Source organism: Pyrgilauda ruficollis, unplaced genomic scaffold (genome assembly GCF_017590135.1).
Source record: "Pyrgilauda ruficollis isolate IOZ18807 unplaced genomic scaffold, ASM1759013v1 scaffold48, whole genome shotgun sequence".
NCBI classification, from domain to species: Eukaryota; Metazoa; Chordata; class Aves; order Passeriformes; family Passeridae; genus Pyrgilauda; species Pyrgilauda ruficollis.
Genome location: NW_024526377.1, coordinates 801,467 through 865,657, shown reverse-complemented (window position 1 = coordinate 865,657; position 64,191 = coordinate 801,467). Strand labels below are relative to the sequence as shown.

Sequence of the window (64,191 nt, the reverse complement as noted above, 5' to 3'; positions counted from 1 at the left end):
AATCCTCCCCAAATCTCCCCCAAATCCCCCCACAGATTTTATATTTATTTACTTTTTTTGCATAGATATTTATTTGTATTTTTATATTTATGTCTATTTAGATAACATAGTAAATATATGTATCAAAATGCATTATTATATTGTCTCAGGGTGACTTTATGATGCTTGTATCCCCAGTCTGTTCTGTTTATGCTGGATATTAAGTTTAACCTTTAAGCCTGGTTCTGAGAGCAAAGGGGGAAGAGCCAGTTAGAGGAGAGCCAGCTTGAATTTATTTTCTAAAGAAACCCACTTCAAAAGTTTCTTCCCAAATTTTCCCTAAACCAAGACATATATTTATATTCATTTTTATTTATTTTATTTGACATACTTATATTTATCTATATTTATAATATTAATATTTATAGATTTATATTATTTTAAAAGATAAAATACTAAAATATTTCAATAATATTATAGCATATGTATTATATATATTATATCATTATATTATATTTATATATATTTATATTAATATAGAAAATATTATAGCATACATATTCTATATATTATATAATGATATTATATTTATTTTTATTTATTATTGGCCTGTTTATATTTATATATTTTATTTATTCATTTATTGTTGAATTTATTCCCAATGGCTGCCCCACCCTTCATCCCAGCTTTCCTTGAGGAGCAGCTCACACAGGGCTGGAATTCTTCCCTGCTCTGGGGACAAGGGACAGGGCCTGGTCCCAGCCTCTCCTGATGGGAGATGCTCTGATGACCCCTCCAAGGAGGAATTCCAGCTGGAATTGCTGCCAGGAAGGAGTCACAGAAAAAGCACCACAAAATACCTCAAATCCGTGTCCAGCATTCTATGTCCAGCCAAGGCTGTGTCCCTTTGAGCAGAGCAGCCTTCTAAAATGTGGAGTCCCCAGAGGGGACATGGGGACACTGCCAGGCCTCAGTGGCCTCCAGGCTCCAGCAGCACCCCAGGCCCAGCTTTTCCCAGTTTTTGTCATTCATAAGAAGACTTCTGATTCCTGGAGATGGCTGCACGGCCTGAGGAACATCAACGAGATCACAGAGCACATGGGGCCTGTGCAGCCTAGAGTTCCCTCTCTTTCAAAGATTCCAAGCTGTGCATGTGATAGGCTGGTCAGAGAGAGAGAAAGTTAAATAAATTTTCCCAGAATCAGCCTGGGAAGCTTTAGGGAGCTGGAGATAAACAATGATAGCCAATATTAAAAACAACCTGCAGGTGGTGTTTTTCCAATACCTGTTTTCCTGTTACTCTCATAAGATTGTTTACAAATGGGGTGTCTTGTTAATTAGCCAATCAGGTGAATTGTATTGATTAAATAACCAACCAGGTCCACCTGTATCGGACCAGTTTATAAAAGAAGTGGTTTCAGTAAAGACAGTGTGTTTATGCCACTTAGCCTTCTGACCGACTGTGTGTCATTTCTGACTTAACAATGACACTGAGAGACTGGCCTCTTGTTGTCATTGACTTAAAAGATTGTTTTCTCAACATTCCATTGCATCCAGAAGATGCTCCTGGATTTGCCTTTTCAGTCCCAGCCACCCACAGAGGAAAACTGCTGCAAAGGTTTTACCACGAGGTTTTACCACTGGACAGTTTTGCTGCAAGGTATGAAAAATTCACCTACTATTTGTCAATATTTCATGGCAAAAGCTTTGTCTCCAGCCCGACAAAAACACCCACAGTCAAGAATTTTACACTGCATGGATGACTTGCTCATTGCAGCACCAACTCAAAAAGAAATGGAACAGACTTGTATCTGTTTGTGTTTGTTTTTCCGCAGCCAGAGCTCCGTTTGGGTTTGGAATGCTTGGGCACACAAGGAGAGCTCTGTGTGCCCTGAGGGGACAAGGGGCAGAGCAGAGGGAAGGGGCAGGGTCAGATCATAAACCAGCTTTTAAGATCTGCAGGAAATCCTTCATCCTCCTGCACCTCCTTCCACAAACTGACTTGGAGTGGAGGCAGCCCCTAAAGAAAACACATTTCATATGGGGAAGGCAAAGCCAAGCCTGTTGTAAAGGAAAGATGCTCAAAATTATCTATTTTTAAAAATAAACCTTATTTTTAACCCTATTTATCATGAGTGGAGGCAGCCCCTAAAGAAAACACATTTCATGTGGGGAAGGCAAAGCCAAGCCCATGTTTGCATCTGGTTTGTAAAGGAGAGATGCCCAAAATGATCCATTTGTAAAAATAAACCTGATTTTTAAGCCTATTTCTCATGGGTGAATGTAGCTCCAGGGGTGCTGGTGGATGTGGTGCCCACAGTCCTCACCTGCAGCTTTGTGCTTTCCCTGCTGGTGAAGAGATTTCACCTTCCTGCTCTACCAGGGATCCACCAATAATATTTGCAGCTGGATTGTATTTATGAAGCACCCAGGTGGAATCTCTGCATTTAATTCCATAAAAACAACCAAGAAGCCCCTCTGCTGCATCACTGTGGGGATGCTGTGCTGGGAAGGCTTCTGGAGGCATCACACAGCAAATCCAGGGAGCGTTTTTGGGATGTGACACTCACAAGAGCTCATTTGAATGTTTTCCCAATTCTCATTTTATTTACCTGCATTTCCCTCCTGGAGAGCTGTCCCTGCTGGGACACATCAAACCTTTGTCAGAAAGACCAAAACTCGGAACAATCTGCTCCATAGGGGTATAAACAGGGAATTTCTGTCCCATGGGATGGGGGAAGAGGAAAAGAGAATTAAAAATGGGTTTTTTTTATGAGAATGGTAAAAAAGTCTCTATGAAAGAGCACATGGTTAGTTCAGGCAGGGGGACACTCTGATGTCCTGCACAGTGACAAAGCCACCACACTCAGATCTCACTGGTTTTATTTCCAGGAGATGAGGACACAGATCACATCCCCAGGAGCTGGGACCAGACCTGCAGATCCCTCAGCCAGCACTGATGCCTTAGGATTTCAGCTTTTATATTTTCATGTGTTTGTAATCCTGCAATTCTTCAGTGCATAACTCCAAACTCCACACACAGTGTGACCTGCTGCTTTCCCATTTTGGCCAGACACAACAATTCTTCTCCAGGCCTGGCAATCAAGGACACCTCACTGCCTCAGGCACTGAGAGATGGAAACAAAAGCAGACTTGGGGGCAGCAAACTTGGGGTAAATGAATTCAATAGTTGAAGCTGTAATTGGAAGAGCAACCCCCAATATGCAAATGGAACAAACTTATAAAAGTGTGAAAACCCGTGACCCCTGGTCCAATTTTGGGTGTAGCCTCTGGGGGCTTTGTCTGCCCAAAAGGTACCTGAAGGCTCTTCAATAAATATAATTGCTTTTTATTCCCTTAATTCTGTCTGGCCTGTATTTTTAGGTAGCCCCAAAAAGGCATCAACACCCTCTGCCATCCTCCTCTTCTTCCTTGCAGAGCCCAGGGCTGCTCCAGCAGCAGCTCCAGGGAACAGTGCCTTTGCTGGCAGGGAACGCCAGCTCCAAAGGGAGGAACTTGGATGCTTTGCTGCAAAAACAGCAGGGTGAGTTTGAGGTGAAATTCCTGGCCCCTGTTTTGTTCCTGAGGATTTTTGTAGGACAAAGCCCGGTCCTGCTCCCGATGGTCCACTCCTGACACCCCGTGCTGGACAAAGCACTGGGGCTCTGATTTCCCAGCTGGATGTGCTCAAAAGCCCCCCAGTTTTGCTTTCTTTGTGATTGAGAAACCCGAAGGCCTCATGTGACTTTGTAGATGACTTCACACATTCAGAGAGCAGGAAGGAAGCTGAGCTGCTCTCGCTTCGCTTTCTGTGGGGCGGCTGCAAATCCGACCTCATTAACTCAGCAGAGCTCAGAGGGACCCAAAAATGACCCCCCAAACCCCCCCTGAGCCCCCCAAATGCTGCTGCTTCAACATCAAGACAGCGACAGTGGCCCTGGGGATCTTCCACATGGTGAGTTCTGGAAGGGGAACAGGGAGACAGGAAAACAGAGGTGGAACCTCTCCAGGAGGTGCATTGTTGTGGTTCACAGGGTTCCCTGACACTGGAATGTTCTCTGTTCCCAAGAGGAAAACCCAATGAGTTAAGAGGGATGAACAAAAGGTGGTGGGGGGACAGGGAGAAGCGGAATTTGCTGCACTGGGAGGGGTTTTGAACAATTTTTTCCTGGCTCTGCCAATTGGAGCTCAGGGAAACTCGCTCTGCTTTCTGTTTTTCTGCTCAGTGCAGGAGCTCCTACCTGAGTATATCCAGAGCCTGCTGGGTGGGAATGGGCAGCACTGGCAGTGGGAATGTGGGAATGGGGCACTGGAGGGATTTGGGAGTTGGATGAGCAGAGGGTGATGGGCAGAGCTGCCTCCTCTGGGTCTCTTTTGGTTTCCATTGGGATCATGGCCGTGTCTAGAAGCTGTTCAGGGCAGGGATGGCAGAGCAGGAGAGCCTGGAGGCCCCTCTCTCCCACACTCCTGGTGGCACTGAGGAGCTTTAGGTGCTTTCAACCGCCTGAGGATGTGGTTTCTTGCATGGCTGGGTTATTAAGATAACCCCTGTGCTGCCCTGGGTGTGCACAGTCAGGGTTTGGGAGCCCTTGGGGTGGTAACAGGGCTCTCACAGGTTCCTGGACAGCAGATGGGGAGCTGGGGACCTGCAGCCTGCAGAAATCCCATGGGATCAGCAGCTGTGGCACAGGAAGGATATTCCATGGTCCCCCCCAGCTCTGGGTGTGCACAGTCAGGGTTTTGGGCCCTTGGGGTGATAATGGGGCTCTTACCACTCCTTGGACTGCAGAGAGGGAGCTGGGGACCGGGACCTGCAGCCTGCAGAAATCCCATGGATCAGCAGCTCAGATCAGCAGATCAGATCAGTGGCACAGGAAGGACATTCCAAGGTCCCCCCTCTTCCCCAGAGCTGCAGGAGCTCTACCATGCCTCTTGCCCTTGGAAAACAGGGTAATATTTGGATAGATCTTTTCTTTAAGAGATATCACACAATACCCATCACTTCTCCCTCTGCCTCTTCTCTCCCTTTCTGATGGTGCAGCTGCAGCTGGGCAGGGGGAGGGAAAGGGAAAAGGGAATTTATGCCTTGGTTGATTTGCTCCATCAGTTCTGGGGCTTTGGATCAGGATAAATTCCTGCTGCAGGTGCTAGGGATGAATCCCAGACATGCTGGGTGACAGCTGTGCCACCAAAGAGCTCTCAGGCTCTGTGGCAAGGTGTTTTCCACCCATAAATCAGCTCTGCCTCACTGCTGATCTCTTCAGAGACAACTGAAATAAATCCTGGGCATTCTGGAATAGACAGGAAAGAAGGAGGGGAGTGAGGAGAGGATGGGGGTGAGTGATCAGCAAAGCTCTGCTGGCTGTGGCGAGGTGACCTGCAGGTGCCTTTCAAAGACAGCACTGGGGAGTTTGTTCTGCTCCTCAGGCCTCAAGGTGTTTGACAGAGAGATTTAAGGTCAGGGCTGGAAACCTGCTCCAGTGCAAGAACAGAATTCCTCTCCTGCTGCTCCTTGATTGGAGCCAGAGGAGCCTTGGGAAGCAGCGTCTGCACCTTGTCTGGCCTCAGCTGCACTCCAGCCCCTCTCTTTGGCATCTCTGTAACTGACAGAGCAGAAATTCTCTTCTGGAACCCTCCCAGGCCCTGTCCTCACCTCTGGACACAACTCAGGTGAGCTCAGAGGGGGATTCACTGAGCTCTCACCAGGGTGGGGCTGACCCAGGGGTCCCACAGAGCCTGAGCTGCTTCTCCTGGAGCAGCTCAACCAAGGAGGCAGCAGGAGAAGCTGAAATGTGAAGGGAAACCAAATGAGAACTCAAAGCACTCCTCATTTCATCTCCAGCTGCCACAAGAGCTGCTTGGAAATTCAAGAGAGAAAAGGAGAAGCTCTGACAGGGCAGCGTTTTTGGGTGGTGCTCTTTGTGCTAGTGTCCCCAGAACACTCCAGCACCCAGAGCACACTGTCCCTGTCCCCAGGGGCTCCTGTTCCCCATGGCTTCAAGCTCCCCTTGCAGAAACCCCTGCTGTGAAGCAGCAGAGGAGCAGCCTCGCACCAGGGCCACGTGCACGAGATAAATCACCTGGATATCAGTCAAGCTGCAAATATTAAAAAAAAAAATACAAAATGACCTCTAAGAGCAGTTTAACCCCACTGCAGCTGCAGCAGGATTGAGCCTGGGGAACAGGGGCTCTGTGTGTCAGATTCTATCTTCAAGACACCCTAATTTATCTCACTTGATTTAATGACTGGGTTTATCTCAGTCCTACATTATTTCAGCATATCATAGAATCACAGTGTGTCCTGAGCTGGAAGGGACTCACAAGGATCCTCAAGTCCAGCTCCTGCCCCTGTCCAGACCCCCCCAACAGCCCCACCCTTGGCATCCCTGCAGCGCTGGCCAAAGGTTCCTGGAGCTCTGGCAGCCTCGGGGCCGTGCCCATTCCCTGGGGAGCCTGGGCAGTGCCAGCACCCTCTGGGGGAAGAACCTTGCCCTGATCTCCAGCCTGAGCTGCCCTGGCCCAGCTCCAGCCGTTCATTTCCTGGGGATTCAAATTTCTTCCACCAAGAAATGTGAAGCTCCTTTTACAGACAAGCAGCAACAAAAGTTCCAGCTCTAGTAGATCAGGGAGGAAGGGCTGGAGAGGGGGTGGGAATGGAATACCTGGAAGTGAAATCCTCTATTTTAAACCTGCATTTCTTCGGCTGTGGCATTGCAAAGGGAAAAGGAACTGGGTATTTCTCTGTGTGAAATGAGAAGTTTTTGGTTTCTGCTGGAGCTGAGGGGTGGATCTGCAGTGGGAGTAGCTGAGCAAGGAGTGCAGGGCAGGCACCACATCCATCCTCCTCTGCCTTCCTCCCAAAAGGGTTCATCCTTTGGAAGTGCATTCCCTGCAGGAATAAGGAAGGCTCCACATCCCAGCGTGCCAAAGGCAGCTGCTGGAGAGGTGTCCTGTGCTGGCCTGGCTCTGCATGCCAAGGGAAAGGCCTGGAGGTCTCCACCTGCTCGCAGCTCAGTGCTTCTTTCTTTCTACACAAAATGGAAAATTTTAAACCAGCTTTTGCCTTAAAAGTCTCCTGAATCTCTCAGGCTGGGCTGGGGTTTCCTATTATGTCCTTATCTTGTGTGACTGCGCTTGGTCTGGGTTGTGTGGCTCATTTCCTCACCAGCAAGGAAACCAGGGCTTGTTTTTCTCTGGCAGACATCAGAGAGGGTTCCTCTTGCTCAGCTTCAGCCTCTGGATCTGCTGGATGGGATGGGGGAATTTGGGGTTTGCTGCCCTGCTCTCACCCACTCCTCTTTCAGAACAAAACTGATATTTAGGGCCCAGCTCATTCATTTTGCTCAACCTCCTTTTAAGTGGAACATGAAAAAGCAATTTCTGCCCGTATTTCTCAAGCTGGCAATTGAGGGGTTGGACCAACAGCAGAAATAAAGGAAGCAAAACGTGTTTGGGAGCCTGAACACAAAACCTCTCAGCCACCTTGCAGTCAGGTGTGATCTCCATGTGTCTTCATTAAGAGATCCCTCTCCTCCCAAGGGACACCAGCAGCTGTAAGACACTTTGGATCGATGCAATTTCATCCTTGACAGGGTTCAGAGCTGCCCTGGGAGCTGCAATGCTGTTCCATTAAGCTGAACTCGTGTTAACTTTGTCGTGTCCTCGTGTAATGAGATCTGGATATTCCTCCTTTTCCTGCCAGCTCATGAGCAAATTGCAAAGTTCATTTACTTAATTGAAAAAAAAGGGAAGACAGCAGAGTGACTCTTGAACAAGCTGGTATCAGACAGGCCCAGGGAAAACCTGACACATCCTTCCTTCTCACTCAGACTCTGGACAGAATTTTAAATTCAGAGTGACAGGGTAGACAGGGGCTCCCAGTCCCCTCACAGCCCAGCGTGGCTTGGTGGGTGCTTGCTCTGGGAGTGCCACAGTTCTGGGAGCTGCAGCTGGGGGCTCAGAAATTTGATGAATTTGGTTTGAAATTATTTCTAAATCTTTTGCAGCTGACATAGAGGCAGAGAGAGAGGCTGTGCTTAGCTCCTGTCATCTCCCAGCCTCACTTCCCCCTTTCTGGGGCAAGGCAGAGCCTTCCCTCCCATAGCTCCTTTGCAAGGGCAGCTCAGCTCCCCTGGCTGGGCATCCCCACTGCCCAAAGTGTGTCTGGATCCCTCTGAACACCCAGACCCATCCTGTGCCCAGCCCCATCCCATGCAGCAGCTGGCTCTGTGCTGTTCCAGCAGCCCCAGTTTGCAAACACAAGCCCAGACCGCAGCGGTGCCACTTCCTCCTCACCCACGGTGCTGCTCAGGCTGTGGTTGAAGTGAAAGGTTGGTGCAGCTCTGGTGGAAAAATTGTTGCAGCTCTGCCTGAGCTGGTACTGATGTGGGTGGCAGATAGGGCCTGGCTTCTGCATCACTGCAGGGCCAGAGGGCTCGGGGTCATGGAGAGGGGCAGCTGGAGGGACCCCAGGGTCACTGGTGCCATCCCAGAGCCCAGGGCGCAGCAGAGTGTCCATGTGGCTCTGGAATGTCCCAGGGAGGAGACTCCAGCCCCTCTGTGGGCTCTGCTCAGGGCAGTTCTGCCTCCTGGGCAGGGGCAGCTCCTGGGCTCAGGCGCCATTGCTGGGCCTGGAGCAGAGCCTGGGCCTGCTCTGACCTCTGCACACAGGGACACACAGGGACAGCCAGGGACACACAGGGACACTCAGGGACACACAGGGACACTCAGGGACACACAGAGGGATGGATAGAGCAGTTGTGGCTACCCCTGAATCCCTGGAAGTGTCCAGGACCATGTTGGACATTGGGGCTAGGAGCAGCCTTGGACAGTAGAAGGTGTCCCTGCCCATGGCAGGGGTGGGATGGGATGAGCCTTCCAACGCATGAGCAAATCCCTTCCAATGTGGGCAATGATTCCCACGTTTCCCATGGAGCAATATTCCCAAATATTCCCGTGGATGGGTTGGAGGCTGCTCTGCCCAGCTCAGCCCCCAGTGCAGAGTGCAGATCCCTTCCTTCAGAGCTTTCCCAGGAAATAATCCAGCAGGGAATAGCCCAGCAAGTTCCATCCTTTCTGGGATTCCCTGATTCCATGAAGATCTCCTAAGCTGGGCTCAGACATCCCTGGCTGAGTGCAGAAGTTCAGGGCCAGGACTGAGCCCACAGCTGTGGACCTCCCTCCATCTCCCACTCATTAAACTCTGGACAGAATGAGCCCTGGAGGCTGGGGTTTGATGGTCCGCTTGGAAAACTTGGGGAGAATCATTCAAGTTCAATGTGAAAAAAGAACATTTGGAGAATTTCCTCAAATAATAAAAGAAGGAAAGTGATGGTTTTGTCAGTGGAGTGGCACAGCTGCACTTACAGGGAGATCTTTAATCTTTTTTGTGTTTCTTTTTATGGTTTGGAATACTGGTATTGCTTTTTCCTAAACTCTGGAGCAAAAAGCAATTTCAAAACATAAAACCTGGATAAAAACCATTGAAACAAAACTCACTGCTTTTGTCATTTCTCCATCCTCCTTCTGCTGGCAGTTAAATCAAATATATTAATAAACTGATAACTGTTGTCTCAGAATTTCCTGGGATTTAAACCCTTTGTGTTTGGCTCACTTGGCAACTCATCCATCCAGGTTCCCTGGAAATAAATTCACAGCTGGGAATTTGGCCCTAGGCCCCTGAATTGTGTTTTTTGCTTTGTTTTCCAGGTCATGAGCGTCCTGCTGCTGATCGAGTATTCCCTGGAGGTGGCCAATGGGAAGGGCTTCTGCAAAGACCTGGACAAGGATTACTACAGAATTGGTAGGTCCTGGGAATGCTAGGAAGCAGCTGTGGGGCAGGGAGGGATCCCTCAGTCTTTCATTGCTCCCTCTGCCTTTTCCATCAAAGAATTTGGAGTTCTGGATCAAAAGCTCAGGAAGCAATTTAGGCTCTGTTTGGGTTTTGATTTAGGCAAAGGCTGTGTTGGAGATCAATGTGGAGTCCAGAGAAGTTTGTATTTCAAAGGATCAGCCCAAACTCTGCAGCACCTGCAGAGTCCTTCAGCTCCCTCTGGAATCTCCTGTCAATTCCCCTGGCAATACTGGTTTTCCTTCCTCTCCCTTTTCCCCAGCTGTGGATCATTCCAGCCTCACACACACTTTCTTCACATTCTGGACATTTCCAGGGAAATGCTGAAGTGTCCCAGAACTGCTCAATGGACAGAGGGGACAAATCCCACCCCACACTGATCCCATGGATGTGTGGGCTGTGGGACACTGCCACCAACACACTGACACCCCTCCATGCCGTGGAGCCATTCCCACAGAGCTGCTCCCACTGAGCCATTTCTATGGAGCCATTCCCATGGAGCCGTTCCTGTGGAACCATTCCCATGGAGACTTTCCCATGGAGCCTTTCCCATGGAGTCTTTCCCACTGAGCCATTCCCATGGAGCCATTGCCATGGGACCATTGCCATGGAGCCATTGCCATGGAACCATTGCCATGGGACCATTGCCATGGAGCCATTGCCATGAAGCCATTGCCATGGATCTCCTGCCTCTCAGCTGGACAGAGCCACACCACCCCTCCCTCCCACTGTGACCCCCATTCCCAGATTTTCCCAGCCGGTGGTGTATTATTCCAGAACACTGGTGGCTGGAAGAGGCAGCCAAGCTGTCCCATAGCTCACAATTCCAGAAGGACGCAGCTCAGATCCTTGCAAAGACCCTGAGCTGTCTCATGAGGTGCCATCTAAAAAACCCAAAGCCCTCAAATATTGCCCAACCAGGATATTCTGCCAGAGCTGTTTGGAAACAAGTGCAGGGGGGTTTTCCTTTCTTGAGTCATTTTCCGTGAAAAACCACAAGTTGAGAGAACCCTGGGAGCAAAAGCAAGAAACCTAGGCCCCCTCCCTGCCCCGTCCATCCCCACGGAGAGAAAACACAACCCCTGGCAGCCAGGAATTGCTGTTCCCTGGTTTTCCAGAGAGGCTGTTCCTGGGCTGAAAACCTGTTCCCAGTATGTGGAGGAAAAGGAAGCTGAGTACAGGTTCCTGCACATTTCAAACTCTCCTGTCCACAGGACAGGAGTCAGAAATAGGGAAAAGCACCAAACCAGGAATAAGCAGTGCCTGGTGAAGCTATAAAAGCTGGCTTCAGGTTTTTCCAAGGAAAGAGGCAGCACTGGGATCCCCCAGAGCTGTTTGACATCAGCACTCAAAGGTTTGGTTGATCCTACAGAATCATGGAATGTCCAGATTGGAAGGGATTTTAATCACACGGTTCCAAGGGGAAGGGCATCAGCAGTAAGCAAAAAATGGGAATTTGGGTGAGTCCTGCTGATAGGAACCCGAACAAGGGGCAGTGCAATGGTTCCTACGTTTCCTATGGACCAGTATTCCCAAATATTCCTGTGCATGGGTTGGAGGCTGCTCTGCTCAGCTCAGCCCCCAGTGCAGGGTGGAAACCCCTTCCTGCAGAGCTTTCCCAGGGAATGACCCAGCAGGGAATGACCCAGCAGGGTCCAGAGCCAGGGCTGGGATCAGCACAAGGAAACCAGGAACATCCACCCATCATCCATCCATCCATCCGTCCATCCATCCATCCACCATCCATCCATCCATCCGTCCATCCATCCATCCACCATCCATCCATCATCCATCCATCCATCCATCCATCCATCCATCCATCATCCATCCATCCATCCATCCATCCATCCACCATCCATCCATCCATCATCCATCCATCCATCATCCATCCACCATCCATCCATCCATCCATTCCTGTAAAACATGTTCCCACTTCCAGTTTTTGATGGGAATTGAAGAACTTGATGTAAGTGTGACCTCAAGGGTTTCCTTCCTCTTTCAGTGTTTGGTTGTTTTGCTGTTTTGTGGGGGTTGTTTGGGTTGGTTTATTGTTTGGGTTGGTGTTTTTTTTTTTTTTTTTTTTTTTTTTTTTTTTTTTTTTTTTTTTTTTTTTTTTTTTTTTTTTTTGAAGAATTATGGCTTAGCTGCATATATTACAAATAATTTTTCAAACACGTTTGTCAGTATTACCTCCTCTGAAGTCTTAAGGGTTTGTTTTTTTTTTTTTTTGGTTTTTTTTTTTTTGTGTTTTGGTTTTTTTGTGTTTTGTTGTTGTTGTTCTTGTTGTTGTTTTGTTTATGTTTGTGAGTTTGGGAGTTTGTTTGGTTGGTTTTTTTGGTTTTGGTTGATTGGTTTTTTTTTATTTGGGGATTTTGTTTGTTTGTGTATTTGGGTTTTTTGTTTGTTGGGGTTTTTGTTGCCTTGGAATTTTTGTTTTGTTGTTTGGGGCTTTTTTGTTTGTTGGTTTGGGCTTATGTTTGTTTGGGATTTTTGTCTGGATTTTTTGGTTTTGTGATTTGGTTTTTTTTTTTTTTTTTTTTGTTGGTTTGAGCTCTTACTTGTTTGGTGTTTTTTTTGTGGGTTTTTTGTTTGGCTTTTTGTTTGTTTGGGGGATTTTGTCTTGTTTGTTTGGAAGGGGTTGGAAATTTCTTGTTCTGGTTGCAATTTCTGGTGTTTCATCCATGGTATCAACCCATCCCTGCTGCCAGCAGGGAGAATGACTCTGTTTCCTGGGAATAAATAGGAGGCAGCCAGCTCGTGGAAAGTTGTTTCCCCTTGGTTTTCCTTTTGTTTCCATCCCGTTGTGTTTGTGGGGTTGTGGGCGTTTTGTCTGGGGGGGGTTGATCCAGGTTCTGCTTGGAAAATCCAGCTCAGCAATTAGCTGGCAATGGCCACTTCCCAATTAATTAGGGATCCTGCCAGAGAGCTGGAGCAGGAGCCCATGGAGAGAGAGAGTCAGGAAAATGTGGCTGTGCTGGACCCCAGAAAATCCTGGGATAAGGAGAGAAATTCTCTCAGGGCAAACTCCCGAGTGCTGGTGCTGAGCAAAACCCAGGGCAAAAGGCCTTGGGAGATTGGGCTTTGATGGGGTTGGGATTGGTTCCTTTAGGGAAAAGGCTTTGGGAGTCTGGCTTTTAATGGGATTGGGATTGGCTCCTTCAGGGCTGTCCCACAAAGGCTGAGTCTGGCTTTTTAAAGATCTGTTTTGGGTTTAGGCTGTTCCCTGTTAATCTTTGGCTCTTTGTGTCCCACATCCCAGCTGTGGTTCTACTCCCCTGCTCCTCAAAGCTGGGGTTGTTGTTCTGCCTTGGAATTCCAATTGGAATTCTCTTTCCCACACCCATGGGAGCAGAAGGAAAGAAGCATCGGCTGCCTTTGGAGGGAGATGCCCTTTGTGTTCCTGATTTTCTTCAGGAGGCAAAGCCCTTTCCCCCTTTCCCTCGGGGTTTGCTGGGTTTGGGGTTCTCTCTTTGTTGTTTAAGGAGATTTCTGCCTCCTATGGGTCTCAGTTCCCACGGCCTGGGGAGCAGCAGCCATAAAAAAGCAGTCATCAAAGCCATGATTTCCTTTCCTACCTGGGGATATTGTGATCTCAGAGGTCTCAGTGTTGTGTTTTAATGGATTTTATGTTTAATCATTTTATATTTTCTGGATTACTGATCCCAGTTCCATCCCAGCATTACTCTGAATTCATGGAATCCAGATTTTATAACCTGCTCTAGAAAATGACATCAAGGCCATGATTTCCTTCCCTAGTCAGGATATTGTGCTCTCAGAGCTCTCAGTGCTGTGTTTAATGGGGTTTGTGTTTAATCACGTCATATTTACTGAATTATTGATCCCAGTCCCACCTCAGTGCTGTTCTGAATTCACTGGGGTTTTATCAGGTTATGAGGAAAATCCTTTTCCTTGCTTTGCACCATTACAGCCCTCCTTTCCTGGTGCAGGGTGAGTGGATAATTTGGATCATTCCCTGTATCCCACCCCTCCAGATGGCTCCAGTCCCCCTCAAGATCAGCTTTTTTGGTTCCTGGGGGGTTACAGTCTCCCCAGAGGGTTTTTCCCCCAAGCCTGAGGAAGGAAGAGGCTCCTCGTGCTGGGGGGAGGAAGTGCTGGGCAGGGCTTCTTTGCACACTGAAAGTTTCCCATCAGCAAAGCCCATTTCTGAAGGAGATTTAAAGAGAAGATAGCAGGGGAATTGAAAATCCCTTTTGTATCAATTGAAGTGAATTTAAATTGCATTTAAATGAACTCTCTCAGCATAGGGAGGATGGGAGGGGTGGCACTGCTGCTGCCACCTGCCCAGATGTGGCTCAGGAAGGTTTTCAACAAACCTGGAATTGTTCCAGAGCTTCTCAGTGATATTTTTAGTCCTTTCTGGAGCTGGGGGTAGATTTCTGTCCCTTTACCCTGGGGAGAATCTTTGTGTTTCCCCCTAAACACAGCAAATGTCCAAATTCTGATAAAGTTGTCATTGCTGGGGTCACCCGCCTGAAAAACAGGGACAAGTTTCTCTGCCTTGATGTCTTTAGGAATGATTTCATCCTCTTGGCAACAAAAAAACCCCAAAACCAAACCAAAACAAAGGGAAAAAAAAACCCAAAAAACCACCCCCCCAAAAAAAAGCCCTCCAAAAAAGCCACAAAAAACAACCAAACAAAAAGAAATATATTTAATTAAGAAATATTTACTGGAATAAAGAATATCTACTTCTAGAAAGGGAATAAAGGATGAGTCGGGGTCTGCCCAAGCACTGAAATCTTCCCTCACGAAAGGGGCACCAAAACTCCAGGTGAACACTCAGAGCTGGGGGAGATGGAGGTGAATTTTCCTGGGGAAAAAAGGTGATATGGAGCAGTTAAGGATTTCAGAGCAGCCTGAATGTGACAGGGATTCTACAGGCACAATTCCCAGAGTTCTTTATGAAAACAGTGGGGGGGTATTGGATAAAACAGAGTTAGACACTGGATTTATTCATGGTTGTGTGGAATATCCTCAGCTGGAAGGGACCCCCAAGGGCCATCAGTCCTGTGCACCTACGGGAAGGATCATCTGCTTTAAAAAAAAAAAAAATACAGAAAAATTAAAAATTTGGCTCTTTTCTAGCAGAATTAAACTCTTTCTTGAAGCACTTAGGAATTGAAGAACCCAAACTGGCCAGTGCTGATTTAAACTCAGGTGAAACAGAAGGAAAGGAGTTGGAGGAAGCTCTGGGAAAGGTTGTACAGAGACAAATTAAAAAAAAAAACAAAAAAACAAAAAAAACCAGAGTTTTGCCTCTGGAGAGGTGAATCAGCACCAGGGCAGGCTGTGATTCCAGGAGGGAAAATTGCTTCCAGGCAAAGGTTGAGCAGGAACTCTGTGAATATAAAACATTACCCCCTGCACCCAAAGCAGCTGCCAAAAATCACCCTAAACCCCCTCACACAGCATTTTGAGGCGTCTCTTGCATCCCACAGATGCAGAGTTGGGGGGAGATATTCCCCACCCTCCCTGGGGTGAAAATTCCTACTCTTCTCTGGGAGATTCTGAAGATCCTTCATCACTTCACTGCTGGCTCCTTTATCTGCCTTTCAGCCTCTAAATAATTTCCAGCTCAGAGCTATGAGCCAAAAGCACTCTGGCTTTTTTAATTCTTCATCTTGTAGCCTGGGGTATTTAACATTTTCAGGCCTTGGATCCCCTGAGCTCACAACCCACAGTGCCTGGTGGATATGGGAACTTCAAAGAGAGATAAAAATGGGTGTAAAAAGGGAAAAGAAGGTTAATTCCAGCTGCATGGCAATAATTCCCGCACAGACACAAATCTTTGTGACAGGTTGAACCCTCCCTTATGGGTGGGGTGGAGTTGGGACATCTTTTGGTGATCTGGTAATTCCTTTTATCATTTTTATCCTTTTCAGCTGATATCACCACCAGTTTCCTGCTGATCCTTATGCTGTTTGTCATCAGCTTCCACCTCCTGCTCGGGGTGCTCAAGGTACGTTCCCCACAAATGACACTCAGGGTTTGGATGGTGATCACTGGAATTGTGGTCAAAAAAAGCAGGAAAACCTCCCAGAATCACACAGGGACAAAAGGCAGATAGAAATCCCAGAATCACAGAATCACACAGGCAAAAAGGCAGATAGAAATCCCAGAATCACAGAATCACACAGGAAAAAAGGGCAGATAAAAATCACAGAATCACAGAATCATACAGGAAAAAAGGCAGGTAAAAATGTCTCCTGGTTCCAGAGGGGGAGAGGGACTTGTTTGAAGCCTCAGGTTCCCGTGAAAAGCTTTAAACACCCAAATTTACCAAATCCGGGCAGCATTTCCATCGGGGCTGCATCTGGTGTTAAATGAAGGAGATTTTATGATTTAGAAAGGTTTTCTTGCCTCGTTTCCTTGCCCTGTTGCAAGTCAGAGAGAACTGTCACTGTGAGAGAACTGTCACTGCCCTGCTGCTGTGGGGACCCATTTCCCAGTGCAGGAGGAGGAATGACCAGGCCTGGGGCTGGAAACCCCAGGAATCTGAACACAGTTCTCCCTCTGCAGAGGTGAATTTCAGGGACAGCAGGATGACAGCTCTCATGGGAAGTGCCAGTGTCACAGAGTGAGAATTCACAGGAATTTTCCAAAGAGGTGAAAAAAATCAGCTTTGATGATTTTTTTTTGTATCAGTTGTCACTGAAATCAGAAATTCCAGGGAAGTGTTAATTCTTGGAGCACCATCTAAGTCCTTCCAGGTGTTGCCAGCTGGTCTCATTTCCCACTTGGAATGGAAATAACCATTGTATATCATGGTTATCTAATAAATAACCAGCACTGCTTTTCCTCCTCAGAAGAGGGAGCGGCTCCTGATCCCCTTCCTGGCTCTGCAAGTCATCGATTTCCTCCTCAGCCTCCTGACCATGTTCAGCTCCTACATCCAGGTGCCAGCGGTCATCTCCGTGTCCTCCCTGAGCCACACGGTGGGTGACAGCTCCTCCTCCCGGGGGCTTCTGGGTGGTGACAGCTCCTCCTCATTGGAGCCCTGGTCACTGAGAATTTGAGACTTTCTGTGCTGCCAGGCACTGACCCCCAGGAGAACACTGCACTGACCTGAGGCCGTGGAGAAGCTTCCAAAATGGAATGGTAGAACTGGGATTGTGGGTATGGGGTTGGAATAGAAGTGTGTGATGTCACAGGGTGGGAAACTCAGAGTTTGGGGTTTTAGAATATAGTAATATATATAAAGCAAGATGGAGGTTTTGGGGTGGAGGCTGCTCCTTCTCCTTCTCCTTCTCCACCTTCTTTTCCATGGGTTTGGGTGGTTTTGTGTAATTGGATAAAAACTCCGCATTGCAGGCACAGGTTATTGGGTTAAAAGTAAGAATAATTTAGGTGTCATTTCTTAATTGGACAGTTCATCCTTAAAAGGCCTTGTAGAGAGAGATGGGGCTCTGTTTTTAGTGTGTTAGAGTGAAGTGCTGCAGAACTCAGGGTTTGTGGGACTGTGACAGATATAAGAGCTGGTAAACATCTGAGAAATACCATCGCACAATTTAACCCTGACCTTGGCAGAAAAGAAGCAAAGATTCCTCACCTCCTGGGGGCTTCTGGCTTTCCCGAGGTGGGGAATACATGGAATGGAGGATCCTTCCCTTGGGGTGTGGTTCTTCATGGAATCATTTAGGTTTGAATGAAGGATCTTTACTCCAGGCTGTGGTTTGTCATGGAATCCTTTAGGTTGGAAAAGACCTTTAGGGTCCTGGAAGGTTGAAATAAAGGATTACTATCTTGGGCTCTGGTTCTTCATGGAATAATTTAGGGTGAAAAAGGGTCCTGGAAGGTTGAATAAAGGATCATTACCTTGGGCTATGGCTTGTCATGGAATCCTTTAGGATGGAAAATGCATTTAGGGCTCTGGACAGTTGAAATAAAGGATGGTTACCCTGAGCTATGGTTCTTCATAGAATCCTTTAGGTTGGAGTAAAGGATGGTTACCTGGGGCTGTGGTTCTTTATGGAATCCTTTAGGTTGGAATAAAGGATCATTATCTTGGGCTGCAATTCTTCATTAAATCATTTAGGATGGAAAAGATCTTTAGGATCCTGGAAGGTTGGAATAAAGGATCGTTATCTTGAGCTGTGTTTTGTCATGGAATCCTTTAGTTTGGAAAAGACTTTTAGGATCCTGAATCCAGATGTGAGGTGCTTTCTCCTGGCTAGACAGGATGCAATCCTTGGAGGCTGAAGGAAACCAGTGGCACCTGGGATATTTATCTTCCCCTGTCTTGAAATGTTGATTTTCTCCTGGCTTTGAAGGAGGTCGCTCTGGGTGTGCCCCCAACAGGAGGGGTTTTCTAGTGATGCCTCAGGTTTAGCTTTTCTATTTTTCAGATTCTGTGCTGCTTTAATGTGTGGGTCTGGGCTTCTCATTAGGGGATGGTGAGCTCTCTGCACAGGGCAGGGAGACAAAACGATCCATTTTTGTGGCCATTTTGGGTTGTGCTGCCCAAAGTGGATCTATTCAGACCTCTTAATAAATCCCTACTTTATTCTTTAGCGCTGTCTAGTTTCTGTTCTAGGTCAGCCTTCCCGAGGCATCACTGGAGATAAACTGAGATTGTCACTGCTTTGGCCAGAGGCTTCTGTGGCGCTCAGATGAAGCCCCTCAAACAGTTTGCTCACTCTTTGGGCCAGCAGAAGGGAAGGTTTGGGTTGAATGAAAGGGAATTTAGTGGCTTAGACTCCGTGTGAACCAGCCACAGGCTGTGTAAGTGTGAATAATCTGCAGAAGTGACCCAATCCTGTGATTGTAACCCAATTCCTGTCCCCTCAGCAGGGCCACTCCAGGACTCCCCTGCTGGCGCTGCAGCTGCTGGATTTCTGCCTGAGCATCCTCACCCTGTGCAGCTCCTACATGGAGGTGCCCACCTACCTCAGCCTCAAGCCTGTGGACAGTGGGGTAAGTCTGGAGCCAGCTCTGCTCATTTCCCACATGAGAACTACTATAAATTCCCATTCCATGGCTGTGCAGCTTCTCTGGAGCATCCAGAACTGCTCAGTTTGACAACAAAGAGGGTTTTCTGTGCTCTCCCCAGTGCTGCTCCTGACTGACAGCTCCCATGTTCCTTAAATATAGACCCTGTTTCTCCTTGTAGGAATCTGATGGATGCAAATTGCAGAGCAAAGTGATTCAGGGGGAGCTGCCTGCATGGAAAATGCCTCAAATTTCATCTTTATTAAACAGTCTTATTTAATAAGTCCCACCCCAATGTTGTTGTGAACAGATGGAAGGAAACAGCAGGAGGAAAACAATATCCCTGTGATCCTGCTGCCAGTGAAAATCCCTTATTCCTTGCTCTGCCTGAACCTTGAACCCCTCCCTGTCGGGTGCCCCTGGCAGAGGGAATGAGTGTTTTGGGCTGAGACCTGAGTGTTTTGGGCTGAAACCTTCTTCCTTTTCCCCAGGGCTCTTTGCCAGCCCTGGAGAAGCTGCCAGCAGAGGAATACGCCAAAGTGATGATCACCTTCACCATCGCCTTTGTGGCTGTGCTCGTCCTCAAGGTAAAAGGCTCTGAAGTGAGGCTTGCCCAGGAAATCTGCCAAATCCCAAATCTGCCTTGTTGGGCTCTCCTTGGGTGTGGGAAACTTTGAGATAAGAAATGCTGACTTAGAAATGCCATGGAATAGGACAGACATTGTTGAGAGAGAAATGGAGCTAGAAACAAGTTTTAAAGGATGGCCTTGCAAATAAGACTGGATACTTTGGAGAAATAGAGCTATGAAAGATGCATTGTAGTGGGAGACCCATGAGGGGTAATTTTATATTATTGGCTTTAAGACATTTACAATATGGTGTGGCTAAAGCTGATAAGCCAAGAAACGCTTATAATATATTTATTAATTAGGAAATAGTTGGCTTCTGATTGTGATGGTGTGAATTATAACATCTGTATTGTCTCACCCTTCACATGAGACTGAAAATGGAATAAAAGGTTTTAAAATTCCTCTCAGTTACCCCATCTCTGGGTCAGAAAAAAGCTTAATCTGACACTCGGGCACAGTGGGAGCTGTGCCTCTGTATGGTTTATCCAAATCCCTGCCTTTACTCCTCTGTGTGAGTTACCAAGAAAAATCCCTCTTAAACCCACAAATCATCACTGTCCATTCCTGTCTAGAAAGAGAAAAAGGTTGAAAAAACACAGCAAAGTGCTGTGCTGTAAAGTGCCAAATAAATGAGATTATTGAGCAGCAGGTGAGATCTTTCATTAGGTGAGTGGCTGTGTCCTCTCTGATGGGAGCAGGGTTCTGCACCCTGATACTCCCAAAGTTCATTAAAACCAGGAGCTAAACCCTGCTGGTGCCTCAGGAAGCTCCAATAGAGAGGGGTTTTATTCTTTTATTGCTTCAGTGGCTCAGAGAACTGATTTTCCACCTTCAGCCCCATGAAGAAAACCAGAATTTTGCAGGTGCTTGAACAGAAAGTGCTGCTTGTGAGCTGGAAACCATTTTATACTCTGAGCCCTCCAGGTGGGCCAGATAAGCCAGTGGGGAGTGGAGAGTTTTGTGTGGATGCATTTAAAGCATGGCTTTAAAATGTCTTTTAATATTTGCATGGAGTGTGCAGCTGGAGTGAAGATAACCTCGAGCCCCAGCTGGCAGGAATCTCCCTGACCTGGCACATGGATTAATTGGAATTTTCCACAGCTTTACCCACAAAGTGCTGGAATTTCAATGGGTTTTTGTGCTGGGGCTGTAAGAGAAGGGATGGGGTGGGATAATAAAACCCCAAAAAGCCATCAGGACCCCCATCCTTTAATCCCAGTGCCAATCCCTCTCCTCTTCCATGGGTGAAATCCCATGGAATTCTCTCCCTGCAGCCTCCCAGCTCACAGTATCATGGGACTGGCTCTGCATTACCTGTGGTGGCAGAGTAAGTTCCAAATTCCATGGAAAAAATCTTCCAAGGGCAGGGTGGGGCTGGGGCTGTGGGGCTCCAGTGGGAACAGGATCAGTTCTGCCAAATTCCTTGGAAAAAAATATTCCAAGGACAGGGTGATGCTGCCATTGCACCATTAGGGGAATTCTATTCTGCATCCATAAATGATCCTAAATCCATGGGGTGAGGTGGGCTGGAGACACCTTTAGGTTCATCTCACTTCCACTGTCCCAGGTGCTCCAGCCTGGCTTGGACACTTCCAGGGATGGCACGTGGGCAAATATTCCAATAACCTTTATTTCCCTTTGGAATGATAAAGGCCTCCAGCACCACAGGGATAAGAAAGCAGAAATTAAAGGGAATAAAACATTCCTTGTGATTTTGATTTATTTCAAAACCAAAAATCAAGGAATGGATTCCTTTGTTGAGTGATTTTTATTTATGTCGAAAACAAAATTGAGGAATGCATTCCTTTGTTGTATGATTCTATTTCAAAACCAAAATCAGGGAGTGCATTCCTTAGCTGTGTAGTTTTTATTTATTTTTTAGATTTATTTTTCAGCTATTTCAGATTTCTAGGGTTTTTTCCCCATGGATGAGTGGAGGTTTCTACCCAGTTCCTATGATAGCTCCAGGTTTGCTTTCTGGATGAAGAGGCTTTGAAAGCAGGAAGGGTTTTGCAACACTCCCAAAAGATGCTCAAAGTTTGGATTTACCTCCAATCTCTGAAATGTTGAGATTGTTTTTTTTCACCTCATATATTTCATTCATTTTTTTCTCTTTCTCTTGGCTTGGTGCCAGCACAAACAGCTCTCATTGTCCTGGGCATGCTCAGCTGCACAGCCTGAGTTTGGGATCTGTGGCTCCCTGTGTTCCCTGAAAATCCCAACTGCTCCCAGCACATTCCCAGGCCAACACAAACACAAGGCACACGACTCGAGCAGGGAAAATATTGATTTAACAGGGCCAGCCCCACAGACCCCGCTTATTTCCCTGGGCCACAGCCCCTCAATCAGCCCTTTTTCCTCAGAAAATGGATAAGTATCCATTTATTGCATGGATAAATATCCATTTATTGCATGGATAAATCTGTGGGGTACCAGGAGGTCCTGTCAGGGAAGTGCAAAAATGGGATTTTGCTGAATGAAGGGATTTTTGGGGCAGTCCTTGGATCTCTGTGGTGCCTCTGGTGCTTTCCTGAGGCATCCAAGCTTTGTAACCTGCTCCAAAAAATCACATCAAGGCCACTATTTCCTTTCCTACCTTGGGATATTGTGATCTCAGACGTCTCAATGTTATCTTTTAATGGACTTTATGTTTAATCACTTTTTATTTACTGGATTGTTGGTCCCAGTACCATCCCAGGTTAGAATGGGATTATTTTATGTTTAATCATTTTATATTTATTGGATTTCCAGTCCCACCTCAGTGTTTTGAATTCATGGAATCCAGACTTCATAACTTGCTCTGAAAAATCACATCAAGGCCATAATTTCCTTTCCTACCTTGGGACATTGTGATCTCAGAAGTCTCAATGTTGTGTTTTAATGGATTTTATGTTTAATCACTTTTTATTTACTGGATTATTGATCCCAGTCCCATCCCAACATTGTTCTGAATTCATGGAATTAATAACTTTAATCAATTTATATTTTTATAAATTTATATTTATATTAATTAATCCTTTATATTAATTTTATTGTTCTGAATTCATGGATTCCAGACCTGCTCTGGAAAATGACATCAAGGCCACGCTTTCCTTTCCTAGTCAGGATATTGTGCTCTCAGAGCTCTCAGTGCTGTGTTTAATGGGGTTTGTGTTTAATCACGTCATATTTACTGAATTATTGATCCCAGTCCCACCCCAGTGCTGTTCTGAATTCATGGAATCATCACATTCCCAGGGAAGGATGGAGACACTGATTTAAGGCCCTGGGGTTGTGGTCCCAAACTTCTCCCTCTCGAGAAAAGAGCAGGAAAATCCCAGGCTGGTGGTGAAAGGGGAAATGCCCTTTTTGCCCTGCAGTGCCATGGGAAAATGTCCTTTTCCTTCCCTTTCCCTCTTTTCCAGGCCTACATGTTCAAATGTGTCCTGAGCTGCTTTAAGTTCATCAAAGCCAGCAGGAGGGAGGAGGTGAAAGTGGAGCCACACGCAGTGGAAAAGGTGAGGAAAAATTAATTTGTTCCTGGAAGTGGAGCCATAGGCAGTGGAAAAGTGAATTTTCTCTGGGAAAACCCAGCCCTGCAGCTCCGCCAGCAGAATTCCTACAGCAAAGGGATCAGCCAAAAATCCCCCAGGAATTGCACCACCACTTCCACAAGAAGTGGAAAAGGGGTGTAAAAGTAAATTTATTCCTGAAAATGGACTCAAAAGCAGTGGGAGAGGTGAGGAAAAGTAAATTCATTCCATGAACAGGAATCCTTTAGACTGGTGATCCTTATATCTGCTTTTCTGGGATCTGAGTGAATTTACAACCCTTCAAATCCCCAGTAGCAAGTGTTAAAAATCAGTTTTTAATTACAAGATATCCATTCAATTTTACTTCTTTATTTTCTGCGTAAAATCTTTAAAGTCAATGTGCAAGGCAGGTGAAAATCAGGCATGGCAGATAAATGGGAATGGATTCCCTGTGATCCGTGATACAGGAATGTGGGACAATTCCAGCTGGACTTTGGTTTCCATAGCTAAAAGTGTTTAAAATCAGCTTTTTCTTCACTTTTCTGTCTGAGAGTTTGGGATTTTCAGTGTTGTAGGGATGGGTGGGAAGAAAAGAGGGAGGGACATGGAATTCTGAGGGGATGGAAGGATGGGGGAGAGGGAATGCTGAGGGATAGGGAACGCTGAGGGGATGGAATGGTGAGGGGATGTGGAATGCAGGGGGATGTGGAATGCTGAAGGATAGGGAATGCTGGGAGTATGGAATGCTGAGGGATGTGGAATGCTGAGGACAGGGAATGCTGGGGGGATAGAATGCTGCGGGATAGGGCATGATGGGGGACAGGGAATGCTGAGGGTAGGGAATGCTGGGGGACAGGGAATGCTGAGGGATGTGGAATGTTGAAGGATAGGGAATGCTGGGAGGATGGAATGCTGGGGAACGTGGAATGCTGAGGGTAGGGAATGCTGGGGGACAGGGAATGCTGAGGGATGTGGAATGTTGTGGTTTGGCTTTTATCTCGGCCAATCTGCTGGGCCCTCCCTTGCCAGCAGTGCTGCCCCAGCCGTGCTCCTCTGCAACATTCCTCAGCTTTCCTTGGGAATGAGGCTGGGATTCCACACGTTCAGGAGCCTTGGGTCGTTTATTATCCAGGGAATGGGGGCAGCGCTGGCACGAGGTGGATCCAAACCCTGCTGGACTTCTGCCCTTTGTGCCCTAAAACCCAAGCAGTTCTTTGTCCCTGCTTGGAAGCAGGCAGAGGAACCCTGATTTGTGGAAAAAAACAACTCCACAACTTGTAAAAGTTGTAAAGTTGGTCTGATTTATTTTAGTGTTGGACACACATGGGATAGCTCCCTCAAAGGACATGTGTACCTCTGAGAATTCCTGAGTCTATTTTATCCCTAACCTGTTGCATATGCATAAAGTTTCATGATAGGTTCATGCATATTTATTTCTTAGCCCCGTTTCATATTAAAACTGTCTCATCAGTTTTTATGAACCTGTGCAGCTCTCTAGTAATGTCCTTTTAAGAATGCTGGGGGGATAGAATGCTGGGGGATAGGGCATGATGGGGGACAGGGAATGCTGAGGGTAGGGAATGCTGGGGGACAGGGAATGCTGAGGGATGTGGAATGCTGAAGGATAGGGAATGCGGGGGGGATGGAATGCTGGGGAACGGGGAATGCTGAGGGTAGGGAATGCTGGGGGACAGGGAATGCTGAGGGATGTGGAATGCTGAAGGATAGGGAATGCTGGGGGGATGGAATGCTGGGGAACGTGGAATGCTGAGGGTAGGGAATGCTGGGGGACAGGGAATGCTGAGGGATGTGGAATGTTGTGGTTTGGCTTTTATCTCGGCCAATCTGCTGGGCCCTCCCTTGCCAGCAGTGCTGCCCCAGCCGTGCTCCTCTGCAACATTCCTCAGCTTTCCTTGGGAATGAGGCTGGGATTCCACACGTTCAGGAGCCTTGGGTCGTTTATTATCCAGGGAATGGGGGCAGCGCTGGCACGAGGTGGATCCAAACCCTGCTGGACTTCTGCCCTTTGTGCCCTAAAACCCAAGCAGTTCTTTGTCCCTGCTTGGAAGCAGGCAGAGGAACCCTGATTTGTGGAAAAAAACAACTCTACAACTTGTAAAAGTTGTAAAGTTGGTCTGATTTATTTCAGTGTTGGACACACGTGGGATAGCTCCCTCAAAGCACATGTGTACCTCTGAGAATTCCTGAGTCTATTTTATCTCCTAACCTGTTGCATATGCATAAAGTTTCATGATAGGTTCATGCATATTTATTTCTTAGCCCCGTTTCATATTAAAACTGTCTCATCAGTTTTTATGAACCTGTGCAGCTCTCTAGTAATGTCCTTTTAACGTCGCTGTGTCTGCAATTTAGTTTTAGTTTTCTTTTTATGGTTGGTGGAACCCCTCCTTATCTCTCTTTAGTTTAGAAACTTGTATCCTTTTAAGTAACTAAATTTTTTTAAGTTTTTTCTGAGCTCAGTAAGTTAGTAGATTAAATAAGTTTAGCAAGCTATAGACTAAACAAGTTAAAACAGCACTCTTCAGCTAAATCTAAAATTAGTTTCTACTTTTAAGTTAAATTTCTAACTCTTTGTCCCAGCCCTCCAGGATGAAATCCCTGTGATTCCATAACCTTTGATCTCTTCCAGGCCGTGCTGCCGTCCTACGAGGAAGCCCTGGAATTGCCTTCCAAGGATTGCCCCCCTCCCTACGTGACCATCTGAGCCCAGCCTGGGGGAGAGCTGACACTGGGTGCTGCTGTGCCTCCCCCTGGCACAGCCCCAGTCCTCACCCAGAGCAGTTCCCAGCCTTTTCCAGCCACATCCTGCCAGGGAACTGCTGGAGTCTTATCCTGCTCTGGCACCCCAATTTCCTGACTCTGCCACCCCAACTTCCTGACCCTGGCATCTCCATTCCCGACTCTGGCACCTCCATTTCCTGACTCTGGCACCCCAAATTCCTGAACCTGCCACCCCAATTTCCTGACTCTGCCACCCCAACTTCCTGACTCTGGCACCCCAATTTCCTGACTCTGGCAGTTCTGTTTCCCGACCCTGGCACCCCAATTTCCCAACTCTGGTACCGCAAGTTCCCGACTCTGGCTCTGGTTGCCATCCCTGGAATCTGGGATTTGGCTGCTGTGGTTCAGGGCTGGTCTGAGCCCTGCCAGCTTTGCTCTGTGCCACAAGAATGGTGGTTCTCATCTGGCTCAGCAGGGAGATCTTTAGGAAGTGGAATTAAAGGATTGTCCTAGTTTAGGGCAACTTTGGGAGAAAAACTTCTGAAGGGGTTTCTTCTAGAAAAACAAATTCAAGTGGTTCCTCCTCTAACTGGTTCAGGAAAAAGATTTCCTTGGAGAAAAGTGGAAAAAACTATTTATTTAATAGGCAAAGCATTCATCAGCACAAAAAAAATTAACAATATTAAACAGTAAAACAACTTGCCACTCCAAAAGAGACGACAAACTCACAAAGTCCCCTTTGTGGGCTGTAGCTCGGCTCGCTCAGTCTCTTATCAGTCCCTCTGGCCAAAATGGAAAATGGAAATGTTCCATGGAAATGGAAATGTTCCATGGAACATGGAAATCCCATGTCAAACTATGACAGGGATGAATAGGGAAGGAATTTTCTCTGGGATAACCCAGCCCTGCAGCTCCTCCAGCAGGGATCAGCAAAAAATTTCCTGGGAATTGTAGCCCTCACCCTGTCTGCTTGTGGTGATTGACACAACCCAGAATATCCAGCTCTGCCGTTTCATACCTGAGTGGGTGCATTTTTCTCTGCTTTTATGTCACTTGGAAGATGAGTTTCAATTAAAATAAAAATGTTAATGGCTTCCAAACTGTGAGTCTGGTTTCTGAGGGTGTCTGATTGCTGAGTGAAGGAAGAAATAATTTGATTTATAAAAAAAATTAGTGAGCAAAAAATGGTGCTTTGACCTTGGACTGATCTTTCTCATGCTTGTGCTGCTTGCAAAGGAAAAGCTGATATTTCCCTTTCAATTTCCTCTCAAAATCAGCCTCTCTGCCTTATCAGCAGTGATAAGGATCTGTGGCCTGTTCACCAGTGACTCTGCCCAGCTCAGGTCCTCCAGATGTCACTGATGGCACTGCTGATGTCCCTGGAAGTCCACACCTGCTCCCCTTTTGGGATCATTTCCTGCTCTTTTCAAACATTACAGTATGAAAAAAGTGGGGTTTTCTCTGTCTTAAATAAAGTCTCCATTGCAGCTCAGATCACAGCCCGGGGGGGCTGCTCCACTCTGAACCAGCACAAACCAGGCTTCAATGGAATATTTAACAGCAAACTTCAATGGAATATTTGCAGAGGATGAATAAGAAATGTGCTGCTGCCCCTGCTCTTTTCACTCGATGTGCATTTCTGTAATGGGGATGAAGAGGATGATTTTGGTTGTATATTTTCCAACCGATTTTCCCATTATGGAGGCAAAATTCAATTTTTCTGTGCTCCATCTCCTTGTTCTGGGCACCAGGAAGCTCCACAGCAGACCTGGAGTCTGGAAGGGTGCCCTAAATGACATCTCAGTTGCACCAGTGCTTTTAAACATGCTCAGAAATCACCCCAAAAGCTCAAACCACTCCAATCCTCCTAGCAGAAAATTAATTTTCTGCCATCACATCTGCCAATTGTTTAACTGTAACCAAAGAGCAACTCGAAATTCCACCAGGAAACTTTACAGGAGAGCCCAGATTGTTGTAGCAAGGCCCAGCCCGGTCTCCTGCTTTATTCTGTGGAGAGATTAAATGCAATCTTTGAATTATTAATCAATTTGGTTACTGAGCACTCCACATATCCCTTGCTCACAGCCACGGTTCCAGGCTGGGTGCTGGAGCCGTTCTCATTTTCCTCCTTGGCTGCTCCAAGCCAGGCCTGAAGGAGATCTCAGGATGGGCCCTCCCTTTGGAAAAGCACTAAATATTCCCTATCAGAGCCTGGGGTGGTGTGGGACAGGTCTGGGACAGAACAGTCCACACTTCTCCTTTGGGTCACAGCCACAGCACCAGGCTGGGTGCTGGAGCTCTTCTTATTTCTCACTCTGGCTGCTCCAAGCCAGGCCTGGAGGAGGCCTCGGGATGGGCTGCCAGGGTGGAGATTCCCTTTGGAAAAGCACACCCTGCCCTAAATATTCCATATCAGAGGCTGGGATAGTGTGGGACTGTTGTCATGTTATTGCAAAAGTTCTATACTGTGGTCTCCTTATCACAAAAGTTTCATACCTTCTTGGTGTCTTCCCACAGGCAGCTCCTCAGAGCACTAACTCTCTCTCCCTCACAAAGCAGCCAACTGACTCTTTTATGGCACTCTTCTCCTTACTGGTTACAACTGTGGCCTGTTAAAGCCAGGCCTCCTCCTAATCTTTGATAATTGGCCCAGCTGCAACTCCTTAGGGGTGAGATTACTTTCTACACTATTTTTATTTTCTTATATTCTATCCCCCAACATGGGGCAGCTCTGGGACAGAACATTCCACACTTCTCCTCTTGGTCACAGCCACAGGAGCAGGCTGGGTGCTGCAGCCGTTCTCATTTCCCTCCTTGGCTGCTCCAAGCCAGACCTGGAGGAGGCCTCGGGATGGGCTGCCAGGGTGAAGATTCCCTTTGGAAAAGCACATCCTGCCCTAAGTGCTCCTTATCAGAGCCTGGGATGCTGTGGGGCAGCTCTGGGACATCCGACCAACCTCCTCCCACCAAAAGCCCATTAACTGGGGCTGCCCAAATGTGAAATGTTGGCAATTCTCTTGGTTTCCAAACCAGAGGGGGGTTCCTCAGTGTGATCCTACTAAATCCTGTTAAAACCCTTCCTCCATCTCTTTCAGTAGTTCAGATTCTCCCTCTAATTAAATTCCTGTTAATATTGGGGACTGCTCCTGCCTGGTGAGTGGCTGCAGCAGGGTAAATCAGTCCCTCAGCCTCTTGCTTTAATTGGCTTTGATAATAGAGCTGCAGTAGCTGAAGTATGGTCAGGATGTGCCTGGCAGAGCTGGGGTTGGTTTCAGTGTGGGTTCATACCTGGTCTAACTGAGCCTGGCTCTAGCTAAGCCAGTCCATCTCCTGCCTGGGGCAGAGCTTTCCCTCCAGGGCTCAGCGTTCCAGCATTCCAGTTTCCCCAACCCTGATAAAATGTATGGATTTATTGTGAGTTCCCAGCCAGGCCAGGGCTGAGCTGGAGACAGGGTGTGGGGTTTGGTTTCTGAAATGCCACAGGGCTCAGCCAACACAAACTGAGCCCAGCCTGCCCAGGCTGCTCCCGAGTCCCACCATGGCCCCGCCAGGGCTGGGCTGGAGACTGAGAAAAGACCCTTTTAAATACCCCTGTTATTCTGGTTTGGCTTCTCCAAACTGATTTATGGATGTTCCCCAGCCCAGACCCAGCTCATGCAAAGATCTCAGCACTGCTCCAAGCTGGATTTTGGTCAGGGCAGAGGAGAAATGAGCAGCAATTCTCTGGTGGAGAGGAAGATTGAGCTGATGATTGAGCTGAGGATCTCAGCACTGATAAATGAGAGGGTCTTGACTGAACCAACATCTCCTGGAGTCTGAGATGTTCTGGACTCCAGGGATGACCATTAAATTCCCTGGTTTCCTGTGGCTTTTCCACCCAGCAAAAGATCCAGTGGAAAAGGGGATTTTGTGGAACATTCCTGCCAATGGAAGTGTTTTACAGTGATTTTGGAGGGGCTCAGAGCAACCTGGAAGAGTGGAAGGTGACCCTACTCATGGTAGGAGATGGCACTGGATGGGCTTTAAGATCCCCTCCTGCCCAAACTACCGCAGGATTCTGGGATCTCTGATTCCTGGGACTTTTGTGTGCCTTGCCTTGATCCATCAGGTGTTTTGGGTCATTCCCCTTGGAGAAAAGGAGCTGCCCACACAGTGACCACATTTGCAACTGGTAAATCTTATCCTGCTGTTCTTTCATATGATCATCAATTCATGGAATATCCTCAGCTGGAGGGACCCACAGGGTCATGGATCCAACCCTGTCCCTGCCCAGACCCCCCCAACAGCCCCACCCTGGGCATCCCTGGAGCTCTGGCAGCCTCGGGGGCGTGCCCATTCCCTGGGGAGCCTGGGCAGTGCCAGCACCCTCTGGGGGAAGAACCTTGCCCTGATCTCCAGCCTGAGCTGCCCTGGCCCAGCTCCAGCCGTGCCCTGGCTGCTGTCCCTGTCCCAGAGCAGAGATGGGAGCTGCCCTCGGGAGGAGCTGCAGATCCCTGAGCTCTTTGCTCCAGCTGGACACTCCAAGTGCCCTCAGCTGCTCCTCCAAACCCTTCGCCATCTCCGTGTCCCTTCTTGGTTGCTCTCTAACCCCTTTAGACCTTTTTTCTTTTGGGACGCCCAAAATTGCACAAAGTTCTGGTGCCATCCCAGCCATTTCTAGCACAGAAACAACCTCAGAGCCTCCCGGTCCAGGCCAGAACTGAGGAATTGCACAGGTGGAGAAATCCAGGCAGGGATGGAGGAGCAGAGCCCTGCAGGTGGCCAGCAGGAGAGGCAGGAACCGTGCCCAGGAGGCAGCTCAGTCCCAGGGGAAGCTGTGGGCACGAGGAACAAACAAAAAGTGATCCCTGTGAAATAAGTGTGACCCATAAAACACACAAACAAGGCCCAGCCATAAACAGCATTTGCTATTTCCAGCAGCAGCCCCAGGGATATTTGCCAGCTCTTTGCAACTGGAAGGATAAACAGAAATTCCTTTGATCCTGACTCAGTGCAGGGGTTATTTTCAAAGCCACTCCTGCCTCCCCAGCCTTTCCTTTGCATCATTTGTTGGATGCTTTGCTCTGCCCCCACTGCTGTAATTCCACGTTGCCAGGGTAGGAAATGGGGATGCAGGAGGTTGGGAGGGGTCCCTCCATCCCTCAAACTGAAATAGAAACATTGTGGGGGTAAAACACAAGAATTGGAGCTTTTGTCATTATTTCTCTGCAGGGTGAAAAGTGGAGCTGGGAGTCCAGCTTGGAACACTCACCTGGAACATCAAAGGAAGCCAGAAATAGGCAGAAATTACAGAGCATTTTGTAAAGTCTTGGAGCTTTCTGGAGGCTGGAGGGCAGCAGAGCTGTGTTTACTACAACTCCTGGGTTTGTTTAGAATGAAATAAAAACCAACAGCAAACAACTCAGAGTTTGGCTGCTGCTCCCTTCCCAGCCTTTTCATTCTGCCTCATCTGTGGGACTCAGGCACCCTCCAGATCCCTTTGGAGAAGAATTTCTGGTCCAGGGCTACAAAAAATAAAGAAAAATCCAGTATTTAACTCATGGCATGGTTAAGGTGGAAAAAACCTTTAAGATCCTCATGTTCAGCCATGGTCACCACTAAACCACATCCTAAAGTGTCCAATCCACTGATTTTTTTGAGCAGTTCCAGGGATTTGACTCCACCACTGCCCTGGGCAGCCTGTGCCAATTCCTGGCCACCCTTTCCATGATGAAATTTTTCTCAATATCCATTCAAAACCTCTCCTGGCCCAGCCTGAGGTGATTTCCTTATCCTGCCTTCTGCCGGAGCTCCACTGGAAGTTTGGGAACATCTTGAGATCCCTGATTTCCTTTTTTTTTTCCCCCAGAAAACTTTCCCATTTTTCTGGGTCATTTCCACAGCAATACCTCTGGGACTGCTGCTGCATTTTGATTTTAACACTTGAGCTCGTTGCAGGGTGACATTTACAGTGAGATATTAAATGCAGTCAGGGGGTGTCTACTGGAAATAGGGAAATCCAGAGCTAAAATGCAGTTTTGAACTAAAACTCGAGCAGAACAAATGGCATGAGTGCAATGCTGCTTCTAAACAAGATTTGCCAGACCCATGGAAAATCCAGTGTTGTTTTTCCTGGCTTTTCCCAGCTGATCAGCATCCCTGGGAAGGGCTGTGATGGAGGAAGTTCTGCCTTTACATCATTTATTTCCATCAGAGTTATTTGTGTGATGACAAATGAGGACCCTCCACCTCTCCTCTTGCCACCTCTCCCAGCTTTAATTTTGTCCTGGGAAGGGCTGTGATGGAGGAAGATCTGCATTTACATCCCTTATTCCATCAGAGTTATTTGTGTGATGACAAATGAGGACCCTCCACCTCTCCTCTTGCCACCTCTCCCAGCTTTAATTTTGCTTTAATGTTTTCATTTTAGTACTTCAGGGCTTATCCTTAAGCTGGGCTTTACTTTTCCTGCCCCAAGACTGGCAGATTTGGCACTTTAAAGGCGAAGGGGTCCAGCAGAGTGGAATTGGAAAACCAGGGATGTGTAAACTAGGAAATTTGTCTGGAAAACAACGGAGGAGCTGAAGGACAACAAGAACCACGAGGAAACCATGAGGATTTTGGGGACTCTTGCAGAGCTTTGAAAGTGAGGAAAACCCAAAGCTCTCCTGCCTGGGTGCAGGTGGTGACTCCCAGTTGTCCGTGCTGGGAAGGACAAGATGCAGCTCCTGAGCTCATGTTGGAGTCTTGGAATCACAGAATTCCTCAGGCTGGAAAGGACCTCTGGGATCACCAAGTCCTTCTGTCCCCCAGCACCACCACGGTCACCACTGACCGTGTCCCCAAGGGCCACCTCCAAGCCCTCTTAGGACATTCCAGGGATGGGGACTCCACCACTTCCTTGATTCCACCTGAGCCAGTGCTTCACAACCCTTTTTCTGAGAAAATGTTCCCAAATACTTAAAAACCCTCCCCTGACCCAGCCTGAGGCCGTTCCCTCTCCTCCTGTCCCTGTTCCCTGGAGCACAGCCCGACCCCTCTGGCTGTCCCCTCCTGTCAGGAGTTGTGCAGAGCCACAATTCCCCCCTGATCCCCCTTTTCTCCAGGCTGAGCCCCTTTCCAGCTCCCTCAGCCTCTCCTGGGGCTCCAGACCATTCCCCAGCTCTGTTCCCTTCCCTGGACATGCCCCAGCCCCTCCATGTCCTTCTTCTCCAAAACTACCTGCAAAATTCGAGATGTGACCTCACCAATGCCCAGCACGGAGGACTCTGAACATTTTGCCTTCAGCAGGAGCAAGGTGGGACCAAAATTTTCTGATTCTCCATCAGTGGAAGGAAAGGGCGGATTTGGTGTTTTAGAGCATCACTTTTGGAGTCAGGATCCATGGGTTTGAGGTGCTGGAGGAGAGGCAAAGCCTCCTCATGCCAGGATATGTGAAGGCCACAACAGCAGCAGGGCCACGCTGGGGCCAGCACGGGCCGTTCACAGTTCGTGTGTTTACCTTGCAGGCAGGCTGGGGAAGAGCTCGAAATGCATATTTTTCTCCTGAAATATTGACTCCAGTGTTCTCCTTCTTAGGGGCCTGGGGAGAAATGATGTTTCATATTTTAAAAATAAACACTGCTTTTCCAGAGGCATCAATGCAGCCCCAGAACTCCGAGCACACCTTTGCCTCTCGCCCTCTTTTCAAAGCTTTAATGCTGCTTGTGTGCCACAAGCTCTGCTGGTGAAAATATCCACCTGAAATGTATTTATCTTTGCTAATTAACAGCAGAATGACACAGAGCAACTTTATGTTTTCCCCGCAAGAACAGCCATAGAGGCTTCATTTACGGAGGGCTCTGAATGATCCCCATTCATGGGAAGCAAGTGCTGTCTGCACCAAGAGATCCTTGTGTGCAGGGCGGGAAAACAGGAGAAACCCCAGCCCAGACGGGTACAGGGCAAAATCTCCCAGATTTTGGGCTTTTATTTCACTCTGGGTCCTGACAGTCATAAATGGATGGGGGCATTTTTTTTAATGTATTTGGGGAGCAAACTCTGTGTGTGTGAACATGGGAGGGGATTGTTCTGTTTGCATTGCCCTAAATCTGTGATTTTATAAATATATCCATGAAAGCGTCCACAGAGGAAGAGAAGGGGGTGGAAGGGATTAGAAAGCCCACCCAGTGCCACCCCTGCCCTGGCAGGGACACCTCCCCCTGTCCCAGGTGCTCCCAGCCCCAATGTCCAGCCTGGCCTTGGGCACTGCCAGGGATCCAGGGGCAGCCCCAGCTGCTCTGGCAATTCCAGCCCAGCCCCTCCCCAGCCTGCCAGGGAACAATTCCATCACAATATCCCATCTAATCCCACTCTTTTTCAGTTTGAAGCCATTTCCTGTGTTCTGTCCCTGTATCCCTTGGCCAAAGTCTTTCTCCATCTTTCCTGCAGCTCCTTCAGGCACCAGAAGTTCTCAGTGAAGTCACCCCAAACCTTCTCCTCTCCAGGCTGAGCAATCCCAATCCTGCCACCCTTTCCTCATGGCAGAGCTGCTCCATCCCTCACCTGGAGCATTTCCTCATCCTGGCTGAAAATCCCCAGAGCTGTCAGCTCCAGAGCTGGCTGAAAGCCTGGGATTGATGCTGTGGGAAGACAGTGGGACAAATCCATGCTAATTTTGCATGAAGACATTGCCAGATTTTGATATTTTAATTAACGTTTTTAATGTTAAAGAGTTAAGAGAAGCCTGGGAGCTTCAGTGAGGACAGGTCCTTCTTTCCCCTCATCAAAGAGCCTTTCTCCCCAGGAGCTCCCAGGCTGCTGAAGAGCTTTTGGAGGAAAGAGAGACTCTGGATAAGGGAAGAGAAAGTGTGCTTTGAGTTAAAGGTACTTTACATGGCCCTGCACTCACACAATGCAGATTAAATGGATGAGGGATCCAAGATGTGCTGCTGGAAAAGGTGAGCAGAACCCAATCCATGCGAGAAGCAGGGCTTTAATCAAGTGACAGCAGTGTAAAACAGTCGTTAAAAAAACAGAAAAAGATGCACTGCTTTGTGACAAAGCCATCATTAAGTCTCTCTTCCCCCGCTACCAAATCTCCCTGCTGCTCCTCCACAAAGGAAATTTCGCCTCATTTGCAGCACCCTCAGCCTTGGAGGCTGATTGAGACTGTTGGGTTTCTGGCAGGAGCTGCATCTCCCTCGTGTGTGCGGAGCTGAACGCTGCACTGCCAGCTCAGTCAAAGCCCGCAGCTGTCTGTCTGTCCGTCCCCAGCCTCTTCTGTTCATCTGCTTTGGGCTCTGGAGCCGCTCTGCTCACAGGGGCTCAGCCACACAGAGCAGCGCCTGTTCCCTGCAGGAAAATTCTTCTGCATCCCGGATTGTCACCCGTGCTCCCAAACCCTCCTCTGCCTTCCTGAGCCTCCTCTGCTGCTCTGAGGGCAGCAAAGCCCCTGCTCCCACAGGATGCTGTCCTGGGCTTGGCACAGGTGGGACTGAGAGGGAACCCGTGAGACGCTGGCGCTGTCCCCTCGCTGTCCCCCCGGCCCCTGCCGCCCCAGCTCCGCGGCAGCCGCGGCGGGCGGACAGCCCCACCCCGGGCTGCTCTCAGTGGTGCCACTGTTCCAGCCCCGCATTCCCCACCTTCCCCCGCTCCCCCAGAGCTCCCCGTGCCCTCGGCAGCAATGGGGCCATTGTGGGGGCTGGGGGCCCCGGGGGCAGGGCAGGGCTGGGCATCGCCCCCTCCCCACCCTGGAGCAGCATCTCCTCCTGCTCCTTCTTCCTGCCCCTCTCCCCTCGCTGCCCCCCCGGCCCCGCCGTGTCAGGGGCTGGCTCGGAGCCTCCGCAGAAGGGCAGGTTAATACCCGGGGCCAGCGCTCTGCCCCGCACTCCCAGCCCGGCTCAGCCATGGCCAGGATTTGCTGTGCCCTGCTGCTCTCGCTGCTGCTGCTCCTGCACAGCCCGGGCGCCTGCGGGGCCCCGCCGCAGCCCCGCGGTGAGTGGGGACCGGGGGCTGGGGGGCTGGGGGGGCTTCGGGTCCGTCTGAGCCTGCGGCCTGCCGCTGGGAAGGGGAAAGTGAGGGAATGCCCGGCAACAGCCAGGGAAGTGCAGGAGCTGTGTCCAATGTGTCCCCAAGGCAGCGGGACCTGGGGCTGGGATGGCTCCTGTGGGGACGGCACGGGTGGCCCCGGCTCACCCCTTGGGGCTGGAGGAGGCCCAGGTGGGACAAGGGCTCTGCCCTCCCTCCCCTCTCCAGCTCCACAGGGGCTGGAGCAGGAACTGGCTGGGCACCGGCGTCACCTCCCGAGCAGGAGGTCTGGGTCGGGTTGCTGGGAACGGGACTTTCCTTGGATTTCCTTCATCCGATCCTGAGCGAAATCCGGCTCTGTTTGGCTTCCCAGGTGGGCAGTAGGGCAGCCAGGAGCAGGTGAGCTGCCTGCTCTGCAGCTTGCATGGGCTCTAAACCCCAGCCTGGAATGAGTGCCAGCAAGGGCTGGACACCCAGGGCAGGGATGGACACCCAGGGAAGGAATGGACACTCAGGGCAGGGCTGGACACCCGGGGCAGGGATGGACACCTGGGGCACCCGGGATGGACACCCAGGGAAGGGATGGACACCCAGGGAAGGGATGGACACCTGGGGCACCCGGGATGGACACCCAGGGAAGGGATGGACACCCAGGGAAGGGATGGACACCCAGGGAAGGGATGTACACTCAGGGCAGGGATGGACACCTGGGGCAGGGATGGACACCCAGGGAAGGGCTGGACATGCAGGGAAGGGAGGATCTGGTCCTCAGGAGCATCTCTGCTCTTCCCTGGGCTCCAGGCAGCCCAAGGATTTCTGGATTTCTCCAGAAATCACTACAGGAGAGGCAAACTCCGCTGCAAGGCCAGACTTGTGGGAATTCAAAATATTTGGACAGTGTGATGAAGATGCCTTGCCCACAGCCATGGGCAGCCTGAGCTGTGCAGGTGTGACAGTGACTGCAGAGGCACCTGGGGCTGAGGCAGGGGGATCTCAGATAAACTGAGCCCTTTCTCCTCAGGAATTTGGGAAAAGAGGGTTCTCTTTGCTGTGCAAAGTCGGGAAAGAGAGCAGCAACTGAGCTGAGCCCTGCTGTGAGCAGTCAACTCTCTAAAATAAACCCCTTTTAGTCCTGGGTTACTGCTCTGTTGTCCCAGTGCGTTAATGGATATGGCAAAGATGCCCTGAAAGGAATTTTCTGCTAAGTCAGGGCATTAATTCAGCTATTCCCTAATACTTCTTAGTGTGGATATTTGTAAATATAGAGTAAGATTTTATTTCTGGCTTAATTCCAGTTTTAACTAAACTATGCTGAGTCAAGGTGTCAATCAGAGCAAGTGACTGTCACCTCCTGGAGAGAATGGGCCTGTCCTGCAGACCCTGACTGTGGCTGAAATCCCAAAAATCTCCCTCCTATTATCCCTTCTTTACTCTTCCCTTCTCTGAAATAAACTCCACTCTCTTAAGAAGAGCTTGAAAATGTTATTTAGAGCCAAATCACAGAGCAGAAATAAATAAAATAGAAAGACTTCAAAATTTCTATTGGCTCCAGCTGTTCTTAGGGAAATAAAATAACTTTTCCTGCTTGGTTTGTCATTAAATCCAGGGATGATTCATCAGCACAAAGGGGGATTTGTGTTTTATTTCTGGAGGAATTAATTGAGCCTTTCCCTGGACCTTCATTTCTCACCTGTAAACTGGGTACCCCTGGAAGAGGGATTTCCAGTGCTGCAGATGGATCTCCCTGGGAGTTTTCCTTCCTCTGCAATAAATTATGGGGGGGGGAATGAAATTGAAATTCATCCATGTGGGAAAATGTTAGGTTGGATTTTAGTGGGAATTAGAGCTCCTGACAAAGTGACCACTGCCTGCTTTGCTCCCACCTTCCCAGACTTTTCTGGAGCAGATTCAGCCTTGATGCCTCTCAGGAAACAAACCTGATTATTTCCTTTACAGATCCATCACAGAGTATTTATTTTTATCTGCCTCAAAGACTGAAAGCCCCATTAGATCTCACACTGAGGACCAGCTGTAATATTTATGCCATCATTTGGAGCAGATTTGTTGGCCCAAAAGCTCCCATTTAAAAATCTGTCCACAGAAATCTCCTTTATGACAGGAACTCCCTGGGCCCTGCAGAACTCAAATATTAGCAGAGCACTTGACAGAGACAGGCTAAATGAGGAGAAAAAAATTAAAAAGAACAGGATGCCATAGATCTGCTGGGGAAAATGGGGCCATTCATTTAGGAAATCATAAAAAAAACACCAGGCTTTTTTTTTAATGTCTTGCCACAGCTGAAAAGGAAGATGGAAAATGGCATGAAAGTGAGAAATTAAAAATAACGATAACAATTTATTCAGTTTGTTGCATTGCTGATGCTTCCTGATAGCCTCTCATTTTCCCTGTGGGTATTTGTGGGGCAGTAGAGATTAATTATCTATTATTAATTATCAATTATGCATTCCAGATTTCTCTGTTGTTTCACCCTGACAGATGTGAACCAGCTCTGTGCTGTTACTGGGGTTTATTATTGGTGCCATCACTGGGGAACAGGGGTCTGGCTCCTGTTGTGCTGGGAATGTTAACCCTTAGCCTGGCAATGTTGTTCCCAATCCCAGCTGATTGCTGAGTATTGTGCCTGGTTCTGGTCCCATTCCCATTAACTGATATCCATGGGGATTGGTTATCCAGGTCTGAGGTGCAGTAATCCCCTTCCAGCCTTTTCTGGATGCAGAAATGCAGCTCAGGTTTCAGTCCAGAGCTTTATCCCTTCTTCCCTTCCTTCTTCCCTCCCTCTTTCCCTCAGTGCTGCCATTCAACAACTCCTTCCTTCCTTCCTTCCTTCCTTCCTTCCTTCCTTCCTTCCTTCCTTCCTTCCTTCCTCACCTCTTCCTTCCTTCCTTCCTTCCTTCCTTCCTTCCTTCCTCACCTTTACCCCTCCCTCCCGGTCTTTCTCTCCTTCCCTCTCTCCGTGCTGTCATTCCACACATTTATCCCTCCCTCCTTCTCTCTGTGCTGCCCTAGGGGGATAAGATTTCCTCAGAGACATGGGACACCCTTGTCCAGGGGTGACAAGGGACTCCCTGCTCACCACAAGTCCGTGTCATCCCCTAGAAACTCTGCTTTCCTGAAGGTGCTTCCCTTGAAAAGCACAAAGAACATTTAAAATATTCAGTTAAAGCTGTGAAACAGAGAAAGGACCAAAACCCGCCTCCCCTCTCTGCCCAGTGCTGCTTTACCAGCGCTGTTCTCTCCCTCCCAGGACACTTTTCCTTTGACACTTGCCCTTCTTTCTCTTTGATTTCCCCTCTGCTGTCCCCAGGCACCCTGTGCAGGACCAAGCCCACGGACCTGGTGTTCATCATCGACAGCTCGCGCAGCGTGCGGCCGCACGAGTTCGAGAAGATCAAGGTGTTCGTGTCGCGCGTGATCGAGGCGCTGGACGTGGGCCCCAACGCCACCCGCGTGGGCGTCATCAACTACGCCAGCGCCGTGCGCAGCGAGCTGTCCCTGCAGGGCCCCCAGGGCAAGGCGGCGCTGCTGCAGGCCGTGCGCAGGATCCAGCCCCTCTCCACAGGCACCATGACAGGCCTGGCCATCCAGTTTGCCATCAGCCGCGCCTTCAGCGCCGCCGAGGGCGGCAGGGGCAGTGCGCCCAACTTCAAAAAGGTAAAAAGGGGCTGGTTCCTCCAGCTCCTCGCTTGGGACTCATCATGGAGAGGTTGGGAAAAGCAGAAAGGTGATTTTTTCTAGGATTTGGTTGTGTGTGGACAACTTGGGGTTGATTGTCACAGGTGGAAAACCTTTGGGAGGTGCAAATGTAAACTGGAGGTCTGAGAACCTCCAGGAAGTTCACTCCTCTCAATTCTTCTTGGAAACCTCTGGGAGGTGCACATCCCTCCATTCTTGGAAACCTCTGAGAGGTTCAAACCTCTCAATTCTTGAAGACCTCTGGGAGGTTCAAACATCTCAACTCTTCTTGAAACATCTGGGAGGTTCAGACCTCTCAATTCTTCTTGCAAATCTCTGAAAGGTTGAAACCTCTCAATTCTTGGAAACCTTCAAGAGGTTCAAACCTCTCAATTCTTCTTGGAATCCTCTGGGAAGTTCAAACCTTTCAGTTCTTGAAAACTTCTGGGAGCTTAAAATCTCTCACTTCTTGAAAAATCTCTGGAAGCTTCAAACATCTCAATTCTTCTTGAAAAAGAAGCTCATCTTTGGGGCTTAGTGAAAGAAAATACAAAGCTCATTATAACATAGTCAGTCTTAGTCTCAGTTTTTGTTCTAAATGCAGTCTGACAATTGCACACAGCATTGGCCACTCCTGCAGATTGCAGAGACATTTCCACTGAGCTGCCTATGAAAGCGCTGGGTCCTCATCTCCAGAATCTCTTCCACACCATTCAACATCCCTCTCCTCGTGCATTCTTTTCCTGCTGCCAGACAGCTCCCCCAAGCCTTGCTGTTCCCTGTCACCTCTGGTTGTGTGGAACAAACTATCCTGGATTTCCAGTGTCTCCCTGAAACCTTTCCTGGACAGCTGGAAGGGCTGGGAGCAGTGAGCTTTGGAATTATTTATCTGAGGCAACAAAAAAAGGCGGGGTGGGGGGGGGAAAGGAAATCACTCCTTGTTTTCCTTCTTCCCTTCCACTCCAGAGCTGATCCAAAAGGCAGAATCACAGAAGGAGGTTGGGAGGGATCTCTGGCACTGACCCTGAGCTCCAGTGGGACTGCCCAGGACCGTGCCCACGTTGCTTTTCAATCTCTCCAAGGTGGAAAACTCCACAACCCTTTTTGTTCTTGGTTCCCTGGGTTTTTTTTTTTTGGTTTTTTTTTTTTGTTTTTTTTTTTTTTTTTTTTTTTTTTTTTTTTTTTTTTTTGGTTTTTTTTTTTTTTTTTTTTTTTTTTTTTTTTTTTTGCTTTTTTCCTCTGCCTTGAATTCCAACCAGCTTTTCCTTTCTGCTCAAGGTGACCCCATCCCCTGCCTGGGAGGAGGAACAGGTCATACAGGGATTTAGGGAGGTGAAGCTTCCAGAAACACGGGACACGGTCCTTGCTCCTTCCCACAGCAGAAATCCAACAAATCCTCGTGCAAATCTGGTTGTCAACAACACAAAACATCACACGGTGCTTTGCTCTTGCTTTGTGCAGCAAATGTCACCCCCGGGCAGGGAAAAGCACAATTTGTTTCTGGAGGAGCTCCGAGAAAAACCTGCTCCCACCTTCCTCAAAACCTGCGGGGAGCCCAATTACTTCCTCCTTATTTTTTAGGGAAGAACAACAAATAAATTGGCAAATTGCTGAGCAAATCCAGGGCTTTATGCAGCTTCCTGCCTGATTCTCCTTGGAGTGCTGCTGGAACATCACGTTCCCCGGGCATAATGAGCCATCGCTCCCTCATTAGCTGCGGGATCACCGGGAAATGCCAGCCCGGGCTGAGAATACCTGGGAATGCTCGGGAATGCTCGGGTGTCTGAGATAACCAGGAATAAATTGTTTCAGAACACGTGGGATTTCTGTCTGACAGAAGGATGAGGGATCCAGAATGTCAGGAATTCACAGGGAAAGCTGCTGGTTAAACGAGCAAAAGGTTTGCCCTTGAAAAGCAAAATTTCTGAGTTTTCCAAGGGTAAAACTGAGGATCAAGGCAAAATTCAGCAGTTGGAGGCAGCAGAAGCTTCACTTTTTCATAATTTCCATCACATGGCTGAGCAGTGCCAGCCTCCCCAGGACCCACAGGCTTCTCCTTCCCTCCAAGCCTTTCCCAAACCAGGCACACACCAGGACTCAGCTTTTTCAATGACAGGGAATTACAGAGATCCTTAGACTGCAAATCATTTGGAGGTAGGTTTGAAAATAATAATAGTAAAACCAGACATTTTTTCACATTCACTCAGGCTGGATGCAGGGAAAATATCTATGGTTGGAATCCTAGGGGAAAAACCAGGATTTCCTGATGATTGGGTTAACCAAATGTGATATTAAGAGATATTTTTAAACTCTTTCTGTCAGGCTATCACAGACAAGTCCCCTGGCTTCCTCTCACTGTTACATTAATTTTCCCCATGGGTTCTCTGATTAATGCCCAACCCTGACTCTGTATCCGGAAGTTTTGTTTTCTCCTACAGCAGAGCAGAAAGCAATGTGAATTTTGAGTCCTTTATGGCAGATTTCCACTCAGAGGCATTATGAGGATCTTTCCATCACATCCAGGTGTGGATGCTGCAGCCCCACCCTGTCTGGGGTTTATCTGGGCTTGGGTTTATTTGGGCTTGCGCTTAGCTGGACTTGGGCTTAGCTGAAGATGGAGAGGAGATGATAAAACCTGGAGAATTTCTTGATTTAGGAAGAAAATTGCAGGAGGAAACACAGCTGCTGACACGACCTGCTGGCAGGGTTTGGTGTCTGATTTGATAATGCCTCTGTTCCTCGATTTGATAAATGCCTGTGATCCCTGATTTGATATCTCCTCTTATCCCTGATTTGATAACCCCACTGATCCCTGATTTGATGACTCCTCATTCCCTGATTTGATGACTCCTCTGATCCCTGATTTGATAAGCCCTCTCATTCCCATATTTGACATCTCCTCTGATCCCTGATTTGATAACTCTTCATTCCCTGATTTGATAACTCCTCATTCCCATGTTTGAGATCTCCTGTGATCCCTGATTTGATGACTCCTCATTCCCAGATTTGATAACTCCTCATTCCCATGTTTGATATCTCCTGTGATCCCTGATTTGATGACTCCTCATTCCCTGATTTGATGACTCCTCTGATCCCTGATTTGATAACTCCTCATTCCCATATTTGACATCTCCTATGATCCCTGATTTGATAACTCCTCATTCCCTGTTTTGATGACTCCTCTTATCCCTGATTTGATAACTCCTCATTCCCTGATTTCATGACTCCTCTGATCCCTGATTTGACATCTCCTCCGATCCCTGATTTGATAGCTCCCCATTCCCATGTTTGACATCTCCTCTGATCCCTGATTTGATAACCCCTCTGATCCCTCATTTGATAACTCCTCATTCCCTGATTTGATGACTCCTCTGATCCCTGATTTGACATCTCCTCCGATCCCTGATTTGATAGCTCCCCATTCCCATGTTTGACATCTCCTCCGATCCCTGATTTGATAGCTCCTCATTCCCATGTTTGATATCTTCTGTGATCCCTGATTCGATGCCTCCCTCGCTCCTGCCAGCCGGGCTCGGGGCTCTCCTGCTCTCCTCGGCAGCCCCGGGCGGCGCTGCTCAGGCGGAGCAGCCTGGCTGGAGCGGAGCTGAGCCGAGGGCTCTCTCTCCTGGCAAAAGGCTCCACTGCATGGATGGATCCATCCCGCCCCAGGAAAACCCCGGAGCTCCATGGGCACATCTATTCCTCCACACCACACCCCCACACCTGCCACAGGTGCTGCTTTGCCTTATTTTTGCCATGCTACAAGAGCAAGGCTTGAATTTGTTTATTTTTTTCCCCCGTGGAAGCATCAGTTGAGGAATTATGATGCTCCTGGGAATTTTTAATTGTGCAGCCCTTAGGAAGTGTAGATAAACAGCTGAAATGAGCTGCAAAGCCTCACATTTTTACTGTTTCTCCTGTTTTTTCCAGAGGGGAAACTCTTTCCCCATTCTGTATTCCAGCCCAAGCCATTCCTTTGGAGTTGGCAGTGGTGTCACAATAAATCAATTGTAAGGAAAAGTGGCAGGGGCAGAAGAATTGCAAAAAGCAAGAATTCAGGTCTTGTGACAAAGTCTCTTTCAGAAGAAAAATAAAGAGGAAAAGGGACAAACCAGGAGCAGGACTCTGGGAGGCTTTTAGCTGGTTCAGGGCACCGTTTAATCCAAGCTGAAATCCAGTTCCCGCTTAAACCAGCTGCCACTTTAATGCTGGGGTTAGCAGGGGTGGGGTTTAATCCCTGCTGTTTATTTTGGAACAGAGAATCACAAATCCTGGCAGGCCCTGACACACAGTGTATCCTCAGGCCTCTCCCTCTCTCTCCCCATGGAGATGGTTCCAGGTCCATCCTTCAGCTCCTCCATCCATAAGTGGGATGAAGCCTTCATCTCACGTTTCCATGGCATTTCCTGAGATGCTGTGAAGACCCACACTCAGCTGGGCTTGTCCTGAGTGTCCCTGAAGATCTTCAGTTTGGCTTGAGCTCGAGTTTGGCTATGAACAACATAAATTTTAATTTAGTTTCCTTAGAGGGGAATGTGCCAGTTGTCCCTTGGTGAAGCCATTGATCCCTGGCAGTTGTCCCTTGGTGAAGCCATCGATCCCTGGCAGTTGTTCCTTGGTGAAACCATCAATCCCTGGCGGTTTAACTTTTCCAGCTTGGAAAGAAACTAATTCCAACTCAAAAAAAACATGGTTGGTGTGATCTCCAAAGAATGGGAAAAGCTGGTGGGATTCCCTTTTTCCTTAATTTTAGAAATGCAAACCCTTCCCTCCTACCTTGGCCTGTCCCACCAACATTCTGGGAATATGAAGGAGGATCCTCATGCCCACCCAGGCCATCCTTCCCCGCTGCAGGTGGCCATCGTGGTGACCGACGGCCGGCCCCAGGACGGGGTGCAGGACGTGTCTGCCCGGGCCAGGGCCGCGGGCATTGAGATCTTCGCCATCGGCGTGGGCAGGGTGGACATGGGCACGCTGAGGCAGATGGCCAGCGAGCCCCTGGATGAGCACGTGGACTACGTGGAGAGCTACAGCGTCATCGAGAAGCTAACCCACAAGTTCCAGGAGGCTTTCTGTGGTGAGTCCTGGCATTCCCAGCATGGGGCTGTGGGGCTGCCAGCCAGGAACTGGGAATGGTTTGGGTGGGAAGGACCTTAAAGCTTTACAGAGAATCCTGGAATGCTTTGGGTGGGAAGGGATTGGAAAGCTCATCCCATCCCATCCAGTGCCATGGCAGGGACACCTCCCACTGTCCCAGGTGCTCCCAGCCCCAATGTCCAGCCTGGCCTTGGGCACTGCCAGGGATCCAGGGGCAGCCACAGCTGCTCTGGCAATTCCAGCCCAGCCCCTCCCCAGCCTGTCAGGGAACAATTCCCAGTTCCCAAGATCCCATCCAGCTCTGCCCTCTGGCAGTGGGAGCCATTCCCTGTGTCCTGTCCCTCCAGACCCTTTTCCAAAGTCCTCCTCCAGCCTTTCCTGTGGAAGTTGTACCTGTGACCACCCCTCACCCCTCTGCTTCCTTGCTCCAAGCCCTGCAGGTTCAGAGCCCTGTGGGACACAGGGGCTCTGTGAAGTTGCCTTTCCAGAACTGCAGGGTTTTGTCCAGGGCATTTCAGGTTTTGGTTAAAGAAATCTCCAGATTTCACTGGCACTGGGGAGTTTGTAAACATGATCCACACACTCCTGGAGGTACTGGAAAACAACCTGGTAAAGAGGGTTTTAGTGCACTGAAATCATGCCCCTTTTGGGGCAGTTGAGAGAATTTGTTTTGTAATTCCCCCAGCCAGCGTTGCCTCCAGAATTCCCAGTTCAACTGGGATGGTCCCAGTTCCTGTCAGAGGCTGAGTTGCCTTTGCCTGATGCTGCTTCTGGGGTTGGGAGCCTTGTGGGGCAGGAGTCTCTCCTGGCTGGAGCAGGATCTAATTCCTGTCTGCACAGCACATCAGAGGAGCCTGAGCATATCAAAAACATCATCCTACAAAAACACCATCCTAAAACCACCACCCTATGAAAACACCATCCTAAAAACACCATCCTATAAAAACAGTACCCTCCAAACAGCACCATCCAAACAGCATCCTATAAAACCACCATCCTATAGAACCACCATCCTCCAAACCCCACCCTACAAAAACACCATCCTACAAAAACAGTGTCCTCCAAATGCAGCTTTGCTCCTACAGGAGCAAAGGGAATGTTTTATTGTTTCCAAATGTGCCCCAAGGCAGCAGGAATGGACAAAAAATCCCCATTTTCTGTCAGCAGGAGAGGCCCAGGGGCCTCTCCCTGCCATTCCCTGGAAGGAAAAATGTGTAGCAACACTTCCTGAAAGGTGTGATCCACCTGGAACTCCAAACACACACGGCTGGGCCTGGAGAACTCCCAGTTTCTGACAGGTGTAAAATCTTCTGGTCCAGCTCCCAGGCGGAATGTGATGAAGGGGAGCAGCTTTTTGTTATGGAAAATTGGCTCCTCTGTGGAAAGGAGGGAAATTTGGGATACAGAGTGAGCCATGGATTATCCCCCGGTGATAACACAGAATGAGTCAGGTACTATCAAGTGTCACTGCAGCAGCAGCTCATGAGAGAGGGAACAAACACCTCAGACAAAGGGAGGAAGAGAGACAGAATTTGAGGAGTGGAAGCCAGGCCACGAATATTGTGGGAGTTTGTATGGGCTGCCCTGGGATTGGGAGGCAGCAGCGGTGCCGAGGCCTCACCCTGTGGTTTGAAGTTGTGGGGAAAATCCTTTCTGTGCCTCCCTGTGCAGATGGCAAAGCTCTTCCCATGGAAAAGCCATGGGCGGTGAGGGAAGCACTCGGGATTGCTGCAGGGGACAGAGGACAGCCCTGGGTAATTCCCAAGTCCCTGTTATCGTGTTCTGCACATGCAGCTGCCCTAAACCACCCCAGAGATGGACCCAGACCCCCTGCTCAGGCACAGCACAGGATTTGTGGGATGGACAGCAGGGAAAAGTGCTTTCCACAGTGCTCAGCAAACTCATGGAGAAACGAGAAACCCCTGGTGCTCCAGCCTGTGGTGAGATTAACCAGAGCACTGAACTACAGGCAGCTCCAGGGGCAGTAAAAGTCCCAACAAGCTGGGCTGGAACAATCTACCAGTGCTGGCACAGGCACAGGAAGTGGAAAGGCCAAAAAAATGTACAAAATATGAGTAGAGCAGAACACAAATGGCTCAAAATAACAAATCTGAACTCAGAAAGACTCAGCTCCACCTCCCATCAGTTTGCTCCAGCCCAGTGCCTAGATTTCTGCACACTTTTCCCTGGCATTTGTAACTGAATTTGCCTCCCCAGCCCTGTTTGCTCTGGAGTTTATTTGCCATCCTCACTATGACAGCGCTGTCACCTCCCAGCGCCGCTGGGTCCCGGTGCTGCCACTCAGCTGCTGTTTGCTCAGCAAACCAGGAGCCACAGCCAGGCCAGGAGGGGCAGCAGGAAGGTTTGGAGAGCAGGGATCTGAGAGCTGCACGTGCAGGGAGAGCTCTGAGGTGAATCCCAGGTGTGTTCACACATGAATGCTGTCCAGGAATGGCAGCTCAGCCCCCTGCTCAGAATTGTACTGCAGAGCTGCAAAAATGGGGTACTGGCTAGCCTGGGGGCAGCTGGGACCCAAACCACACTCCCAGGAGTGAGATGTGCTGCGATTTGCCCCACACCCAGCTGGGTTTGCCCTCAGCATGGGGAGGATTTCCAGTCCTGGCTGTGCCTTGGAGCAGGGGGACTTGTGGGAATTTCTTCCTTGTCTTTATGCTGCTTGGTTTGAAAAGCCAGGTGTTTGCTAAGGAAGGCAGGAGCCTTCCTTGAAATAGAAAATGTAACCCCCTCCTCAGCCACTGTCAAGGATCAATGAGCTGTGTCCCACTGCAAAGCAGATTTAATTATGGGGTCAGTGTGGGGCTGTGCAGAGCTGGGTGTGGGCAGGAAGGCCTCGGGCTGGCCCCTGCTTGAAGCCACCCCCTCCTCTCCTTGCAGTGGTGTCTGACCTGTGTGCCACGGGGGACCACGACTGCGAGCAGCTGTGTGTCAGCACCCCAGGGGCCTACAGGTGTGCCTGCAGGGACGGCTTCAGCCTCAACAGTGACGGCAAGACCTGCACCGGTACGTGAGTGGTCCCTCAGGGCATGGTGGTGACAGCACTGGGATGTTCTGATCAGAGAAGGTAGAAAGGGAAACTCTGCTCTTACCAGCCAGAATCACTTTCAAAACATTGCTGTGCTCTCCTATTGGGTTTTCATTCATTAACCCCATTTCCTCAGTAACAAATGGCATTAGGGTTCTATTTTCCTACATCATTTACTGAGGTCTTAGCTGCTGTTTTGTTCTGTCCTCTTCTCGTGTTTTCCCTCAGCTTGCAATGGTGGCTTGGGGTCTGCTCTGGATCTTGTGTTCCTCATTGATGGCTCCAAGAGTGTGAGGCCTGAGAACTTCGAGCTGGTGAAGAAATTCATCAATCAAATTGTGGATTCACTGGAGGTGTCGGACAAACAGGCCCAGGTCGGGCTGGTGCAGTACTCCAGCTCTGTCCGGCAGGAGTTCCCCCTGGGGCAGTTCAAGAGCAAGAAGGACATCAAAGCAGCAGTGAAGAAAATGTCCTACATGGAGAAGGGGACCATGACAGGCCAGGCTCTGAAGTACCTCGTTGACAGCTCCTTCTCCGTCATCAACGGAGCCCGGCCCGGGGTCCCCAAGGTGGGGATTGTCTTCACTGATGGGCGCTCACAGGATTATATCTCAGATGCTGCCAAGAAAGCCAAGGACTCTGGTAGGACTCCTGAAGTCCCTGGGGCTTCTTTCTCCCTTGGCCCAGGCAGGACTTTTTCTCTGGATCTGTCTCTTAGGATATACACAGGCTGTACTCAGTAATTCTGGGGAGATATTCCCTGACTATCCTTGCTCACAGAGAGCTTGGAACACCTCAGTCTGGGTGTCAGGTGCACCTTGGCTTGCCAAGAGCTGGTTTTAGTTCCCCTCTCTGTCTTTGGAGGAGTTTCTGCTGGTCAGGGTGGAGTTCCATGCCCTTGGAATGGGATGGATAGGATGGAGTTTTACCCTGTGTAACAAGATGGACAGAATGGAGATTTACCCCCTGGAATAAGATGCACAGGATGGAGTTTTACCCTGTGGAATGGGATGGACAGGGTAGAGTTCCACCCCCTGGAATGGGATGGACAGGGTGGAGTTTTATCCCCTGGAATAAGATGGACAGGGTGGAGTTCCACCCCCTGGAATGGGATGGACAGGGTGGAGTCTTACCCTGTGGAATGGGATGGACGGGGTGGAGTTCCACCCCTGGAATGGGATGGACAGGGTGGAGTTCCACTCCCTGGAATGGGATGGACAGGGTGGAATTCCACGCCCTGGAATGGGATGGACAGGATGGAGTCTTACCCTGTGGAATGGGATGGACAGGGTGGAGTTCCACCCCCTGGAATGGGATGCACCCAAGTCTAATTGCTCCACACAAATGTGGAAGGAAGCTGCAGGGAGAATTTAGAATTAGGCGGTTTCAGCACCTTTAGGGTTGGACAGGGCTTGGAGCAAGCTGGGATGGTGGAAGATGGCAGAGCAAGAGGAGCTTTAAGGTCCCTCCTAACCCAACCCTTATCCACTCTGGGATTTGTCTGGGGTTGGTCAGGAAGCCCAGCCCAGCACCAGAGGCACACGGGGGCAAAGAAAACAAACCCCAGGACTTGTAGGGCCAAGTGTGGCTCGGCTGCATCAGCCTCAAGGCCTGGAAAAGGAAAAGAAAAAGCAATAAAACAATAAACAAAGCCCATACATGGGTTAAGGAGGAACCCCAGGCACATTAATAAGGAGCTTTCCTCTGCTGCTGTTGTAGAAAAAGCACTCAGTGGCCACACACGGATGGATTCCTGTGCCTGAGCCCCATGAAATATTAATGCCTCGAGAGCTGCCCCTCTGCTGACCCGCTGAGCACATTCCCAGTCTCTGACACCCCGGTGTTAAATGGATCCAGCCCCTGGGAATTCAGTCAGGAATTGCTGAATCCTTCCCTTCCTTTTAACTTCACTCTCCACCACTAGATGGGACTCGGGGCCAGCACATAACCAGAAAGGTCAGGGAGCTCGTGAAAAACCAATGTTTACAAAGCACTCTGACATCTTATGGGGCTGTTCAGCTCTTATAAAACAAAAGGTTCTTATAAAGTGTATTTATAGAATTTATTCCTCCCTGGTGATAAAACTTTGTGCCTTGTCTCTCTCTCCTCTCTTGTCCCTGCAAGGAAATCTCTTATCTGTCCATGACTTATTGCTGCGGGATAAACAAGTGCTTAAAATGAGACTGCAGAATTGTTCAGTGAGCTGAGCCTTGGGAAAACAACACATATTGGATATATCCAGAGAAAGAAAGGCACAAAGGGGAGCAGGGAAACATTTCCAGTGCCTGGGCATGGACAAGTAGAGACAAGTATTTCGAATCAGGGCTAATTAATACCACCCAAAATGGGAAAATTGCATTTCAGTTCAATAGAAATAGGTTTAATGAAGATCAATCTCCTGACAGAGCAGGACAATCCCTGGGCAAGTTCTGAACTCCCAGTGGGGACCACAATTTTAGACCTGCTGACCCCAGGTCTCCACTGCAGGGGGACTTTGCCACTCAGGGGCTCATTAACAGGGGTTGATTAACAGTGGCTGAGCCTGTTCTGGAAAATCCCACAGTTGCCTTTTGCTACATTATCACTTCCACATCAGTGGGATGGTGTTACCATCACCTGTCCTTTCTTGCATCTCCAAAGCCTCGTTCATGTTTTCATTGGCTGGGAAATTCTACTTAAACTCTACCCACAAAAATATTTTGGCCCCTGTTTGAACTGGCTGAAAGGAGCGTCTCCAAAACCTTGTTCTTGTGGCCACAGTGCCCATGGTCTGGTAAATTTTAATAAAATCTCTGCCTGTAAAATTATTTTCACCCTATTTGACCTGACTGAAAGGAGTCTGGAATAGTGGGGGTGGAGGGGGTAATTCTCAGTTAGGATCTGGAGCTGTGTGGGGCCTGGGGGCACAGGGGGTGGATGAGGATGTCCAGCCTGGCAGGGTGGCACCATGCCAGCTCCGGGCTGCTGACAGGATCCCGTTCCCGGCAGGATTTCGGATGTTTGCCGTGGGAGTGGGCAATGCCGTGGAGGACGAGCTGAGGGAGATCGCCTCAGAACCTGTGGCTGAGCATTATTTCTACACTGCCGACTTCAGGACCATCAGCAAGATCGGGAAGAAGCTGCAGATGAAGATCTGTGTTGGTGAGAGGGGACTGGGGTTCAGCCACAGCATCTGAAGGGTGGAGCAGAGGGGGGAAAATGCCCCTCCAGAAACCACCAGGTGAAGATCTCTGTTGGTGGGAGGGGGCTAGGATGGAGGGGTTTTGTCCCAGTGTTTGAAGGCTGGAGTGGAGAGATGAAAACGCCCTTGGAGAAGCTGCAGAACGTCAGTCTGTGTTGGTGAGAGGGATTGGGATGGAGCAGAGGGATGAAAATGCTCTTGGAGAAACTGTAAATGGACATCTGTGCTGGTGAGAGGGATTGGGGATGGAGGGGTTCAGTCAAGGCTGGAGTGGAGGGATGGAAATGCCCTTGGAGAAGCTGCAGATCCTCAATCTGTGTTGGTGAGAGAGGACTCGTGTGAGAAATGCTACTCACTTCCAAAAATGTAAAACCTTATCAAATACACAACAGCAGACTGAATAGAGAAAATATTACAGCACCAGGAGCAGAGGATTTCCCCACCATGTGCTCACCCACACCATGAAGGTTTCCCCTTTTAACCCTTTGGCCCCTCCCAAAGTTCTGTCCATCGACTCCTCCTTCCCTGCCCAGTGCTGAGATCACTGCCTGACACCTTGACTGGGGGGCAGCTGTTGCCATGGCAACGAGCCCACCCTCCCAAATGTCCCAAACCCAGGGCACCCCTGAGAACAACACAGGGGGGTAACACATAACTATGAATCTATAAAACTTCTCCTGACATAGATACAGGATATTTGCCTTTTATTGTGAGAGTCACCCATGGCATTGCTCATCTGTCACAGATGGGATGGAGGGGTTCAGTCGGTGTTCAGGGCTGGACTGCAGGGGTGGAAATGCCCCTGAAGAAGCTGCAGCTGAAGATCTCTGCTGGTGGGAGGGGGACTGGGGATGGAGGGGTTCAGTCACAGCATTTGCAGCCTGGAGTAAAGGGATGAAAATGCCCTTTTAGGTGGATGTGATAAAATCTCCTGTTCCCAGTGTGTGGAGCTGGCAGAACACACGGGAGGACCAGGAGACATTGGTATTTTGGGTGGTTACCTGAGGCAAAGCAACCCCCACACCTCAGCCGTGTCCCCCTCTCCCAAATCCCCTTCTCCTTCCTTTTTCCTCCACCTTTCTGCCCTTCTTTTTCTTCAGAAATAATGAATTTGTCTCCAGGTTCCTTAAGACGGGATTTCCTTTCCTCCTGGAGAAGTTGGAAAGGGATAATCCCCATGTCTGCAGAGCCAGGATTGCAAGGCAGAGACTCTTTGAAAAGTGTCATTAAGAAATTAGGATCAATCCAAGAACAAGAGGATGGGATCTATATGAAACACCCAACAAATTGTACTTAAAAATCATTCAAATACATTTAAGCTTCAGCCTTCAAAAAAAAAAAAAAAAAAAAAAAAAAGTAAATTTCAGAAAAACTGTTTGTTTATAAAATATCAATTTGGGTAAATATGTTTACATTTGAGTATTAAAAGTAAAAGGAAGGCAAGGAGATATTTGCATTTTTTTTCATTCCCAGTGCCAGCTTGTGTCTCTCAACAGCTGCCTTCACATCTTCTGTTAATCTCCAGCTTTAGGTTACACCTGGCTGGTTTAAACCTGTTGAGTTTTGGTGCAAGTGATTCATTTCCTTAAAAAATTCTGTCTTTTATTTACTCCTCCTTTGCTCAGCTCAGAGTGGCCTTGTAACCCCTCCCTTTCTTTCCCAGTCATCTTTTTCTTCCTGTTCTAGTCTGAGTTAATTTTCCTTGAAGAACAGATGTAAATTAGTGACATAAATTAGCAAAGTGATTAACGCTCATGGTTCCACCCCCTCAAGGACTGGAGTTACTGAAGCAAAGCTCAAACCAGTCTTGATGGCAGCAGTGCCTCCAGTTTTTATTGGATCTTGTTGGGGAGACAGAGGTTGGTTTTATTTGGTCAGACTCCAATTTCAGGGTGAACCTGAAGCATCAGGAGCAGAGCTTGATGGGTTTCCAGAGAGATGGAAATCCAGGAAAGTTTTCCCATGGCTGAAATAACAGAAAAATGTGACATTCTCTGTTCACCTGAGGTTAAAGCTAGAAGAGATCAATCAGATAATTAGAAATAATTATATTTTGTTTTCCTTCCTGTTTCTGACATAGAAAATAAGAATTTTGCTGTTTCACTGGGCTCAGGGATTTTGATTAAATCAATTTTTTGTGCCACTCATCCTCTTGCTGTTGTGACCCACAGAGGAAGATCCATGTGAGTGCAAATCCATCGTGAAGTTCCAGACCAAAGTAGAAGAGCTCATCAATTCCTTGCAGCAGAAACATATCCTTTGGAAGTTTGGCCAGGATTGGGTGGGTTGGGCTGGGATTTCCACAGGGACCATGGGGAAGGTCGGTTCCTGGGGGAGGGAGTAGGGTGGGGCTCAGGAAAGTGGGAATGAGGCACCTGGGGGCTCAAATGTGGCACTCAGAGCTCTGGGCTGGTGACAACTTGGGGGTTGGTTGAAAGTTGGACTTGATGGCCCTGGAGGGCTTTTCCAAGCTCTGGGATTCTGGGATTGTGGGGAGATGGGGCTGCAGGTCCTGAGGCAGCTGGAACAGGAGGCAGGGGGTTCCTTCAGGGCAAACATCCAACACTGCCCGAATTCTTCATGGACTGCAGGGACATCAGAACACATCAGACTGTAGGTGGGTGGTGTGGATAATCCAGGTGGACACATCCACCCATCCCAGGTTCTCCCAGCTGGCCAAAACTCAGTGCTGGGAGATAAATCCTGACGGAACTGTTCCCTGGAAGCATCTCCAGCAAGGTGAGTTGGATCCCATCAGAACCCACCTGGTGGGACGGAGTTCTGCCATGCTGGGCCTTTCACTAAGTGGAAGAAAGAGAAAAAAAAATTAAACAAACTTGTGAGTAGGATTAAAACTTCTGAAAAACTGAATTCATGGAGCCTTGGGGTGGCTCACGAGGGCAGGGGAGATGTCTCACCACTGAGGAACAGGAAAGGATCTAATTTTAAAGGGAACATTCTGATTTCTTCACACATTCTGGGCCCTGCTGTGGCACAGCTCTGCTCCTCCTCCCGGAGCCAAGCTGGGTGAGATCTGTGACCTGTGTGGTGCAGAGGACATGGGAAGTCACAGCTCCCACCTGGTGGGTGGCTCTCCCAGGCACACCATCAACAGGAATTAGTGAGAAGAGCAGAAAATTGCTTTGGAATGCCAGGAAAAGCTCTTGCTCTTCTCCTCAGGGTCAGGGGCTCTGTCAGCACCTCCTTTCCCTCCTCCTCTGGGAGTGAGTCCGTGGCAGTGGGAGGATGTGTGAGCACAGACAGCTCCTTCCTGGGGCGAGCTCCGTCAGGAATGCCAGAGGGGATGGGCACAGATCCCCTCTGCCCCAGCTCCCATCCCTACCTGTGCTGCCAGCCTGGGTCAGGACATCATGGCAGGGACACCTCCCACTGTCCCAGGTGCTCCAGCCTGGCCTTGGGCACTGCCAGGGATCCAGGGGCAGCCACAGCTGCTCTGGCAATTCCAGCCCAGCCCCTCCCCACCCTGCTAGGGAATAATTCCTTCCCATCTAAATCCCGTCTGAATCTCTCCTGTTTGAGTTAAAACCTTGGCCCATCACTCTGTGCCCACATAAAAAGTCTCCCTCCCAACATTCCCAGAAAAATTGCCGTTTTTCCTCCTTAACTCCTCCTCACTGGAAGCTGTGGCCAAAAGAATCGAAGCCCTGGAGAACAAGATCATCTAAAACCCCACTCCAGCAGTTTTTCACCTCCTTCCCAAAGTAACAGCACCAGAACTGCTCCATTTTTCAGGGAGGGCAGCTCAGCCCCAGGGCTCTGGGCAGCTTTTATTAAGGTCTAGGCTACCTGCATTTGTTTAAAAGGAAGAATTATTACAGTAGAGCAGACTTTGTATAAAGGGCAGAGCACAGGGTGTGACTGAGAGTTAGACCAGGCTCGAGTTTGCTGCATCCTATAGAGTGCATATATTCAAAAAAAGAAACAAAAACCTTGAAAGATTTTTTTATTTAAAGCTTAATATATATACAATGTGTTACTGAGTACTTGATGATGAGTTCTGTGAATCCTCTGCTGCAGCTTTTGTTTCTATGCATGAGATAATTTAATTTAAAAGTCGGAGTGACTTAGACTCGCCCTCAGCTGCTGGGTGTGAAGGCCAAAGCTGAGCTCCTGGTTGTTGTCAGTAATTAGGTGAGGTTTAGTCCTGATCCTGAGAGTGGGCCAGGCTGATGAGCCTGGGCTCATCCCGAGCTGTGGAACTGGAACGGGAACAGCTTTCCCAGCAGGGAATGGTGGCAGTGTCCCAGTGCCTGGGCTGAGCCTGCCCTGGGTGACATGCAGGGGACCTTCTGTGGCCCTGAGTGCCACCAGCCAGGAGATGTGCCCTGCTCTCGGTGACCCTGACCAGGTTCAGGGACCTTCTGTGGCTCTGCCACCAGCCAGATGTGCCCTGCTGTGTCCCCACACCCTCAGCTGGAGCTCAAATCCATCCCCCACCCTGGGAATGCTGCTGGAGCTGCCCTGGAATCAGAGTCTCGGTCCCTGCGCCTTCCCAGGCTCACCCCAGACCCTGCAGACTCTGCTGCTCCCGGATTCCCTGGGAATGGGGCTGGGAGCACCTCAGGCTGCCTGTCCCTGCAGCTGTACCTGGCCATGGATCCCCACGGCACTGCCGGATGCCTCGGGGGAGGTTTATGGGGTTTATGGGTTTCTTTGTGGGGTTTTATTTTTTTGTATCAAAATATTTATACTTGAGACTACATGAGAAAAGCTTTTCAGGGCGACTTGGCCTGTTCAGAAGCGTCACCAGAGCAGATGTGTTTTGGTTTTGGGGGAATATTAAAAGTTTGCTGGAAATTTGGGAAGCCAGTGTCATCCTTTGTGTGAGTGCTGAGGAGGTTGCCTGACAACAGCACCTCCCCAAAGGCTCATTAGCGGGAGGAAATCATCTCATGTCACCTCCTCTTATCTCTGTGAAAGGGAAGAAATGGGTCCAGAGAGAAAGGCAGACCCTTCTCTCCAAACACAGCCTCTTTTACAATAAAAATCATTCTTTTCACTCCTGAGATGAGGGGATGAGTCAAACCCTGAGTCAAGGGCTGCAGGCAGCTCCTGATGGCCAAACCTCACCCTGGCAGGCAAATTCTGAATATCCCAGATCCAAGGTAACCCCTCTGGCTCCCGAACTTCTTGGGATGAGTTCTTGTCTATTTTTACATGCAAATTGTAGATGTTTCACATTTGTGTCTCGACAGGAGCAGATCGTGTTGTGATCATTTGTGGGATTATCCCAAGTGAGAGTCCCTGAGCCACTTCTCTTGATAAATTAGAACAAATTCAGATGTACAGGTGCCTTCTGAACCCCTTTCCCAGAGGAGCAAGTCACCCCTGCTGCCACTCAAGGAATCCTTTTCCTCACATGGAATCACTTTCCATCTTAAATATATTTAAAATGGAAGCATAAAAAACCCTGCAGGATAGAAGTTGTTTCTGCATGTTCTGGCTCTCAGCTTTTTTCTTATCCTTCATTCTGTTTTTCTCCTCTTCCACTTTCCTCTCTTTTCAATCATCTGATAAGGTTAATCATTGATTAATCTTATTTTATGTCCAGATATAATCCCTTTGACCATCATGGAAATGAGCTCCTGTGGGTGATTTCCTTATGTGCTTATTTATTTATTATTTAAATGCCCTAAAACTAAAAATTTAATGGCCTCAGGATCTGGAAGATGGATTTGATTTTAGTTATTGCCATGGAAGTGCCCTCATTAGAGGGTTTCACTGTTGCCATCCTGCAGTTGAAGCTGTTTCCCTGATTTTTCAGGAAATGGGAGAAATTCCTGGCTGGATTTTTGCCTCCAGCACTCAGCCCACTTTGAACACATCACCTTCCATGAAACTCATTTTTTGGGGAAAGAAAACAATTTCCAGCCCTTTCTGGGGAGGCTAAGCCAGGCAGGGCCATTACTGGGGGCAGGGATTGCAATCCCAATTCTCAGGATGGGGAGGGCTGATCCTGAGCTTTGCTCCTCCACAGCACCTCCAGGCAAGAGGTTTGGATTGGACTGGGGGATTGGATCCTCCCTAAATCCTGCAGTTCTTTCTTTCAGGAGTGCAGACACAGCAGATCTTCTTCCCTGAGGTTTTTTATGGAGAGAAGACCATTATATCCATGTTTTGCTTGGTATTTTTCCCAGAGTTTCTCTATCCATCCATCCTCTCAATCAATCAAGGAGCAATCTTCAGATTTCTCTGGTTAATGCTCATTAAAACCCCAATCCCAGCTAAACTCTGGATCACCCCTCACCCAGGAAAATCCCCCTCAAGGAGCCCAACCTCAGAATCGGCCATAAATAACAAAAACAAAAGGAATTTTTCCTCCCAGTGCCTCCAGGGCCAAGATCCATTGTCAGGCCCAGAATAGTTTCTGTGAGGAATATTGTGGTTCAGATAAAGCAGAACTAAACTAATTAACAATCCTTCTTCCTCCCTTCTCCCATCCCCTTAAAACAACAAAAACAGCCCGGAAGTCAATTAGTCGCCAGGTCCTGATGTCCTAATTAGCGTCATTAATGGATTGCCCAGGGGCAGCGGGGTGGAGGCAGAGGAGAATCCCTCAGCTCAGTGCGGCTGATCTGGGAAACAAAGCATGGCAAAACCTCACCCTCGAAGGCAAGTCCTGAATATCCCAGATCGAGGGTACCCCCTCCTGCACAGCCAAACACAGCCTGATGTCCCTGTGAAAAACACCTTCACTCTCCTGTGAAAATTTACAAAGTTTAATAAAGGACAAGAGGAGACAAGGACACAGAGCAAAGATTTATGGGTGCATCTTGGCACCCAGCCAAGAGCCCCCCTGATATTTTGGAAACACCCTTTATTTACCATTTCTATTGCATCAGCCTGTTACAAATTCATAACCAATTATGCATAATAAACTTTTCTCCAAACAAATTTACATTTTCCAAGAACTGTTCAGCCCGGCTCCTCCTTGGATCTGCCTTTTTAGAGCATGCACGTTCCTTGGTTGTGGTTTTAGTCCTTTTTTATCACCTCCAGTTTTGGGCCCTGGCCCACACTGCCTTCAGACGGTGAGTGCTGATGGTTGGCAGATCTGTAGCAGCGTCCTCATCCTGTGCTCATTGGGTGTTACCCATCCCAGCAGGCATTTTAACACAAGCACACTGATATCAGCTATTTCACTGAGCTTAATGAACAACAGAAGTAAAAACTATATCTTTATAACAAAGTTACTTTAACACTACACATATAAATCTATTTTAATATTTGCAAAAAAACAATATTATAATATGTATCTATAACACATACTTATTTCAGCTATTTCACTTAGCTTAATGAACAACAGAAACAAGAACTACATCTTCATAAGAAAGTTATTTAACATCCACATGTAAAATTCATTTTAATATTTGCAAAAAGCCAATATTATAATATGTATCTATAACATCCCAAATCTGCAGGGATGGGCTGGGAGAGGTCTGGGTGCAGGAGAGTGAGATGATCCTGCTGCACACAGGGAGCTCCTTTCCCTTCCTTTTGCTGCCTTGTCCTTAAAGGAGATTTTCCAGAGAGGTGCTGATGCCACATCCCTGGAAATATTCCAGGCCAGTTTAGATGGTGTTGGAAGCAAACTGGTCTCCTTGAGGATGTCCCTGCTTGCTGACCTTTAAAGGCCCTTTCCAATCCAAACCATTCCATAATTTCATAATCTTACATATGCCCCACTTCGTCTTTCCACTTTTCCACCATGTCCCAAGTTCCTTTAGATTTTCTGGCAAAATGAGTTATAACATGTTGTCCCCAAAATCCCAAGTTCTTTTAGATCTGCCAAATGATTTCTAAAATGTTGCCCCACCAAAAGTCCCAAGTTCCTTTAGGTCTTCAGGAAAAATAATTTATAAATTATTGGGTTTTGGGCATGGAAGAAAAGTCCTGTGCCACTTTTCCCTTGTTGGTACTGAAGCCGTGGGAAGCCTTCCCAAGGCAGAGGGAAGCTCTTTTTCCTCTGGGGAAGCCGTTTCCTCCTGCAGGGCACTGATATCATAACACAGGGCCATTAGTAATCAAATTAAAAAATGCTTTCAATTAAACCCAGGGCTGGGAGCTCGCTGACATCTTTCAGCAGCAATTTGTAACACTCACACCCTGTAATTGCTGCTAATGAATGGGCAGGGAGCACCAGGCACTGCTGTGGTTTTCCTCCAGGCCCTGGAATCAGGCTGCAATCCCAATAAATGGGAGCAGTTCCCTGTCCCCTGGGGTTCCTGGGGAGGATCAGGTTGGTTTCCCCCTTTCCTGGGTGGAGGAAGTGAACCCCAAGAATTCAGAGCATCAGGAAGTGCTGGGAGCACCCAGGTTTTTCTCCAGGGCCTGGAATCTGTCTGGGGCTGGAGGAATTTTCCTGTTTTTTGGGAACAGCAATGAAGTTCCTGTCCTCCCTCCTGTGAGGTAATTCAGTGATCAGGCAGCTGAAGGTGCTGCTGGATTTATGTTGTGCTGTCTTGGTTTGAACAGACAGGTGTCTGCTGAGGAAGGCAGGAGCACCAGACACATCTTGCATTTCCAGCCCAAGCCATGTGCAAATTATTATTTCTCACTTAGACTCAGGGAGAAGCTTCACCAGGGCTGAGAACACCCCCGTAATTCCTGCAGTCAGGAACTTCTGAGGATCAGAGCTCTGGCCAGAAATTGGAAGTGGCTCTGTATTGCAAGCAGCCTTTGGGATTTATTGATGTTTTAGTCACCGCTCAGGGCAGGAGCTGTTCTGTGGGGTTTGCAGTGGTTGTGGTGTTTGGCTGTTCCCACCATCCTGCATGGATCAGGCTGGGATCCCAATAAACAGGAGCAGTTCCCTGCCCTCAGGGGTTCCTGGGGAGGATCAGGTTGGTTTCCCCCTTTCCTGGGTGGAGGAAGTGAACCCCAAGAATTCAGAGCATCAGGAAGTGCTGGGACCATCCTCAAAGGGCTGTAGCGATGGGCAGGAAGGAGGAATTCCTGCCCTGGAGACCAAGGGCTGTCCTGAGGCAGCTCCTGAGCATCCTCATCCCTTCTGGTTCTCCACCCTGGCTGCTGGGACCTGAACATGACCCCAGCTCTTGGCATGGCCTGTGGTGGCAGGGATGGCCCTGGGGTCACAGCTGGAATGTCCCTGAGGTCACAGCTGGGATTCCCTGAGGTTACAGCCGAATGTCCCTGAGAGGACACAGATGTCCCTTTGGTGGCAGGGATATCCCTGAGGTGGCAGGGTGTCCCTGTGGTCACAGCTGGGATGTCCCTGAGGTGATAGCAGGAATGTCCCTTTGGTGGCAGGGATGTCCCTGAGGTGGCAGGAATGTTCCTGGGATCACAGCAGAGATGTCCCCCCCACCTCCCTGTGCTCCCTGGTGTGACCTTACTCTGGTGAAGCAGCTCCCACTCTGGAGAGAGGAAAAAGCAGGATAAAAGCTGCTCCTGCCTTCCAGGGAAGAAGCCCCAGACCCAGCTAGTGTCAGGGCTGGAAACTGGGAACTCCCCACTCCTCATGAACTGGGAACAGGGAATTTGGCACCTCAGCACAGCCTGGCAGGGCTCAGGTGGCACAGGGAGCTCCTGGCCCAGAGCTCTGGGGAATCCCAGTGGTTCCCCCTGGATCCTGGCCCAGGGCTCCCTGGAATCTCAGGGATTCTGTTGTTGGACCTTCCAGAACATCACAAAATTAATAATTCCCATGAGAAAATCACTCCCTGCACTTTCCTGCACCTCCAGTGAAATCACCTGGCTTTGGAATTTTATCACCATGCCCATAAATTAGCCACTGTGTCTCAGCAGCTAATTGGAAAAAAGTTAATTACTGATAGCAAGGTCTGCTTTGGGAAATAAAGGATTAATTTCAGACCTGTGTGGGGGAGATCTTGATAGCAGCAGGTGAAAGGGAAAAATTTAAGGTGGATGTAAATTGGGGCAGGGAGATAAAATGGTAAAAGTGGAAGTGGTTTTGGAGCTCAGTGCAGCCCTTAGGGCAGAGATGGAAAATCCTCAGCCCACAGAGCCTTTCCTCCTGGAAATGAGGGAGTGAAGTGAGAGCTCCCAGAGGGCAGTGACAGGGACATGGGTTTGTCACGGCCCCAGGGCTGCTCCAGACAGGCACTGCGGCTTGAAGGGCAGCTCTGGTCCCACCTCTCACTCCGTGGGATTGTGGGGCACATTCATTCCACCAAACCCTCCAGTTTGTCCATAGCAACCTGCTCTGGAAAGAGCCATAAACTTATTTCTTATTAGGGATAAGAATGTTTTTATCCTGGCACATTTTGCTCTATTTCTCTGGGCCCTGGCACAGATTCCCAGAGCAGCTGTGGCTGCCCCTGGATCCCTGGCAGTGCCCAAGGCCAGGCTGGACATTGGGGCTGGGAGCACCTGGGACAGTGGGAGGTGTCCCTGCCATGGCAGGGTGGCACTGGGTGGGGTTTAAGTCCCTTCCACCCAAACCATTCTGGGGTAACAGCAGATGCCCAGAGCACAGGGAGCTGGGGGTGTGACAGGGACAGTGACAGATCCAGGGGGGAAAAGCTCCAGGCCTGGAGAAGCAAAAAATGAAACAAGACTGGGCTTGTCCTCTGCAGGTGAGTCCGTGTGAGCAGGGGACATTTGGGACAGCAGGGATGGGGGGAGCCCCCCCAGCAGCAGCTGCAGGGTCAGAGGTGCCCACCTGGTGCTCCAGGTGACCCCCAGCTCCAGGGGACACAGCTCTAGGGGACACTGGGCTCCAGGTGACACCCAGCTCCAGGTGACACCCAGTTCCAGGTGACACTCAGCTCCAGGTGACACCCGGCTCCAGGTGACACCACGGCCCGGGCCATGCACAGGATGAGACTCAGCCCTGAGGGCCACAGGAGCAGGAGTCAGGCTGACTCTGCCGGTAGGGTGGGGATTTATCCAGAGCTGAGGGGGACTGGGACCTGCAGGAGTTGAACTGGGAGCACTGGGACCCTCCTGTTGCCCGGTGTGACCCCCGGTGTGGTCAGTGGGGGCTCAACGCCTCCAGCCCCTGGCACAGGGGTGTCCCCTGTCCCTGTGACTCCCCCGGGCACCAGAGGAGCCCAAAGCTGTGCCAGGCTTATCCCTGCCCCCATCACATCCCGCTGGAGAGACTGGCAGGGATCCTGCGGGGGTGGCACAGCTTTGGGCGTGCCCTGCCCCATGGCGAGACACCCGAGACCCCGAGACAAAACCCATTTGGGGACACGGCCCGAGGGATGCCCTGGGGTGACGGGGAGGGGGAGCAGCAGGGATTCCAGAGCTGGAACTCAGGAGGCCAGAGCGGCTGGGATCCAGGCTTCCCATCCCCGGGACGCTCGCACTTGTCGCCGCTGTCACTAGATGTCCCCACGAGAATACAAATCACGGCTGGCATCCCCCAAAGCCCGCGCCCGGCTCCCGTCCGTGACACTGACGGTAATTAATGACAGCACCAATTAGCCGCTCCTCATCGGCACCGCAGCGGCGAGCTTTGATTTGTTTAACCCGCAGCAAACAAAGTGGAATGGATAGATAAATAAATAAATAAGGAAATAAATAAATAAGTAAGGAAATAAGCAGCTCCGCGGGGTGTGCGGCGCCAGGAGGCTGCGGGAGGCTGGAGTCCTGCCGGGATCCAGGCTGATGCTCCCCGGGCATCCCCGGGCACCGCCGGGCCCCGGGAGCCCTGCCCTGCCCTGCCCTGCCCTGCCCTGCCCTGCCCGGGGAACTGGGAAATGGCGCTGGTTCCTCCCCGGAATGGGCCAAATGGGCTGGACTGGGATGGGAACACTGGGAACACTGGAATGGGAACACTGGGAACACTGGGAACACTGCGAGCACTGGGAACACTGGGCATGGGAATGGGAACATTGGGCATTGGAATGGGAACACTGGGAACACCGGGCATTGGGATGGGAACACTGGGCACTGGAATGGGAACACTGGGCATTGGAATGGGAATACTGGGCACTGGAATGTGAACATTGGGCACTGGGATGGGAGGTGTGGAGTTCCCGTGCCTGGAGGTGTTTGAGGAAAGCCTGGATGGGGCACTTGGTGCCATGGGCTGGTGACAAGGGGGTGTTGGGTCTCAGGTGGGACTCGATGATCCCAAAGATCTTTTCCAGCCCAGTTGACTCCATGATCCTGTGATAACCACAGCTCCCATGGCCCTGCCTGTGCCTGGAGCATTCACTAACCTCGAGGTGATCAGGGCAGGCCAGGCAGCTCCAGCTGTGGCAAAGGAAGGGATGTGAATTCCCAGAGTTAGGGGACTGCCCTGGGGGCAGGGAATGAGGATGGGCAGAGGAACAGGCAGGCTGGGAGGGAGGGAGAGGGATCTAACTGCATGAACAGGGCGCAGGTGAGGGCTGGATGGGAGAATTCCAGGGCTCAGGGGTCCAGCTTTTCCTGGATGTGACAATTCCAGGGCTCAGGGGATTGGTTTTGGCTGGATGGAGATTTCCACTGCTCAGGGTCCAGCAGTAGGATATTAATATTGGGATATTAATATTAATTCCCAGCTCATTAAAGCTGCTTTATTTCCTTGAGGAGAGGACAGTGGAGATTGTGACTGGAGCTGATCAATCCTCGGACTTTGCCCTCCCCATTTCTCTGCTGGGGCTGCTACTCTCATTTCTTCAGGCTGGGAGCTCAGTTTTCCTGGGAAACTGAGGATGGTCCCATGGGGGATGCTCCTCCTGCTCCTCCCCTCCTTGAGGTTGCTGGTCTGTAGAGTTGCTGATCTTTAGGGTTGCTGATCTTTAGGGTTGCTGATCCTTAGGGCTGCTGATCCTTAGGCTCAGGGTTTATTCCCTCTCCAGTGCCTGATTTTTGTCACACTCGATGTCCCCAGGGCACATTTTGCTTCTTCCTCCCTCCAAAGAGAGATCACAGAAGTGCTTGGGCTGTGACAAGGCTGACCCCATAAAATGTCTGGGAACTGCATGACATGGTTTTCCACATCACAGGAAAATGGCCCACAGCCATCAGAGAGGAAAATATAAAAATTAAAATCCAAGCTGCTGTAACAGCAGCCCCTTATCTGCTGCCAATGGTTCTGGTAACCCCCAGGCCCTTCTGATCTGCCCAGAAATCCCAGACATGAGCCCAAGGTGCCAAGGAGAGCTCAGTGCTTCTGTCCAAGCAGAGAATTGGGAAGGGGGATTGGTCCTGCAGGCTCAGAGGAACGGATTGAAAAATGCCTTTGGAGAGCAGGAATGGCCCCAGCCATGCTGCGGGAGGGCTCATCTGGGATTCCAGGCAGGCTGGGCAGGATTTCACTTGCCAATCAACATCTGATTTATTTCCTGGGAACACAAGATCTTCATTCCGTGGCTGCCTCTGCTCCGACATTTCTGGAGATTACAAAATGAAGCTGTGTGCTCTGTTTTGTTTTGTTTTGTTTTTTATTTTGTCTAGAGCAGCAGGAGAAGGTGGAAAACATGGATCGCAGGAGAGCTCCTGGGCAGGGTGGGATGAGAGCAGAGTCAGCTCTGGGTCACCCCTGTGCCTGCTCGAATGCTGGGATCATGAGGCTGAGGCTGGAGCTC

General features: G+C 49.2%; 2 protein-coding genes across 3 annotated transcripts; both read left to right on the top strand.

Annotated features, from left to right (window-relative positions):
* Positions 1-3,754: 3,754 nt before the first annotated feature.
* Positions 3,755-26,761, top strand: LAPTM5 (lysosomal protein transmembrane 5). Of its 2 annotated transcripts, none has more exons than XM_041479440.1 (8): positions 3,755-3,934; positions 9,688-9,781; positions 15,733-15,809; positions 16,657-16,785; positions 18,638-18,763; positions 19,270-19,365; positions 22,812-22,904; positions 25,570-26,761. In XM_041479440.1, the coding sequence occupies exons 1-8, from the start codon at positions 3,848-3,850 to the stop codon at positions 25,642-25,644; spliced, it is 777 nt and encodes a 258-aa protein (XP_041335374.1). In that variant the 5' UTR covers positions 3,755-3,847; the 3' UTR covers positions 25,645-26,761. The 2 variants fall into 2 exon arrangements, with proteins under 2 accessions (XP_041335374.1, XP_041335375.1); XM_041479441.1 differs by having other exon boundaries at positions 3,760-3,934; positions 18,641-18,763.
* An 8,766-nt stretch (positions 26,762-35,527) lies between these two features.
* MATN1 (matrilin 1) lies at positions 35,528-54,597 on the top strand. Its single transcript, XM_041479426.1, has 8 exons — positions 35,528-35,615; positions 38,974-39,320; positions 44,196-44,418; positions 47,334-47,459; positions 47,710-48,123; positions 50,470-50,622; positions 52,834-52,914; positions 54,299-54,597. The coding sequence occupies exons 1-8, from the start codon at positions 35,528-35,530 to the stop codon at positions 54,346-54,348; spliced, it is 1,482 nt and encodes a 493-aa protein (XP_041335360.1). The 3' UTR covers positions 54,349-54,597.
* Positions 54,598-64,191: the final 9,594 nt, after the last annotated feature.

Bases quoted from the DNA above. Each gene is read 5' to 3' on its own strand.
- LAPTM5 (XM_041479440.1), top strand. From the start codon at position 3,848: ATGACCCCCCAAACCCCCCCTGAGCCCCCCAAATGCTGCTGCTTCAAC. The intron at 3,935-9,687 runs GTGAGTTCTGGA...TTTGTTTTCCAG, and splicing joins CCCTGGGGATCTTCCACATG to GTCATGAGCGTCCTGCTGCT. The intron at 16,786-18,637 runs GTGGGTGACAGC...CTGTCCCCTCAG, and splicing joins TGTCCTCCCTGAGCCACACG to CAGGGCCACTCCAGGACTCC.
- MATN1 (XM_041479426.1), top strand. From the start codon at position 35,528: ATGGCCAGGATTTGCTGTGCCCTGCTGCTCTCGCTGCTGCTGCTCCTG. The intron at 39,321-44,195 runs GTAAAAAGGGGC...TCCCCGCTGCAG, and splicing joins GTGCGCCCAACTTCAAAAAG to GTGGCCATCGTGGTGACCGA. The intron at 52,915-54,298 runs ATATCCTTTGGA...ACTCCTCCTCAC, and splicing joins CAATTCCTTGCAGCAGAAAC to TGGAAGCTGTGGCCAAAAGA.